This window comes from Schistocerca piceifrons, chromosome 9 (genome assembly GCF_021461385.2).
Source record: "Schistocerca piceifrons isolate TAMUIC-IGC-003096 chromosome 9, iqSchPice1.1, whole genome shotgun sequence".
Taxonomy (NCBI): Eukaryota; Metazoa; Arthropoda; class Insecta; order Orthoptera; family Acrididae; genus Schistocerca; species Schistocerca piceifrons.
This window is the reverse complement of record NC_060146.1, coordinates 169,568,535-169,640,623: the sequence shown is the minus strand read 5'-3', so window position 1 is coordinate 169,640,623 and position 72,089 is coordinate 169,568,535. Positions and strand designations below refer to the sequence as shown.

Below are 72,089 nucleotides of genomic sequence, written 5' to 3'. Positions count from 1 at the left end.
CTTTTTTTTTATTATAATTATTTATATCGGGGTACTCCCTTGATGCCATACACTGGCCTGCAATTCTGTAACGTCGAGTCAAAACTGCCCCTGCGTACAAACCACTTTAACAACATTAAACGTTAAATTTTACTGCAACATTTCGCCCCATAGCGTTGCCGTCAACATCAGTGCAATGTGGCTGCAATAGAAGGCAATTCTGCGGTGAAAATGAAATGATCGTATGGATTACCTGAACGTATGTATTACCTGAGCCCCCATCTTACTCTGTTACTCGCTCCTGTGAACGGGAACGCGTTATGCAGATCTTGGTGCCTCTCGCGTCCATCTAGAAAAGATCTTCTTACATTTACAACGTATCCCCTTACATTCCTTCCCTTACATTTGCTTCGAAGCTGTATTCGGTGAATTATGGAACTAATAAACTTCTAATTCAAATCACCTATATGGAACCAGGGCTTGGAGGGAAGGATTGGCTATACAGGGTGAGTCACTAACAATTGTCACCTAGAATAACTCCGAAAGTATGATAGGAGCTGAAAAATTTGTGGGACAAATGTTGCATGGGACAATGGGGCCATAATATGACGATGGTTTTTGGGTGCTAGGTGGGGTCGCATCAGATATATGAACGTCAACTTTGTTTTTTTTAAATGGGGTGCTATAGTTTGGTACTTATTTTCTGATAGCGGCTATCGAGACGAATCCAATGACGTGTCACAGTAAAGTCTTTGAAGGTCAACGAAGGTCAGAAAGGTGGCATGAACGTCCATTTACAGAAGGTGTTCGAAGTGATGACCATTGGTATCAATGCAGTGCTGCAATCTTCTTATCATGCATTGAGTGGTATTCCTCATCACTTCGGCACTTATCAAAGCACATGCTCTGACAAGTCTCTCTCGTATATCGTGCAAATAGTTATATTCGCCGAATACGGCGTATCCATCTAACGTGCCATTGACATGTAAACACCATTCGACGGTTTCGCAATACAACATTAACAGGAACGATAAGACTAGTATCATTGAATCAAGCGAATGTGAATGATGTAATCTTCGAAGAACAGGTCGATATGCTTCTCATTTACGGAGAATGCCAAGGAAATTCAGTGAGAGCTAGAGTCTTACACGCTGAAAGATATCCTCAACGTTCTCACCCTAAACGTCGTAAATGTAAATATGTGTATGATAAATTGAGAACAACTGGATCTTTAACGCAAATTGGTACTCTTGCCACTGTGGTTCGAGATCCTAGTGTTAGTTCTCGTCAAATCGCAAGGGAATCTGGCATGAGCCAGAATAGTGTTGTTCGTGTTCTCCAACGTCATAAATATCATCCTTACCACATCAGTTTCCACCAAGAATTAACTGGTACGGATGTGTATGCGTCGCAGTGAATTCTGCCGATGGGCTCGATTCAGAGGGATGACACATTTATTAATTTGATTTTATTTGCTGACGAGGCTACATTCACGAACCATAGAAATGTTAATCTGCAGAACATGCATTATTGGGCAACTGAAAATCCAAGTTGGGTGCGGCAAGTTACACACCAAATACCGTGGTCGGTGAATGTATGGTGTTGGATTCTGGAGGACAGAAATACAGGCCCCTATTTCATCGAAGGAAATCTTAACATTAGGAAGTACACCACATTCCCGCAAAAAACATTGGGTCTGTTATGGGAAGGAATACCTTTAGGAACAAGGAACAGAATGTGATATCAACACTATGGGTGTCCGGCACATACCTAAATCGTTGGATTGGACGTGGAGGAGATGTGTTGTGGCCGGCTCGTTCGCTAGACTTGACTACTCTGGATTTTTTGTTGTGGGGAATCGTAGAAGACGTTGTTTATAAAGACGTTCCAGCCACACCTGAAGATATGCGAGAGAGAATTGTCACAGCATGTGCTTCGATAAGTGCCGATGTGATAAGGAACACCACTCAATCCATGATAAGAAGATTGGAGCACTGCATTGATACCAATGGTCATCACTTCGAACGCCTTCTGTAAGTGGAAGTTCATGTCACCTCTGTGACCTTCGTTGACCTTCAAAGACCTTACTGTTACACCGAGCGAAGTGGCGCAGTGGTTAGCACACTGGACTCGCATTCGGGAGGACGACGGTTCAATCCCACGTCCGGCCATCCTGATTTAGGTTTTCCGTGATTTCCCTAGATCACTCCAGGCAAATGCCGGGATGGTTCCTTTGAAAGCGCACGGCCGACTTCCTTCCCTGTCCTTTCCTATTCCGATGAGACCGATGTCCTCGCTGTTTGGTCTCTTCCCCCAAACAATCCAAATCCTTACTGTTACACATCTTTCTTCTCGATAGCCGCTATCAGAAACTCTAGCATCCCATTTAATTAAAAAAAAAAGTTGACCTTCTTATCTCTGAAGCGACCTCCATCTAGCAACAACAGACCGACGTCATATTATGGTCTGCGGTGTCCCATGGAACTTTTGTCCCACAAACTTTTCAGCTCCTATTATACTTTCAGAACTATTCTTGGTGGTAATATTTAGTGACTCACCCTGTATTTCCCCATAATATTTCCCGTCACTGCATAGCGATGATTGATATTCGTCTTCCCGTTACCGCCTCGCTCTTGTGTATAGTGTAGTCTTCACGTCTGAAGGCGGTACTAGTGCTTCTGAAACAGCTGTGTAGTTTTGTGCTGCAATCTTGTCCAAGTTATCGCCTGTTTCCATTCACTTTCCTCCAGAGATTTCCGATTTCGTTGGTGGCTTACATAACATCCATTACTAGAGGATTAGTTTTCTTGAACAAGTTTCTACAAATCGTTGAAATCAAAATGATATTTGCAGTGATAGTGGGAATTAGTGAAGTTCGGTGGCAGGAGGAACAAGACTTCTGGTCAGGTGACTACAGGGTTATAAACACCAAATCAAACAGGGGTAATGCAGGAGTAGGTTTAATAATGAATAGGAAAATAGGAATGCGGGTAAGCTACTGCAAACAGCATGGTAAACGCATTATTGTGGCCAAGATAGATACGAAGCCCACACCTACTACAGTAGTACAAGTTTATATGCCAACTAGCTCTGCAGATGACGAAGAAATTGAAGAAATGTATGATGAAATAAAAGGAATTATTCAGATAGTGAAGGGGGAGACGAAAATTTAATAGTCATGGGTGACTGGAATTCGAGTGTAGGAAAAGGGAGAGAAGGAAACGTAGTAGGTGAATATGGATTGGGACTAAGAAATGAAAGAGGAAGCCGCCTGGTAGAATTTTGCACAGAGCACAACATAATCATAGCTAACACTTGGTTTAAGAATCATGAAAGAACGTTGTATACATGGAAGAACCCTGGAGATACTAAAAGGTATCAGATAGATTATATAATGGTAAGACAGAGATTTAGGAACCAGATTTTAAATTGTAAGACATTTCCAGGGGCAGATGTGGACTCTGACCACAATCTATTGGTTATGAACTGTAGATTAAAACTGAAGAAACTGCAAAAAGGTGGGAATTCAAGGAGATGGGACCTGGATAAACTGAAAGAACCAGAGGTTGTACAGAGTTTCAGGGAGAGCATAAGGGAACAATTGACAGGAATGGGGGAAAGAAATACAGTAGAAGAAGAATGGGTAGCTTTGAGGGATGAAGTAGTGAAGGCAGCAGAGGATCAAGTAGGTAAAAAGACGAGGGCTAGTAGAAATCCTTGGGTAACAGAAGAAATATTGAATTTAATTGATGAAAGGAGAAAATATAAAAATGTAGTAAATGAAGCAGACAAAAAGGAATACAAACGTCTCAAAAATGAGGTCGACAGGAAGTGCAAAATGGCTAAGCAGGGATGACTAGAGGACAAATGTAAGGATGTAGAGGCTTATCTCACTAGGGGTAAGATAGATACTGCCTACAGGAAAATTAAAGAGACCTTTGGAGAAAAGAGAGCCAATTGTATGAATATCAAGAGCTCAGATGGAAACCCAGTTCTAAGCAAAGAAGGGAAAGCAGAAAGGTGGAAGGAGTATATAGGGGGTCTATACAAGGGCGATGTACTTGAGGACAATATTATGGAAATGGAAGAGGATGTAGATGAAGATGAAATGGGAGATACGATACAGCGTGAAGAGTTTGACAGAGCACTGAAAGACCTGAGTCGAAACAAGGCCCCGGGAGTAGACAACATTCCATTGGAACTACTGACAGCCTTGGGAGAGCCAGTCCTGACAAAACTCTACCATCTGGTGAGCATGATGTATGAAACAGGCGAAATACCCTCAGACTTCAAGAAGAATATAATAATTCCAATCCCAAAGAAAGCAGGTGTTGACAGATGTGAAAATTAGCGAACAATCAGTTTAATAAGCCACAACTGCAAAATACTAACACGAATTCTTTACAGACGAATGGAAACACTAGTAGAAGCCAACCTCGGGGAAGATCAGTTTGGATTCCGTAGAAACACTGGAACGCGTGAGGCAATACTGACCTTACGACTTATCTTAGAAGAAAGATTAAGGAAAGGCAAACCTACGTTTCTAGCATTTGTAGACTTAGAGAAAGCTTTTGACAATGTTGACTGGAATACTCTCTTTCAAATTCTAAAGGTGGCAGGGGTAAAATACAGGGAGCGAAAGGCTATTTACAATTTGTACAGAAACCAGATGGCAGTTATAAGAGTCGAGGGACATGAAAGTGAAGCAGTTGTTGGGAAGGGAGTAAGACAGGTTTGTAGCCTCTCCCCGATGTTATTCAATCTGTATATTGAGCAAGCAGTAAAGGAAACAAAAGAAAAATTCGGAGTAGGTATTAAAATCCATGGAGAAGAAATAAAAACTTTGAGGTTCGCCGATGACATTGTAATTCTATCAGAGACAGCAAAGGACTTTGAAGAGCAGTTGAATGGAATGGACATTGCCTTGAAAGGAGGATATATGATGAACATCAACAAATGCAAAACGAGGATAATGCAATGTAGTCGAATTATGTTGGGTGATGCTGAAGGAATTAGATTAGGAAATGAGACACTTAAGGTAGTAAAGGAGTTTTGCTATTTGGGGAGCAAAATAACTGATGATGGTCGAAGTAGAGAGGATATAAAATGTAGACTGGCAATGGCAAGGAAAGCGTTTCTGAAGAAGAGAAATTTGTTAACATCAAGTATAGATTTAAGTGTCAGGAAGTCATTTCTGAAAGTATTTGTATGGAGTGTAGCCTTGTATGGAAGTGAAACATGGACTATAAATAGTTTGGAGAAGAAGAGAATAGAAGCTTTCGAAATGTGGTGCTACAGAAGAATGCTGAAGATTAGATGGGTAGATCACATAACTAATGAGGAAGTAGTGAATAGGATTGGAGAGAAGAGCACAACTTGACCAGAAGAAGGGATCGGTTGTTCTGAGGCATCAAGGGATCACCATTTTAGTATTGGAGGGCAGTGTGGAGGGTAAAAATCGTAGAGGGAGACCAAGAGATGAATACACTAAGCAGATTCAGAAGGATGTAGGTTGCAGTAGGTACTGGGAGATAAAGAAGCTTGCACAGGATAGAGTAGCATGGAGAGCTGCATCAAACCAGTCTCTGGACTGAAGGCCACAACAACATCAACAACAACATTTGCAGTGATGTTCTGCAAATAATGTAAAACTGCAAGATAGCTAAAGTTTGAATGGGAACCGATGGCAATTAACTGTGACCTGCGTTTGGACACAGGAAGGTATAACCAAATGGTTCAAATGGCTCTGAGCACTATGGGACTTAACATCTAAGATCATCAGTCCCCTAGAACTTAGACCTACTTAAATCTAACTAACCTAAGGACATCACACACATCCATGCCCGAGGCAGGATTCGAACCTGCGACCGTAACGGTCGCACGGTTCCAGACTGTAGCGCCTAGAACCGCTTGGCCACCCAGGCCGACAAGGTATAACCCACCGTGGTTCTGGAGCCGTCATTATATATCTCAAAATACTGAGGGGAAAATATCATCAAATCCGGCTTTTACTAATAATTATAAAATTACACGTGTTGCACCTAAATCTGGACTCGGCCATTGTGTTTGAAGAGAATGACACAGCGAAAAAACAAACAGCCGTTTTTAAAGAAACAGCAGTCCAAAACCAAAATATATTTCCAACGTAACCTGGTATGCAAAATTCTAAAAACCAGGGAAAATCTAGAGAGTACCTCAACTCAAATACTTATACGAAACGATAGAAGGAGGGAAATGGCCTGGAAAAGACTGGTTATGAAGTTCTTAGCCACCAAACGGAAACAGCTAAAAGGCTTAGAACAGACGTCTGTAACGAAATACATATCTTAAAATACACAAAACTGGAGAGACTACAACATAGTAAAGTGACTTTATGGGGCTAAGAAGTGCATTTTAAACAAAGAGACCGAAACGTAATGAGAGATAATTTACGTATAAATTATTCTGAAGGGTGATATACAGATTAAAATGAAATGAAGATACAGAAAAGTATGCCAAAATTTATTCTCTAACGAAAGAGCGTTTATAGCTTTTGGAGACTTAGGGAAAGCTTTTGACAATGTTGACTGGAATCTTTCTTTGAAATTCTGAAGGTAGTAGGGGTAAAATACAGGGAGCGAAAAGCTATTTGTGATTTGTACAGAAACGAGGCAGCAAGTAAGAATCGAGCGACATGTAAGTCAACCCGTGGTGGAAAAGGGAGCTAGATAGGGTCGTAGCCTACTCCCTATGTTATTCAATATGAACATTGAATAAGCAGTAAAGGAAACAAAAAAGTTTGGAGTAGGCATTAAAGTCAAGGGAGAGGATTTAAAACTTTGATTCTGCCGATGACATTATAATTCTGTCAAGACAGCTGAGGAATTGGAAGAGCATTTCAACGGAATGGAGGGAAGGAAAACTGGGTTTAATGTCCCTTCGACATTGGGATCATTGGGACTTATAACAGGCTTGGATAGTGTCAAGTACGGGGAAGAAAATCGGGCGTTGTCTTTCAACGTAACCATCCCGGAATTTGCCTGGAGTGTTTTAGGGACATTACGGAAAACCTGAATCTACATGACCGATCGCGGGTTTGAACCGTCGTCCAGTGTGCTAACACAGCTCCACGTCGCTCGGTTTGAATGGAATGGACAGTGTCTCGAAAGGAGCATTAAGATGAACATAAAAAAAGTAGAACGAGGAAAATGGAGCATAGTAGAATTAAATCAGGCGACGCTGAGGGAACTGGATTAGGAACTGAGACTTTTAAAGTAGCACATGAGTTTTTTTATTTGGGCTGCAAAATATCTGATTAAGGGCGAAGCAGAAAGGGTAAAAAAAGAAAAAGAAAGAAAAGAAAGTTTCTGAAGCAGTTAACATCGAGTGTAGCTATAAGTGTCAGGAAGTGTTTCCTGTAAGTATTTGTATGGAGTGTGGCCATGCATGGAAGTGAAACATAGACGATGAACAGTTTAGACGGAACAGAAGCTTTTGAAATGTGATGCTACATAAGAATGCTGAAGATTGGATTGGTAGATCACGTAACTAATGACGAGGTACCGGAATAGAGTTGCGGAGAAGATAAATTTGTGGCACAAACTGAATGGCAGAAGGGGTCGGTTGGTAGGACGCAATCCGAGACATCAAGGGATCACCAATTTAGTATTGGAGGGAAGTGTGGAGAGTAAATATCGTAGAGGAAGACCAAGAGACGAATACAGTAAGGAGATTCAGTAGCGTGTATGGTGGGTACGGACTCGGGGATAGAGCGGACTGAAGGCCACAACAACAACATGAAACAACGAAGGTACAATTCAGATTATTATTATATTATACATTAATATTAAAGGAATGGGACAAACCAGATTAAGTAGACAGGTTGTGAAAATTTTCAAAAGTAGGAGCAACAATACCATCGAAAACGTAAAGTACACGATTGGCCATTATAATTGCTACACCAAGAAGAAAGGCAGATGATAAACGGGTATTCATTGGACAAATGTATTATACTAGAACTGACATATGATTATATTTTCATGCAATTTGGGTGCATAGATACTGAGAAATCAGTACCCAGAACAACCACATCCGGCCGTAATAACGGCCTCCATACGCCTCGACATTGAGTCCAACAGAGCTTGGATGGCGTGTACAGGTACAGCTGCCCATGCAGCTTCAACACGATACCACAGTTCATCAAGAGTAGTGACTGGCGTATTGTGACGAGCCAGTTGCTCGGCCACCATTGACCAGACGTTTTCAATTGGTGAGAGATCTGGAGAATTTGCTGGCCAGGGCAGCAGTCGAACATTTTCCGTATCCAGAAAGGCCCGTAAAGGACCTGCAACATGCGGTCGTGCATTATCCTGATCAAATGTAAGGTTTCGCAGAGATCGAATTAAGGATAGAACCACGGGTCATAGCACATCTGAAATGTAACATCCACTGTTCAAAGCGCCGTTCAATGCGAACAACAGTGACCGAGACGTGTAACCAATGGCACCCCATACCATCACGCCGAGTGATATGTCAGTATGGCGATGACGAATACACGCTTCCAACGCTCGTTCACCGCGATGTCGCCAAACACGGATGCGACCATCATGATGCTGTAAACAGAACCTGGATTCATCCGAAAAATTGACGTTTTGCCATTCGTGCACCCAGGTTCGTCGTTGAGTACACCATCGCAGGCGCTCCTGTCTGTGATGCAGCGTCAAGGGTAACCGCCGCCGTGGTCTCCGAGCTGATGGTCCATGCTGCTGCAAACGTCGAACTGTTCGTGCAGATGGTTGTTGTCTTGCAAACGTCCCCATCTGTTGACTCAGGGATCGAGACGTGGCTGCACGATCCGTTACAGCCATGCGGATAAGATGCCTGTCATCTCGACTGCTAGTGATACGAGGCCGTTGGGATCCATCACGGCGTTCCGTATTATCCTCCTGAACCCACTGATTCCATATTCTGCTAACAGTCATTGGATCTCGACCAACGCGAGCAGCAATGTCGCGATACGATAAACCGCAATCGCGATAGGCTACAATCCGACCTTTATCAAGGTGGAAACGTATGGTACGCATTTCTCCTCCTTACACGAGGCATCACAACGTTTCACCAGGCAACGCCGGTCGACTGCTGTTTGTGTATGAGAAATGGTTGGAAACATTCCTTATGTGAGCACGTTGTAGGTGTCGCCACCGGCACCAATTTTGTGTGAACGCTCTGAAAAGCTAATCATTTGCACATCACAGCATCTTCTTCCTGTCGGTTAAATTTCGCGTCTGTAGCACGTGGTGTAGCAATTGTAATGGCCAGTAGTGTATATATGTGCAGTCCCACGCTACTTTCGTTGTCTCAGAAGGGGATGTTTAGCGGTAGTCGCACGGAGTTATTGCAGTACTCTCGGGTTTTTCAGCCAGGCAAACAGTCCTGTCGAGAATTCTTGTCCTGACAGAAAAATCCGAGAGAGCCGCGCGGGATTAGCCGAGCGGTGTAGGACGCTACAGTCATGGACTGTGCGGCTGGTCTCGTCGGAGGTTCGAGTCCTCCCTGGGGCATGAGTGTGTGTGTGTGTCCTTAGGATAATTTACGTTAAGTTGTGTGTAAGTTTAGGGACTGATGACCTTAGCAATTAAGTCTCATGAGATTTCACACACATTTGATCAAAAAGCCGAGAGAGGAAAAGACTCCCTTTCTGAGAGAATGGATACAGACACAAAGAACAGCTAAGACAAAACTCTTAATATGAACCTTGTTGTAGATCGCGTGATCCAGACACACACAAAAATGTGGCCTATGGCTGGATCAGAGGTGTGGAGTAAGACTGCAGGCTTCCTGTACGAGGAGGAGCAGCAGCGATTAGCAAAGCGATCGCTGCGAGGCTCCACTCGCTCGTGGGTCGTGTTCGTGGCGGCCTCAATGCTCCGGCGCGGAGGGTAGGTCGGGGTGAAAGGCGTCAGCGCCGCTAAGGGTAAACAGGAGGGGAGGCCTCGGGGAAGGAAAACAGAGGAGCAGCAGCTGGCCTGTACGTGTGCGTGTGTGTGTGGGGCCCGCTGCCGCGTGCGTCCGGCCTGCTACGTCATCACTGACGTCACGTCCTGTCCGGCACTGCGGCCCGCGGACGTTGCGACCTGTGGCGTCCGCTGAACGGATGGCAGGCTTCTGCAGTTCGGCAATTTCGACACGACTGAGTCGGTCCACTCGAGTGCTTCTTGTCACCCATGAATGAATTTTCACAGGACGCATACAAAATAATTGCCACAAAAGGTAGCGGTTCACTTACCTCTGTAGTCTGTAAGGAAGGAACGCGAAAATGAGCCGCATGGTTTACTGGAATCGCCACGAAGGAAAAGTAATAACTTTGGGAGAAAACCAATCGTTATACACAGTTTCAAAATCATGTAAAACCTTTGATGCTTATGGAACATCAAATCTCTATCTCGGTCACTATTCACCTGATTCTAAGGCAAATTGCTTAAAACATGTGCCCAATAGCTATTCCAAACGCTGAATAAATTTTCTTCGAAACATGTAGATTCTGGACTTCTAACCAAAAAGCTTGACCTACGAGGTGCGTTCACATATTAATTTTTATTTTTTGGTAAGAGCTTTGTTAATCTACAGCAATGTCATCCTCTTCAAAATATTCCTCCTTACATACTGTACAGGCCGGCCGTTGTGGCCGAGCTGTTCTAGGCGCTTCAGTCTGGAACCGCGCGACTGCTGCAGTCGCAGGTTCTAATCCTGCCTCGGGCATGGATGTGTGTGATGTGATTAGGTTAGTTAGGTTTAAGTAGTTCTAAGTTCTAGGAGACTGATGACCTCAGATGTTAAGTCCCAAAGTGCTCAGACCCACATACTGTACACTTATGCCAGTGCTTTTTCCAATTCCCGAAACACTTTACGAACTATGTCTTCGGGATAGTTTTTAGGTCTCTTAACTGTGCATTTTAATCTCATCCATGCTTGTAAAACCGTTGTCCTTTAAGGCCTGCTTTGAAATTTTTGTATCCCTTGTAAGCCCTTGGTTTACTCATAACAGGTTCACCAAAAGCAATATTTAACATTTCTAAAAATTTCATACAATTTATTCCATTCTTATAACAAAATTTAATGCACGTTCTCTAATCTATTTTTATACAAAACAAATATTCGTTGATGCTACCACAACACATGTAACCTTTTTGACAGCTGACAACAAAGTAAATACTCAATATGCATAACATTGTGAACATACTTTTGAGACAGGTTTACGAAGACAGTGATAAAAAAAGTAGTCCAGATCGGACTAATATAACACACAAAATTATAAATTTCTGCTTACTTTTTAAACACTCTTCGTGTTGCAAGAATTGTTAGGTTTGAATGTAGCTGGGTTGGGGTTGGGTTGTTTGGTGGAGGAGACCAGACAGAGAGGTCATCGGTCTCATGGGGTTAGGGAAGGACGAACCATCCCGGAATTTGCCTGGAGCGATTTAGGGAAATCACGGAAAACCTAAATCAGGACGATCACACGCGGGATTGAACCGTCGTCCTCCCGAATGCGAGTCCAGTGTGCTAGCCACTGCGCCACCTCGCTCCGTTTCAATGCCGTCCTTCAAAGAAAACTTCTACCTTTTAGTAGGAACACAAAGTAGGAACAAGCCTTAAGTTCTACATATTTATTGCATTATATGGGGTTCATTTTACGAATAGCAATAGAGGAATATACAGGGTTATTACAAATGACTGAAGCGATTTCACAGCTCTACAATAATTTTATTATTTGAGATATTTTCACAATGCTTTGCACACATATACAAAAACTCAAAAAGTTTTTTTAGGCATTCACAAATGTTCGATATGTGCCCCTTTAGTGATTCGGCAGACATCAAGCCGATAATCAAGTTCCTCCCACACTCGGCGCAGCATGTCCCCGTCAATGAGTTCGAAAGCATCGTTGATGCGAGCTCGCAGTTCTGGCACGTTTCTTGGTAGAGGAGGTTTAAACACTGATCTTTCACATAACCCCACAGAAAGAAATCGCATGGGGTTAAGTCGGGAGAGCGTGGAGGCCATGACATGAATTGCTGATCTCCACCACGACCGATCCATCAATTTTCCAATCTCCTGTTTAAGAAATGCCGAATATCATGATGGAAGTGCGGTGGAGTACCATCCTGTTGAAAGACGAAAATAGCTCCCTGCTTGCTTTATTCGTCGACTTCCGCGGGCTACGCGTGAAACTTGCCCGCACGCGTTCAACCGTTTCTTCGCTCACTGCAGGCCGACCCGTTGATTTCCCCTTACAGGGGCATCCAGAAGCTTTAAACTGCGCATACCATCGCCGAATGGAGTTAGCAGTTGGTGGATCTTTGTTGAACTTCGTCCTGAAGTGACGTTGCACTGTTATGACTGACTGATGTGAGTGCATTTCAAGCACGACAAACGGTTTCTCGGCTCCTGTCGCCATTTTGTCTCACTGCGCTCTCGAGCGCTCTGGCGGTAGAAACCTGAAGTGCGGCTTCAGCCGAACAAAACTTTATGAGTATTTCTACGTATCTGTAGTGTGTCGTGACCATATGTCAATGAATGGAGCTACAGTGAAATTATGAAATCGCTTCAATCATTTGTAATAGCCCTGTACATTCACATGAACAGCAATTCGGTCCTATGTTTGTAGTAGAATCCTGACTCCGTTCTTATGTTAATGTTATTTACTCTATAATGTTGTGTTTCGAAAGAAGCTATCGTTTTTTGTATTCCTTATGGTCTTAATGCATTTGTCTAAAAATATACGCAGCCGCGACGTATCTGTATGCGGCGTCGCCACAGATTTAAAGCGCGCGCCGCGGCAGGACCGGAACTACGTTGTGAAACAGCCTGTAGAAGGGCCCTGTGACGTAGCAGGGTAGGCAGAGTGGGGACTCGCTCGCTCTTCAGTTTACCGACAGACTATAGCTATAAGCGTAAGACGAAAGGTGAGCTTTGGAATTGTGTCTCGGTAGCGCCCAAACAGTGCAACCTTTGCACATCATTTAGCAGTCTTTTCCGAAATATCGTTACAGCGATTGGGGACATCAGCTAGTCGTAAGAGACGTCGGAGAGGGCTACATTAAATATTTCTTCCGAAAAGACAGAATTCGTAATTAACATTTAAAATGTTTCAAATACACAACAGGCTGAATACATTGAAGCGGTTTATAAAGGGGGAATCACGTAAAACCTGAACTCCAAATATTGCTGAAATGGGAAGTGTTATTCATGTACCGTTTTCACAGATTGGTAGTCAGGAGCTCATACTGTTAGCCAATAAACGGAATGTAATAATACTTAGAAAGAGTATTTTTTATGGTACCATATATTTTTTTAAATAGAACAACGACTATTGAAATTAGCAAACTAAACGTAGGGTAAATCACAATGGCAGTGGTGTTTGTTGCAAAATTCTAGTTCGAGTCGTTGACGGACCATCGTATTTGGAAATTTCTCACACTGACTTTTGTTAGTGCCATTGAACATGCATGGTTGCTACATACGATGTTGTTATATTTGCCTACAGTGTCCTCGTGTGTTCCTTTAGTGCACTGCAACTTGCTAGTCAGTTGATGTGTGACAGTCCAAGCAATAGGTCGTGATTTTCCAATGCAGAGAAAACCGACATGCTCATGACGTGTGGAGAGTGGAGGAAGAATGCGGCTAGATGTCCCAACATATAACTACCATCTCGACCGTTATACGTCAGCCTCCTCATTCAGTTACCTGAAAGTGGTATTGTAACACCTAGACATCGTAACGGAAAAAAATTAGTGGCGGGAGAAGAGGAGGAGATTAACGTTATTGCTGCTGTTTCAGGCGATCCTCACGTTAGCTTCCGTCTAATTGCACGACAAACTGGCATGAGCAAATGATAAACGGGAATTCATTGGACAAATATATTATACTAGAACTGACATGTGATTACATTTTCACGCAGTTTCGGTGCATAGATGCTGAGAAATCAGTACCCAGAACAACCTCCTCTGGCCGTAATAACGGCCTTGACACGCCTGGGCATTGAGTCAAACAGAGCTTGGATGGCGTGTACAGGTACAGCTGCCCATGCAGCTTCAACACGATACCACAGTTCATCAAGAGCAGTGACTGGCGTTTTGTGACGAGCCAGTTGCTCGGCCACCATTGACCAGACGTTTTCAGTTGGTGAGAGATCTGGAGAATGTGCTGACCAGGGCAGCAGTCGAACATTTTCCGTATCCAGAAAGTCCCGTACAGGATCTGCAACATGCGTCGTGCATTATCCGGCTGAAGTGTAGGATTTCGCAGGGATCGAGTGCAAGGTAGAGGCACAGGTCGTAACACATCTGAAATGTAACGTCCACTGTTCAAAGTGCCGTCAATGCGAACAACAGGTGACCGAGACGTGTAACCAGTGGCACCCCATACCATCACGGCGGGTGATACGCCAGTATGGCGATGACGAATACACGCTTCCAATGTGCGTTCACCGCGATGTCGCCAAACACGGATGCGGCCATCATGATGCAGTAAACAAAACCTGGATTTATCCGACAAAATGACGTTTTGCCATTCGTGCACCCAGGTTCGTCGTTGAGTACACCATCGCAGGCACTCCTGTCTGGGATGCAGCGTCAAGGATAACCGCAGCCATGGTCTCCGAGCTGATAGTCCTTGCTCCTGCAAACGTCGTCGAACTGTTCGTGCTGATGGTTGTTGTCTAGCAAACGTCCCCATCTGTTGACTCACGGATCGAGACGTGGCTGCACGATCCGTTACAGCCATGCGGATAAGATTCCTTTCATCTCGACTGCTAGTGATACGAGGCCATTCGGATCTAGCAGGGCGTTCCGTATTACCCTCCTAAACCCACCGAATCCATATTCTGGTAACAGTCATTGGATCTCGACCAACGCGAGCAGCAATGTCGCGATACCATAAACCGCAATCGTGATAGGCTACAATCCGATCTTTAGCAAACTCGGATGTTACGCATTTCTCCTCCTTACACGAGGCATCACAACAACGTTTCACCAGGCAACGCCGGTCAACTGCCGTTTGTGTATGAGAAATCGGTTGGAAACTTTCCTCATGTCAGCACGTTGTAGGTGTCGCCACCGGCGCCAGCCTTGTGTGAATGCTCTGAGAAGCTAATCATTTGCATATCACAGCATCTTCTTCCTGTCGGATAAATTTCCCGTCTGTAGCACGTCATCTTCGTGGTGTAGCAGTTTTAATGGCCAGTAGTGTAGGTTCCAGCTCTATCACATCTCTCTCCATCAAGAGCTGCCTGGAAACGAATACGAGAATCGTGTTAACTTCCGTAAATGGGCATTAAGACAGCCACAGATGTATCACGTATCTTCTGTACTGATGAAGCCACATTTACCAGTCATGGCCACGTAAACCGGCGACACATGCACCATTGGTCTGTTACCAGTCCCCGTACGCTGCGCCAGGTCGAACGGCGGTGTCCATGGAGTGTAAGTGTAAACGTGTAGTGTGGGATACTGAACCGTCAGCTCGTACGTCCGTTTTTCATAGTCAGTACACTGAATCCGCACAAGTATCGCAGCCTCCTAAAAAAAAAAAAAACCACTTCTACAGATGCCAGGAGAACTTCCTCTGCAGACTAGGAGGGACCTGTGGTACCAAAATGATGACTGTGCAGCCTGCAGTGCACGGAGTACTACAGCATGTCTTCACGGACTGTTCTCAAATCGTTGGGTCGGAGACACAGGACCTGTACCATGGCAGGCCTGTACAGAAACTCTCCTGTGAACCTTGCAGAACTAGCTCTCCTGAAAGAAAGGATATTGCGGAGACATGGCTTAGCCACAGCCTGGAGGATGTTTCCAGAAAGAGACTTTCTTCAGTAGGGAAAGCTGAAAGACGTTGTCTACAAGGTCATATGAACTACACCCGATAAAACTTCCTGGCAGATTGTGTGCCGGACCGAGGCTCGAACTCGGGACCGGCACACAGTTTTAATCTGCCTGGAAGTTTCGTATTAGCGCACACTCCGCTGCAGAGTTAAAATCTCATTCTGGAAACATCCTCCAGGCTGTGGCTAAGCCATGTCTCCGCAATATCCTTTCTTTCAGGAGAGCTAGTTCTGCAAGGTTCGCAGGAGAGTTTCTGTACTGTTTGGAAAGTAGGAGACGGGGTACTGGCAGAAGTAAAGCTGTGATTACGGGGCGTCAGTCGTGCTTGGATAGCTAAGTTGGTAGAGTACTTGCCCGCGAAAGGCAAAGGTCCCGAGTTCGAGTCTCGGTCCGCCAAACAGGTTTAATCTGCCAGGAAGTTTCATATCAGCGCTGCAGAGTGAAAATCTCATTCTGAACTACACCCGATGATATGCATGGAAGTACGAGGTGCATTCAAGTTCTAAGGCCGCCGATTTTTTTTTCTCCGGACTAGAAAGAAACATGCGGATTGTTTTAAAATGAGGCCTCGTTCATTGTCAATACGTCCCAGAGATGGCAGCACCGTGCGGCAGATGGAATTTTACCGCCAGCGGCGAGAATGAGGACTGTTTTAAATACTTAAAATGGCGACGTTTTCCTTACTTGAACAGCATGCAATCATTCGTTTTCTGAATTTGCGTGGTGTGAAACCAATTGAAATTCATCAACGGTTGAAGGAGACATGTGGTTATGGAGTTATGGATGTGTCGAAAGTGCGTTCGTGGGTGCGACAGTTCAATGAAGGCAGAACATCGTGTGACAACAAACCGAAACAACCTCGGGCTCGCACAAGCCGGTCTGACGACACGATCGAGAAAGTGGAGAGAATTGTTATGAAGGATCGCCGAATGACTGTTGAACAGATCGCCTCGAGAGTTGGCATTTCTGTGGGTTCTGTGCACACAATCCTGCATGACGACCTGAAAATGCGAAAAGTGTCATCCAGGTGGGTGCCACGAATGCTGACGGACGACCACACGGCTGCCCGTGTGACATGTTGCCAAGCAATGTTGACGCGCAACGACAGCATGAATGGGACTTTCTTTTCGTCGGTTGTGGCAATGGATGAGACGTGGATGCCATTTTTCAATCCAGAAACATACCGCCAGTCAGCTCAATGGAAGCACACAGATTCACCGCCACCAAAAAAATTTCGGGTAACCGCCAGTGCTGGAGAAATGATGGTGTCCATGTTCTGGGACAGCGAGGGCGTAATCCTTACCTATTGCGTTCCAAAGGGCACTACGGTAACAGGTGAATCCTACGAAAATGTTTTGAGGAACAAATTCCTTCCTGCACTGCAACAAAAACGTCCGGGAAGGGCTGCGCGTGTGCTGTTTCACCAAGGCAACGCACCCGCACATCGAGCTAACGTTACGCAAAAGTTTCTTCGTGATAACAACTTTGAAGTGATTCCTCATGTTCCCTACTCACCTGACCTGACTCATAGTGACTTTTGGCTTTTTCCAACAACGAAAGACACTCTCCGTGGCCGCTCATTCACCAGCCGTGCTGCTATTGCCTCAGCGATTTTCCAGTGGTCAAAACAGACTCCTAAAGAAGCCTTCGTCACTGCCATGGAATCATGGCGTCAGCGTTGTGAAAAATGTGTACGTCTGCAGGGTGATTACGTCGAGAAGTAACGCCAGTTTCATCGATTTCAGGTGAGTAGTTAATTAGAAAAAAATCGGAGGCCTTAGAACTTGAATGCACCGTGTATTAGTGCAGCCTGCTCGGACATCTTCACTAAAATGCTTTCACGTGTGCAGCAGTCGTTCCATACCAAACTGGAAGGATGTAATGCCGTTGTAAGTGGTCAGTTTGAGCACAACTTGCGATGTTCAATTGTCTCGTTAATGGGCAACATCCATGTAACTAGTGTATTCACTTACGTTGTTCTCTAGTGTGTGCCACCACAGGTTTGTACAAGCGTCGCCGTGGGAACTTTTTAAACTACGAAATCTCGTAAACGACTCGCAGTAGAAGCCTGCAGCAAATACCACTGACATTCTAGTTTACTCTACTTCAAACTTGTTAATGTAAACAGGAATTGTTCCATTTTAAAAGTGTATCTTTGCACAAAAATATATTTTGTAACTATTATTACAGTCTAAAACAAGGTCCGTATGCGCGGCTTAGTGTCACCGCCATAGAGTCAGTGGCAACGATACTTTTCATAATGGAAATGAGCGTATGGCATCGTCGGCCGGCAGGCCCCTATTCGGGGAAGTTCGGCTGCCAAGTGCAAGTCTTATTTCATTCGACACCACATTGGGCGACTTGCGTGCCAGTGGTGAGGATGAAATGATGAAGAGGACAACACAACACCCAGTCCCCGAGCGGAGAAAATCTTCAACCAGGCCAGGAATCGAACCCGGGCCCGCTTGCACAGAAGATGCGCACCTTACCGCCCAGCTAAGCAGGCCGACTACTTTTCATAATATTATTATTACAGTGTTTTTATCCGTTCATAATAGGAGCCGGTGACAATCAACCCACTCTATGAAAACCAGACATCAAAAGCACTTTCCATTTCCGCGATATTTGCGTTCCAAATTTTAGGTGATTACCTCGTACAAATAAGGAATAAAATGTAAACCGCTTATAAGTTATTATAAGTTAATGAACGACATTTACAATAAAAAATGACACCCAGTAAAAAGGAAAATGTAGCGCTGCATCACTGTCATATAGCCGGAATTTCTGTATCCGGCGGAGTGTTTACTCAAATTGAAGAGCTGGGGCCCGCCGCGGTGGTCTAGCGGTTCTAGGCGCTCACTCCGGAGCCGCGCGACTGCTACGGTCGCAGGTTCGAATCCTGCCTCGGGCATGGATGTGTGTGATGTCCTTAGGTTAGTTAGGTTTAAGTAGTTCTAAGTTCTAGGCGACTGATGACCATAGATGTTAAGTCCCATAGTGCTCAGAGCCATTTGAACCATTTTTGAAGATCTGGGGAAAAACTCAAAGGAAAGTACCATGGAAATAATCGGTCCGAGGAAAACTGGGAGTACCTGGATGAGACGTGATGAAGAAGTGTCCACCCGAAAAAATAAACTGTCTCGTGCTGTCAGGAAAACAAGAATTTCGTTTCATGGTCACTTAGTTCGAATAAACCTAGAAAGACGGACTAAAAAATGTTTGACGTTCTCGACAAGAATCTCAAAACGCAATCCACTTGGCTCAGGGAAGTGAAACAGGACGTAGCAGAAAATAACTTTTCGAAAGCGGAAATCCTAGACAAGAAACAAGATTAGAAAGCTCGTGACTTTCAGGAAATGGTCAGAAACCGCATCACTGTATTTACTCTTATATTTTTGCTACCTGATTAGATTAGGGCCATCATGCCCTCTCCTACATCGGACTAGTGTTTCTCTCTCTCTCTCTTTCTCTCTCTCTCTCTCTCTCTCTCTCACACACACACACACACACACACACACACACACACACACACACAAGCGTGCGCACGCATACACACAGTAATATTTTTACGTTACAGTTACCCAAGAAATAACAATTTCAATGTTCAAATGTTTGTGAAATCTTATGGGACTTAACTGCTAAGGTCATCAGTCCCTAAGCTTACACACTACTTAACCTAAATTATCCTAAGGACAAACACACACATTCATGCCCGAAGGAGGACTCGAACCTCTGCCGGGACCAGCCGCAAAGTCCATGACTCAGCGCCTGAGACCGCGCGGCTAACAATTTCAATATGAGAAATAGTATTAAAATGATTTGTGTGTCTACAGTGACAGTGTGAGTAAGTAATACTTACTACGGACTAAGAAAGTTTATAGTGACAGTACTTTTACTACTACTACTACCGCTGTTGCCACTAATAGTGATGATGATAATAACAATATCAGTAATGACAGTGGCAGATATTTAAAAAAGTTTTAGGTGTACAAAATAGATATTTCCTTATGTAGCGAGTTCTCGACGAAGGAAATTTAAGGAGACTGCTTGACCTAAGAATACAGGGAAATGAGGAAGATATGGTTGGAAAGAAGTGTGTGCGAGGGTAACGAGTGCGTACAGAGACATTGATAATCATTATTGTTCTTTAGTAGAGACGTTCAAATGGCTCTGAGCACGATGGGACTTAACATCTGAGGTCATCAGTCCCCTAGAACTTAGAACTACTTAAACCTAACCTAAGCACATCACACACATCCATGCCCGAGGCAGGATTCGAACCTGCGACCGTAGCGGTCGCGCGGTTCCAGACTGAAGCGCCTAGAATCGATCGGCCACACCGGCCGGCAGTAGAGATGTTATTAACCGTCACCTGAAGCTGGAGATGTTATTCGTTTCTCTCATATAATGCTTGAGGTAATTCCAGAGTCGGGTTCGTGCTACTGCGAAGGATTTCGAGATAGTGGCTGAATGATGGAGTGGGACAGAAAGGATTCTGCTCTGGTGGGAACGGGTGTTTCTGCCGTGTTGTTCAAATAAGAGCGTTAAGGTCGGGGACAGACATGGTGGACAGTGTACGTTGAGAAGACAGTGGGGAAAACAGAGGATTATGGCAATCTTTGCACTTGTCTGCACGCAGCCAGGATAGCCGTGAGTCTGATGATGCATTTTATTCAAAGAGTCGAACATCACAGATAAAACCAACACAGGCATTGATAACCAGTTCCAGACGCCGTATCTTTCCTGGGGTGACCTTGCAAGATAACGTCGCAGTAGTCAATAACTCTAAGTACTTGTAAAAGTTTCCTTTTCAGTCCAAGAAGGAAGACTTCTTTTTATATTTTTGTTGGGCATGGAAAGATGTTGATGGGATCTTGCACATTGCAGTTACGTACTCTGCAATTTAGATTTTCATCCATTATTACTTCTAGACTCTTTAATGAACGAGAGGAATTTGTATTTCTCCATTTAGTGTTAAAGGTAGTGGCAACGGCCTTGCCGCAGTGGATACACCGGTTCCCGTGAGATCACAGAAGTTAAGCGCTGTCGGGCGTGGTTGGCACTTGGATGGGTGACCATCCAGGCCGTCATGCGCTGTTGCCATTTTTCGGGGTGCACTCAGCCTCGTGATGCCAATTGAGGAGCTACTCGACCGAATAGTAGCGGCTCCGGTCAAAGAAAACCATCGTAACGACCGGGACAGCGGTGTGCTGACCACACTCCCCTCCTATCCGCATCCTCACTTGAGGATGACACGGCGGTCGGACGGTCCTGATGGGCCACTTGTGACCTTATGACGGAGTGCTTTGTTAAAGGTAGTAGGGATTCCCGATATTTCGGGCTAATGAGCCTAGAATGACCGACCTGTGCCACTTGAGTTTTGGGTGGGCTGACTTTTTAACTTTATATCCTGCGCCCCTTTTGATAGTGCACACAGGTCGGTATTGAGATTCTCGATAGATGTCTTCAGGTTTATTAGTCTTGCACTTAGATACAACGAGAGGTCATCAGCGTATATGTGGGATTTGCAGTACGACAAAACTGATGAGAACGTTGACGTACAGTCAGAAGAGAATAGGACTCAGTACCGAATCCTGGGGAACGCCTGTATGAGCAGATGAAAGAAAACAAGGACACAGTAAAAGAATTAAGAAATACTGGGAAGACCGGAAATCAGGGAAAAAAACAAAATCATGTGGAAGTTAGTTCACGTGGTCCGTAGATGATCGACATCGAAGGAAGAAGTAGTACCCAAAGATCTTCCGACTGTGCTCTCTTTCACAGTCTTGGATAAATGTGTCTAGCCTTTGTCGTCGTCTCACTTTTCGTTGTAAACTCAAGCTTTTGACGATTTGAGCACTCGTCATCATCACGAGTTAACTGTCGTGCTAATACACCATGTGGTACACTTGTATTTAGGTGGCTGAACTATATAATGGAGACATCACCAGGTGACGAAACTTGCGTGTGCTATCATGTATAGATGTCTGTGATGGAGGGACAAGTTAGATTCTGATTCCGGCAGACGGTGGACCACTTAACATGTCTAATTTCGCTGCAGCTTCTCTGTACCGAGCTCCTGTTTCCATACTCCACTAACAGTATCGTCGCTGTACTGGTAAAAGCTACCGCTAGACATTCTGTCCTCAACAGCTTCTTTCCTATAGAATTCCAGTAGCTAGAAGCATAGGGCAAGACGTTCGTTTCCTAAAACGTAGTCGTATGTTTGTTTGTGAGGCTTTGTTCCTCAACAGCAGATTTGTCGAAATTGCTGTCTAGACTGCTATAAAGAAAGACGGGTAGTATACAATACGTAAAAGAATCAAGGAGGAATAATAAGAATAGAGGAACGGAGTGCTCGAATTAAGGGATGACAGGGATGTAATCTTTCGCCCCCTGCTCTTCAATATGTGCATCGAAGAAGCAATGACGGAAATAAAATAAAGTTTCAAGAGTGAAATTACAATTCAAGATGAAAAGATACCAATAATAAGATTCGGTGATGACACTGATACCCTCAGGGAAAGTGAAAAAGAATTACAGGATTCGTTGAATGAAATGAAAAGTCTAATGGGTACAGAATATGGATCCAGAGTAAATCGAAGACAGAGGAAAGTAATGCGAAGTAGCAGAAATCAGAACATCGAGAAACGTAAAATCAGATTTGGTGATCACAAAGTAGAACTTAAGGAATTCTGCTACCGAGGCAGCAAAATAACCCATGACGGACGGAATAAGGAGGTCATCAAAAGCGGACTAGCAATGGCAAAAAGGGCGTTCCTGACCAAGAGAAGACCATTAGTATCAAACATAGGCCTTAATTTGAGGAGGAAATTTCTGAGAATATGTGTTTGAGCACAGTATTGTATGGCAGTGAAACATGGGCTGTGGGAAAACCGGAACAGAAAAGAATCGAAGCATTTGAGATGTGGGCTACAGAAAAATGTTTAAAATTAGATGTAAAAGGAATGTATTGAAAACACTGAAAAGAAGGAGGGATAGGATGTTAGGGCATCTGTTAGGACATCGGGGAATGACTTCTGTGGTAGAGGGAGCCGTAGAGGGTAAAAACTGTAGAGGAAGACAAAGACTGGAATATATCCAGCAAATAATTCAGAACTTAGGTTGCAAGTGCTTCTCTAAGATGAAGAGGTTGACACAGGAGAAGAATTCCTGGCGGGCCGCATTAAACCAGTCAGAAGACTGATGACACAAAAAACAAAAAACAAAAATTGACTGAAGTAATTGCTATGACCGAAGTAATTTCTATAGCATTCATAACGAATGTTATAAATTCCAGGAACACTGGGAACAGGGTTGACTTTCACTCCGATGGTCGGTAAATGGACTGAATACTTTGTCTAGGACCACGCCTACTCTCTTCGTTGTAAATCCGAATAAAGAAGGGGTGCTATGGACTGACGATCTTGAGATGACTGGGTATCTGTGTTTCTTATATGTGGCTGACTTAGCACTTCGTTCACTATGGTGCCACAGGCTATACTCATATGGCAAATCGTGAGGATGAGGAGAGAGCAACTGGTCAAAAGTTTGAATCTACGGACAACTCTGACGCGGTGAGGAATTCGAGAAACATTTATCCCAGAATGGTTCACCCTGTGTATACATTCATTTACAGCGTAGGCACCTACATTTTTTTTGACACTTTGTAGCGTCGCTGGATGACGTTTCCGGACAAGGGGTTCCTATGCAAAACCTGATCTACTACGTCTCCTCCACAACCTCTAGAAGTGTGTAACATGAATTGTGAAACACCCTGTATGTAGAAGTGGCCATTTTCAGGAGGACAATTTCAACGGCAGTTCTGAAGGGTAACAGTATTACCGTTTCGGGCCTCCAACTTGGCATGACGACACGCCATTTGCCACAGCTAAAAGGTTTTTCCATTGGACGCTATGACGGTCACGAAGCTGTCTCGTAAACCCGTTTCAGAAGAACCGTAATACGCGTAACAATTTGGTGTGGAAATTACATTTGCGATTTCTCATAGTTGTTACCTGTCTCACGGAACTTACTTCCCAGGCACCTTCAATAATACTTTAAGTAATTTAAAAAGATTAAAGTGAATCTAATTTCTTCTATCAAACGCTTTTTCATAGCCAAACATATTTGCAAATATTTTCTCTTTTTATACTACTTTCACTCCTGTTCCGCTTATGTGTTCAATACATTCATTTGCAGTTATATAGAATTTTCCATTTTATGTTTTCAGATTATTTTACTGAAGGAAACGACGTGTCTTGACACTTCTATCTGGATTACATCCTAACATTCCTCATCGTATTGCCACAATGCACTTCCGCTAAGAGAACTCTTATCACCTTTTCCGTTACCTGTCCACCGATAAATGATACGCTAGTGATTCGGTTTAGTGCACCAGGTTCACCCTCGTTCCAGTAACTGTGCAGTTGCTACCAGACGCCACGGCGTTCGAGGTTGCGCCGAAGTCCGTCAGGACAGAATCGGCTTTTCGCCTTCCGCTTATGTTAGCCGCAGATCAGTAGTGGTTTTGGTGTTGCAGACAACTCAGGCGGCGGCGGACGTGCGACATTCGGCAAGCGCAAGCAGGACGCCGATGTGAGTGGGTGGTCCGTCTTTGATGTCAGGTCAAAGTTGATCAGTTTTCGTCGAGACGGGCTCCTGAACGACGCTCGACACATAGGCTCCGTTCGAAAGTGTTCACGAACCTATTTATTCGTTATTTGCTGTTCCCGGCGGCGCAATACTGTGGCTCCGTCTAGTTAAATTGAAAAGCAAGGAAAGAGAAAGCAGACATTTTTAATATGAACGTGAACTGGATATACGTTCAATCTCCTTCTCTCTCCTGTCTCTGTCCTTCTCCTATTCCCCCTCTCTTTGTCCATCTTCTCCTCCTTCCCTCCTCTCTCTCCGTCACCTCCTCCCCCTCGCTATCTTCTTCTCCCCCCCTCCCTCCTGCCCTTTCTTTCTCCTCCCGTCTCTACTCTCTCTCTCTCTCTCTCTCTCTCTCTCTCTCTCTCTCTCTCTCTCCCTCCCTCCCTCCCTCCCTCCCTCCCTCCCTCCCTCCCTCCCTCCCTCCCTCGATCTCCTCCTGCTCCCTCTCTCTGTCCATCTCCTCTTTTCAGCTATCTATATCCATTTCCTCCAACCCCTCTGTCCATCTCCTCATCCTGATCTTCAACTTTGTTTATTATTATTGCAAAATCAAGTTGTGTAGTATTATTCAAATCATAAACTGGTAAGTCATAAATAGAACTTTCCTGCTTCCTAGTAACTTTTCATAGCCTATGTCGACCCGCGTGTTCGTCAGAGTGTTCTCTAAAAGTATGAAATAAATCGGTCAAGAACTTTAAGCGATATTTGTAATAACTTTTTCCCTTTATACAGGGTGTCCCAGCTACCTTGTCCACCCAAAATATCTCTGGAACAATAACAGCTATTGGAAAACGACTTTCACCGGTATCAATGTAGGGCTGGGGCCCATGAATGTACATATTTGGAAACATTCTAAAACGAAAGCATATGTTTTTTAACACAAAGCTATGTTTTTTTAAATGAACCTCCTATATTTTTTCTTCAGCAATCCATAGCATGACAAAGCACATACACAATGGCGTTGATTGCATCGCAATATTCCCATTACATCCCGAGATATTAAGACGCGAAGTTGACGCTTGAAACACCCGACATGCGCTGCTAGCGCACGTCCTGAGGCTCAGGCGTGAACCCCATGCTGCCCGTAATCGCAGCAGACCGTATTATTCGTTTCGGACCTCTTGATAAGTATAGAGGTGTGATTACACATGTCAATCACATCGCACACAGATTCACCGCCACCAAAAAAATTTCGGGTAACCGCCAGTGCTGAAAAAATGGTGTCCACGTTCTGGGACAGCTAGGGCGTAATCCTTACCCATTGCGTTCCAAAGGGCACTACGGTAACAGGTGCATCCTACGAAAATGTTTTGAAGAACAAATTCCTTCCTGCACTGCAACAAAAACGTCCGGGAAGGGCTGCGCACACCGTGTGCAGTTTCACCAAGACAACGCAAGCAACGAGCTAACGTTACGCAAAAGTTTCTTCGTGATAACAACTTTGAAGTGATTCCTCATGCTCCCTACTCACCTGACCTGGCTCCTAGTGACTTTTGGCTTTTTCCAACAGTGAAAGACACTCTCCGTGGCCGCAAATTCACCAGCAGTGCTGCTATTGCCTCAGCGATTTTCCAGTGGTCAAAACAGACTCCTGTAGAAGCCTTCGCCGCTGCCATGGAATCATGGCGTCAGCGTTGTGAAAAATGTGTACGTCTGCAGGGCGATTACGTTGAGAAGTAACGCCAGTTTCATCGATTTCGGGTGAGTAGTTAATTAGAAAAAAAAAATCAGAGGCCTTAGAACTTGAATGCACCTCGTAGTGATTCCAAGTCAGTTTGTAGGCCTTCTATATTTGCGCTCTTCTCTCTTCATTAGACACCTTCTATCTTCCTGTAATCTGTATTGTTCTCCTAAGTACTTTTTAAATTTTCTGTTCTGTGTAGTGATGGGCGTTTTTGGGTGCTCATGAACGGTGTTTTCTCGTATGATATCTGTAGTCCGGTCTTGGCTGTGATTTCGTGTAGTTCCTCTACGGATCTTATTGTTTTGTTTCTCGTACCATTACGATGACTAAATCGTCTGCGAACGCTAGGCACGTAACTCTTACTTTCCCTAACAGGGCTCCATTCTGTGTCCTTTTCCCATTCCTTCACTATTTTGTCCAGTACTGCGTTGAACAGCAGTGGTGAGAGGCCGCCGCGCTCCCTGACTGCCGTTCTGATTTCGAATTGTTCTGAGAGCTCTCCACAGAACTTCACTTTAGATGTCGTGTTTGTTGGTGTTTATGCGTAGTATCTTCCTATCTGCTCTGTATTCTTTCGGGATTTTAAAGAACGTTTCTCTGTGTATTGAGTTTTAAGCCTTATTGAAGTCGACGAAGGTGATGGTTATGTTCTGTTTGTGTTGCAGTAGCATCTTAAGGTTCCATATCTGTTCAGCGCACGACTTGTGTTTACGAAACCCAGCCTGATATTCGGCAGTCAGACGGTTTGTTTGCTTCTCTAATCCATTAAGCAGTGCTTTCGAAAGTATCTTATATGTGACAGGTAGCAGTGAGATGCCCCTGTAGTTGTTTGAGTCCGACTTATCCCCCTTCTCGTGTAGGAGGGTGTATCAGTGCTGTGCGCCATTCTTTCGGTATCTCTTCTGTTTTACATATCTGTTTCACGATGATTCTGCTTTGTGACATCCAGGTTTTGTAGCTGCAAAATTCCGCGGATGACTCCATCCTCCCTGGTGCTCTATTGTTCTTGAGGATCTTGATGATTTCTCTTACTTCTTCTATCAATGGCGGTTCCGGGTTCCTCTGTGTCCAGTTTGTCTGTTGGTAGTTCTACGTTAAGCAGTTTCTCGAAGTACTTCTCTAGGAGGTTACAGTTGTTCTTGGTATTGTTCTCTAGTGTACCGTCCGGTCTCCTAAAGTAGACGTTCGGTGCTTGGTGTTTCATCATGTTTTGTCTGAACGTCCTGTAGAAATTCCTCGTGTTGTTTCTCGTGAAGTCAAGTTTCTTTGTCGTGGTTTCGTTTTTCTTTACGGAGAATTTTAAGGTCTGTCTCTGTGTTTTCGGAAATTCTTGCCAGTTTTCTGGTATCTTGTTGCTATTGAACTTCTTCCATGTGTTGATTCGTCTTTCGATTCCTAGGTCACATGCGTGGTTCCAGCGGTGTTTCCTGGTTCTCGGTGCTACTGCTCATTTCATGGTTTCCTGAAACTTTCCTGATCGCTGTTCCCAGTTTTGCGTTGTTCTTATCTTACTTTTCTCCAGTATTTTCTCTTGGTTGAGTGTTAGATGGTCTGGGTCTGGTCTAATGATCTTAGTTTTCTGTTGTTTCCTCTTAGGGATTAGGCGTGTCTTTATGTGCAGTATGTGGTGATCGGAGTCAAAGAATCCCGTTCGTGTGTGGATTTCCCTTTGTGCCTCTCTTTGTATTACGGCGTGGTCGATCTGTCATTCTCTCTTGCCATGGATCTCGCAGAATTCTATCAGGTGTCTCCCGTTTAGCTTTATGTCACAGTGTGTGTGTGTATCTTCCTGTAATGTGTCTGTATTTTTGTGTGGTATCTACACCAGACATCACACTTCCTAGGTGGTAGCCTTTAAATCGGCCGTGGTCCTTTAGTATACGTCGGACCCGCGTGTCACCACTATCAGTGATTGCAGACCGAGCGCCGGCACACGGCAGGTCTAGAGAGACTTCCTAGCACTCGCCCCAGTTGTACAACCGACTTTGCTAGCGATGCTACACTGACAAATACGTTCTCATTTGCCGAGACGATAGTTAGCATAGCCTTCAGCTACGTCATTTGCTACGACCTAGCAAGGCGCCATTACCAGTTACTATTGATATTGTGAATCATGTACAGTCAAGAGCGACGCTCATCATTAACGGATTAAAGTTAAGTATTCCACCAGCTACGTCCGTTTTTCTAAAGTCTAATTTCCTTGTCCTGTTCCAGACCTCACGCCAGCCTGCGTGAGCTAAAACGCGTGCCTTTCGTCTTCCTCTCATACCCGGTGTTGGCTCTCCTTCCAACCCACAACATTTTTGTTCTTTTCCTAGTTTTGAGTTGAAGTCTCCTAAACAATTTTTGTTCGGGGTGTAGGTATTTTCTTGATTGCCTTCTCCATTACTGTCCAAAAATCCTCGATGGCGTCTGGATCCTTCTCGTTGTGGTCACTTGCTAGTGCGTGTGCGTTTATGATCGTGTAAGCCCTGTTTGGCGACTTTATTGTCAATGTGCTAATTCTTTCGTTAGGTGATGCGAAGTCCATCCTGCGTCTGTGATTGTCCTGTGTACTGCGAATTCTGTGCCATAGAGCCAGAGCCTCTTCCCGAGTATCGATGGTTTTCACTTGTATATTCTATAGTTTCCTGTGTTCAAATGGTCATCTGGGAATCTTGTTTCATGTACTGCGCAAATTTTGATCTTGAACCTGTCTGAAGTATCTGTGAGCTGTTTCATCTTGCCCGTCTTGAGTAGTGTGTTCACGCTGAGTGTTGCAATGTAGTGTTTTCTGTTTTGTCTTGAAGGAGTTTGAGAAGCTCCTATTCTTCTCATGATGTCCTTGAGCCTCCGAAACCCGATGCTGACCATCTTCTCGTGATGTACTTGAGCCCCCGGAATCACTGTTCCAATCTATTGAGAGTAGTGAGATTTTTCTCGTTGTTACATCATGACGTTTAGTGGTTGGATTTGTGGCGTGTTTTCCGGATTAGGAGGTTGGTCGAGGCCGCAGCTAACATGTGATACAGACTTCTTTTGTAGCCGCCCATTGTGGTACCGACGCTACTGATAGTTTTGGTCCACCCCGAGTATTTCATTTACTCGGTACCACCTGTATCTAGGAGGCATCCCCCCGCCACCTCGGGAGGCGCCCGGTTGCGGGTCTATCAACCGTCCCTGGAGCGCCATATGATATATATACACTACTGGCAGTTAAAATTGCTACACCAACAAGAAACACAGATGATAGACGGGTATTCATTGGACAAATATATTATACTAGAACTGACATGTGATTACATTTTCACGCAATTTAGGTGCATAGATCCTGAGAAATCAGTATCCAGAACAACTCTTCTGGCCGCAATAACGGCCTTGATACGTCAGGGAATTGAGTCAAACAGAGCTTGGATAGCGTGTACAGGTACAGCTGCCCATGCAGCTTCAACATGATACCACAGTTCATCAAGAGTAGTGACTGGCGTATTGTGACGAGCCAGTTGCTCAGACACCATTGACCAGACCTTTTCAGTTGGGGACATATCTGGAGAATGTGCTGGCCAGGGCAGCAGTCGAACATTTTCTGTAATCAGAAGGGCCCGTACAGGACCTGCAACATGCGATCCTGCATTATCCTGCTGAAATGTAGGGTTTCGTAGGGATCGAACGAAGGGTAGATCGACGGGTCGTAACACATCTGAAATGTAACGTCCACTGTTCAAAGTGCCGTCATGTGAACAAGAGGTGACCGAGACGTGTAACCAATGGCAACCCATACCATAACGCCGGGTGAAACGCCAGTATGGCAATGACGAATACACGCTTCCAATGTGCTTTCACCGCGATGTCGACAAACACGGATGCGACCATCATGATGCTGTAAACAGAACCTGGATTCATGTGAAAAAATGACGTTTTGCCATTCAGGTTCGTCGTTGAGTACAACATCGCAGGCGCTCCTGTCTGTGATCAAGCATCAAGGGTAACCGCAGCCACTGTCTCCGAGCTGATAGTCCATGCTGCTGCAAATGCCGTCGAACTGTTCGTGCAGATGGTTGTTGTCTTGCAAACGTCCCCATCTGTTGACTCTGGGTTCCAGACGTGGCTGCATGATCCGTTACAGCCATGCGGATAAGATGCCTGTCATCTCTACTGCCGTTAGGATCCAGCACGGCGTTCCGTATTACCCTTCTGAACCCACCGATTCCATATTCTGCTACCAGTCATTGGGTCTCGACCAACGTGAGCAGCAATGTCACGATACGATAAACCGCAATCGCGATAGCCTACAATCCGACCTTTATCAATGTCGTAAACGCGATGGTACGCATTTCTCCTCCTTAAACGAGGCATCACAACAACGTTTCACCAGGCAACGCCGGTCAACTGCTGTTTGTGTATTAGAAATCAGTTGCAAACTTTCCTCATGTGAGCACGTTGTAGGTGTCGCCACCGGCTCCAACCTTGTGTGAATGCTCTGAAAAGCTAATGATTTGCATATCACAGCATCTTGTTCCTGTCGGTTAAATTTGGCGTCTGTAACATGTCATCTTCATGGTGTAGCAATTTTAATGGCCACCAGTGTCTATATAGCTGCATGTATTCAAGCGCTACGTTGTGTCACATTTTCGAAAAAATCGGCGAAGAACCTTCGCAGATTTACAGTTTTGTACAAACCAACATTTACATTTTTATTTATATAGATTGTATTCACTCCACTAACAAAATAATCAATGCATTTATACAAAAGACTGTGTCATTAAATTAATCTTAGTCTTATTATTTTGTCTGACTGGTAATTTCTTTTTTAAATCTTCTTTCATTAACTTCTCATATGAAGCTGCTGCTTCAAATCCAAAGTCGTGTCTTGATGAGAATTGATTTATTGAATGTCGAAGTAAACATGTTGTTAACAAGAGTTTCCCAATAATTACATGAAGTAATTGATTTTTTATGTATCTGTTTTTACATCTACATACAAAATCAAACAGAACTCTGTCAGAACAGGCCTGAGAAGGCCCAAAGGCACCGACCGGCCGCCGTGTCATCCACAGCCCACAGGCGTCACTGGATGCGGATATGGAGGGGCACGTGGTCAGCGCACCGTTCTCGCCACCGTATGTCAGTTTCCGAGACCGGAGCCGCTATTTCCAAAAATCAAGTAGCTCTTCAGTTTGCGCCACAAGAGCTGAGTGTACCCCACTTGCCAACAGCGCTCGGCAGACCGGATGGTCACCCTTCCAATTGCTAGCCCAGCCCGACAGCACTTAACTTCGGTGATCTGACGGGAACCGGTGTTACCACTGCGGCAAGGCAGCTGGCTGTGAGCTATTGCGCTACTTAAGATTTAAAAATTTCTTAAAACACTGCACGAACTCCTAGCGTGTTTGAACAAATGTCAATAAGAGTTTTCGTAGAGTGCTGTTATGTATGGATATACAATAGTTTATGTTTTTTTCCAATAAAGGTAACGAAGACGAAAATGTTGTCCTCCAAAAACTCGTAATTGACTGAACCCGGTATTACATTCCATTTGCGTATGGGAGACGGTAATGATTTACCAAGTAAGTTGCAAATGAGCAGTTCTATCCCTGTTCATATATTATAATAACAGATAAAAACATTACCAGAAATTTTGGAAATTTGTGGTAGGTTCCTATGGGACCAAACTGCTGAGGTCATCGGTCCCTAGGCTTACACACTACTTAATCTAACTTAAACTAGCTTACGCTAAGGACAACACACACACACACACACACACACACACACACACACACACACGTATGCCCAAGGGAGGACTCGAACCTCCGACGGGGGAAGCCGCGCGAACCATGGCAAGGCGCCCAGAACCGTGCGGCTACCCCAAGCGGTACATTACCAGATTTTAATCAGTTTGAAAACAAGACGGAGACATTCATATGAAACAATCGAGGCAGTTAATCAAAAATTAAAAGCCGAAAAATGAAAATATATCAAAATAAAGTGATAGTAATTTTTATCACGAGAATTAATGTACTATGTCTTGGACATAGTACTAGAACGAGGGACGAGGCAAAGCTCGAGAATTGGAGAGAATCTGGATTTCAGTATTTTATTTATTTATTAGTTGCGCCTAGAGGATGTTTCCGACTGTATTTAGCAGCTATTTTTATTATTAAAATCCACGACGCTTTAAAAACGATAGGATAGGTCGTTGTGATACTACCAGGAAAAGTCACTAGATCGCAGACCCATCGGAAGATCGAACAGAACCAGAGATTCCCCGAACTGTGACATAAAATGCCGAACACTTCTATTCCTGTTCAAACACCGCCCTAGCTAGTTCTCTGAATCGCGTAAAGCATTCTATACAGTCCCGAACTGCCGTCGAGTGAACATATTACAACCTTACGGAGCATCGGACCAAATATGTGAATGGATTCAGGACTTCCTAAGAGATAGAAATCAACACGCTATTCCTAACAGGGTCAAATCCACAGATATGGAGGTAGTTTGTGGAGTATGGGGGTGTGCTGTAGAGCCACGATTTTTTTAGTGTATACAGGGTGATTTTTTCCACCATGTACAATCTCTAGGGATTGCTAGATGAGCGGATACAGAACAAAAAAAAGGTTGAATGAACTTAAGTTAGGAAATTGATTGTTTTCATGGTAGAGACCTTTTATTCAGTCATACTGCGTTACAGAGACTGCGGTATAATAACCGCCATACCATGCAACCACAATTACAGTACACAAAGTTTCATCCCCAAGAGGGTGATGATATTCCTCATATGCCATGCCCTAGCCGGCCGCTGTGGCCGAGCGGTTCTAGGCGCTGCAGTCCTGAACCACGCGGCTGCTACGGTCGCAGATTCGAATCCTGCCTCGGGCGTGGATGTGTGTGATGTCCTTAGGTTAGTTAGGTTTAAGTAGTTCTAAGTCTAGGGGACTGATGACCTCAGATGTTAAGTCCCATAGTGCTTAGAGCCATTTGATTTTTGTCATGCCCTAGAACCATCACCTGCAATAGTAACTGGTAATGTTGTGTCAGATTCACTTCTCTTGCTGGATCACCTTGTGGTGGATGTGATCCAGCGTTGTACACAATGGCTCCGTATTCGAATCGAGAGCTTGCTGACATGGTGTTTACTTACGGAAAGGCAAATGGCAACGGGAGAGGGGTACAAGTTTGTATGAGCAGACCTATCCCCGCCGACAACATCCACACCATTCGATGTTTGCCACAGTGTTTCGACGTTTGTGTTGATAGCGTCATTTCAGGAAGCAGGAAATTATGAAGGACCTACTCGAAATGTTCGGAGGCCAGACTTGGAGGAAAATGTGATTAACGTTGTGGAAGGCGACCGCCGTGTCAGTACTGGGCAGCTGGTTCGCTAGGGCAGGGTAAGCCAGACACCAGTGTGGGGCATTCTGCATGGCAATTTTTATTGTCCTTTTCATCTACAGCGAGTGAAGGGCTTACTAGCAACAGACGTTCCACATCGAGATGAGTTTTATCACTGGTTTCTTCACCAGGCAACCACGATTCCATGATTTGTGTGATCTATCCTATTCACAAATGAGGCCATCCTTACGCAGAGTGCTATCGTCAACTCTCGTAAAGTCATCTGTGGGATAGTATGCAGAACCCTCATAATACGGTTACAGCGAATCATCATCGGTGCAGCCGGAATGTGTTGACCTAGATAATTGGCGACCGTATTTTGGGTCCAGTCTCCCTTCCACGTCGCCTAATAGGCCGGAATTATCGACGCTTCCTGGGGTGACTTTGCCTCCCCTGCTGGAAGAAGTGCCATTGATGATTCGAAGGGTTACGTGGCTGCTACATAGTGGTGCTCCAGCCCACTTCGTCGTTAACGTCCGGACGTATCTCTATCGTATCTTCCATGGTCGATGAAGCGGACGAAGGGGTTCCAGTTGCATGGCCTGCTCGTTCACCAGATCTCATCCCATGCGATTTCTGATTATGGGACCATTTTGTGGAAATTGCACATCAATAGACCTTTCCATTTCCGCAATTCTTGCGGTGGAAGTTTTAGGTGATCCACTTTCTGTACGCTATTTCTTTTTGGGATCAAGAAGTTATTTGTGAGGAGTCTCTTTTGTAGACTGACTGTACTTTCCCGGTGTACTGCCAAGGATACAAAAAGTTCCACATCACCTCCCTTACAAATGAAACTGTGTGATAATTCCGTATCATATCCCGACGAACTGTCACACCCAGGTATTTGTTCGAGATGACGGATCAGACCCACTGATGTTGTAGCCATAGGATAGCATAATTTTACTTGTCCGTACTTTTAATTCAGCGACGCACAGACAGCGACTTCTCGCTCACAGTTGGTTCTTGTAAATCTTGAAAACTGGCAAAAATGGAGGCAAACGTCTGGCCTACCTCTCATGGTGGATGACGGCTCTGGTACCGCCAACTATAAAATCTTCTAAAGCCTCAACAACCAATATTAATTGAAGAATTATTGCTGGTTTGGAGACCGTGAAGACCGTACCAGACTAATTAGGGCGAGCACAGAGGAATCAATGAGATTTAGTAATGTTAAGTACCCTCTGCCAAGTACTTGACAGCGGTTAGCAGACTCCGTGCGTAAAAGTTGCCCGAGTTGTCTGCAACACGAACGGCGCGACTGCTAAGTTGGTAACATAAGTAGAAGGGGCAACGCCGATTTCGCCCCGACGGATTGGAGAGTAATGAGGTAAGCCGCAGAGTTTGGTAGCCACTGGACTGTAACCATGAATGTGACCATGAAGCACTATACCATATGTACGACGATCTTACCATTAGCCTATAGTTATACCACAGAACAGGCAATAATAGTCCTCCTAACAGAACTGGATTGTGACAATAAGATCTAGAACGGTGGTTGTCAAACTTTTTTGCTCAGGAGTCAATACTGCCATTGTGGGGTAGGATCTCGGGCCGCATATGTATCGCTCTTATTATTAATTGGTTACGTAACCTAAGTACATTAGTGTGTTATGCGCTTCCAGTAGATTAGCTATAGTAAGACGCACATGTACGAGTTGTTGTTGTTGTTGTTGTTGTTGTGGTCTTCAGTCCTGAGACTGATTTGATGCAGCTCTCCATGCTACTCTATCATGTGCAAGCTTCTTCATCTCCCAGTAGCTGCTGCAACCTACATCCTTCTGAATCTGCTTAGTGTATTCATCTCTTGGTCTCCCTCTACGATTTTTACCCTCCACACTGCCCTCCAATACTAAAATGGTGATCCCTTGATGCCTCAGAACATGTCCTACCAACCGATCCCTTCTTCTGGTCAAGTTGTGCTCTTCTCTCCAATCCTATTCAATACCTCCTCATTAGTTACGTGATCTACCCATCTAATCTTCAGCATTCTTCTTCAACACCACATTTCTATTCTCTTCTTCTCTAAACTATTTATCGACCATGTTTCACTTCCATACATGGCTACACTCCATACAAATGCTTTCAGAAACGACTTCCCGACTCTTAAATCTATACTCGATGTTAACAAATTTCTCTTCTTCAGAAACGCTTTCCTTGCCATTGCCAGTCTACATTTTATATCCCCAGTCTACATTTTGTATCCTCTGTACTTCGACCATCATCAGTTATTTTGCTCCCCAAATAACCAAACTCCTTTAACACTTTAAGTGTCTCATTTCCTATTCTAATTCCCTCAGCATCACCCGACTTAATTCGACTACATTCCATTATCCTCGTTTTGCTTTTGTTGATGTTCAAGACACTATCAATTCGTTCAACTGCTCTTCCAAGTATTGGTCGTTAAAATTCGGTACTATTCGGAACACTTGAGTTGGCTGTTCTCGCTTTCAGGCTGCTGCCATCCTCAGCGGCCCAAAGATGTGACACTTTAAGTGTAAGTGGCAGACGAATTTTTGTTTGCGTAGGCGGATTATTAATTGGTTTATAACAGTAATTGTACTTATACTCGAATGTATTATGCATATGAGGCTAATCACAAATGTTTACTAAGTATTCTAAATGTCTTTTTTTTCAACTCATTGTGTTGAATTACAGCAGCCTCAATTTGTAAACATGTTCCCAAGTAGAAGTACGAGGCCTTTTCAAACAATTCCAGAACCTCGACCACAAAATGTTTCGACACACAGCTCTTACTAATTGTGCATCGTCTCCTTCGAAATACTCTCCTCTACACCCTTGACACACCACTCCCAACGCCGTCTCCACTTCCAGAAGTATTCTTTGTACACATCTTGCTGGATCGCGAGAAGCGCCGTCTGCAAATTTTCTTTTATCTCGTCTATCGTTGCAAAATTTCGTCCTTTCGACGGGGTTTTCAACTTTGGAAATAAAAAAAAGGTCCGCAGGAGGCAGTTCTGGAGAATGCGGAGGATGAGGCAGCACAGCGATTTCGTTTTTTGTGCAATGGTCAGCCACCCGCAGGGATGAATGTGCGGGCGCGTCATCGTAAAGCACGAGCCATGAATTGTTTCGCCACATTTCAAGTCGTTTCCTTCTCACGTTTTCTGGCAGGCGTCACAACACGTCCGGATAGTACCATCGATTAAAAGGGTTGTCCCTGTCGCACGGCTTCATGGTGAACTAATCCTTCAAAAGCAAAGAAAAATATCAGCATGGCTTTGACATTTGATCTGACCTGACGAACTTTTTTTTGGTCTTGGAGAATCTTTCCCGACCCGTTGTGAACATTGAACCTTGGTCTCAACATCATAACTGTAGACCCACGTCTCATCACCGGTTATGATTCTCTTAAGGAACATCTCGTTCTCATTTCCGTAATCCAAAAGCTCTTCACAGATTTCGAGGCGAAGGTCTTTCTTTTTAATTTTATCCATATTTTTGCAGCTTCACACGTGACTGTACTCAATACACTCGAAGTATGAATTAAAAAACGCCTTCAGTCACAATGTTTCGTGTTTTATTCAGTACACGATGCTTTTCGGATCGTGTGGGTTCATGTTCAGGTGTAATTCGCTTTAATACATGACTTATTTGTTCTCTTGAAGGAGATTTAATGCGTATTCCTGTCACGAAAAGGTTTGATTTAAGGTTACGAACATCGTGTCAGACGGGGAAAATATGTGTGAAATAGTGGAAAAGATGAATAGTGTAAACTTACCACATAATCCAAGAAAAGCGTTTTTAACGTTTTAGTAACAGCATAAATTTTTTCCTGCATCGTTTTCAAGCATATCATTTCATTTAAAAAAATCGAATGTGCGTGAAATCTTATGGGACTTAACTGTTAAGGTCATCAGTCCCTAAGCTTATACACTACTTAACCTAAATTATGCTAAGAACAAACACACACAATCATGCCCGAGGGAGGACTCGAACCTCCACCGGGACCAGCCGCACAGTCCATGACGGCAGCGATTTAAACCGTTCGGCTAATCCCGCGCGGCTCAGTTCATTCAAGAGGCACATTCGCAAGAACATGTTTGTAAACACTTGACAGATGTTTTTGTACACTGTGTGGTCAAAGATGAATTTTTCATAGTGCTAAAGATATAATTATTAAACAATTGATAAATGCAGGAAACAACTGACATATGCAGGAAATAACTTAAGACCAGAACAGAAAATTACTGAAATAGCTATGGCTTGCGAAATCTGTTTGTTCATTTAACATCGATTCTGGTTTTTTGATTTTGTGGAGGTATATCTCCAGTTGTTCTAACAGATTTAGGGTCTTACCATTGGCTTCATTATATGATACTACAAAATTGTTTTCTGGATCGTTGATGACATGTTTCGTTTCCAACATACACTCCTGGAAATGGAAAAAAGAACACATTGACACCGGTGTGTCAGACCCACCATACTTGCTCCGGACACTGCGGACACACCAGGAACCGCGGTGTTGGCCGTCGAATGGCGCTAGCTGTGCAGCATTTGTGCACCGCCGCCGTCAGTGTCAGCCAGTTTGCCGTGGCATACGGAGCTCCATCGCAGTCTTTAACACTGGTAGCATGCTGCGACAGCGTGGACGTGAACCGTATGTGCAGTTGACGGACTTTGAGCGAGGGTGTATAGTGGGCATGCGGGAGGCCGGGTGGACGTACCGCCGAATTGCTCAACACGTGGGGCGTGAGGTCTCCACAGTACATCGATGTTGTCGCCAGTGGTCGGCGGAAGGTGCACGTGCCCGTCGACCTGGGACCGGACCGCAGCGACGCACGAATGCACGCCAAGACCGTAGGATCCTACGCAGTGCCGTAGGGGACCGCACCGCCACTTCCCAGCAAATTAGGGACACTGTTGCTCCTGGGGTATCGGCGAGGACCATTCGCAACTGTCTCCATGAAGCTGGGCTACGGTCCCGCACACCGTTAGGCCGTCTTCCGCTCACGCCCCAACATCGTGCAGCCCGCCTCCAGTGGTGTCGCGACAGGCGTGAATGGAGGGACGAATGGAGACGTGTCGTCTTCAGCGATGAGAGTCGCTTCTGCCTTGGTGCCAATGATGGTCGTATGCGTGTTTGGCGCCGTGCAGGTGAGCGCCACAATCAGGACTGCATACGACCGAGGCACACAGGGCCAACACCCGGCATCATGGTGTGGGGAGCGATCTCCTACACTGGCCGTACACCACTGGTGATCGTCGAGGGGACACTGAATAGTGCACGGTACATCCAAACCGTCATCGAACCCATCGTTCTACCATTCCTAGACCGGCAAGGGAACTTGCTGTTCCAACAGGACAATGCACGTCCGCATGTATCCCGTGCCACCCAACGTGCTCTAGAAGGTGTAAGTCAACTACCCTGGCCAGCAAGATCTCCGGATCTGTCCCCCATTGAGCATGTTTGGGAGTGGATGAAGCGTCGTCTCACGCGGTCTGCACATCCAGCACGAACGATGGTCCAACTGAGGCGCCAGGTGGAAATGGCATGGCAAGCCGTTCCACAGGACTACATCCAGCATCTCTACGATCGTCTCCATGGGAGAATAGCAGCCTGCATTGCTGCGAAAGGTGGATATACACTGTACTAGTGCCGACATTGTGCATGCTCTGTTGCCTGTGTCTATGTGCCTGTGGTTCTGTCAGTGTGATCATGTGATGTATCTGACCCCAGGAATGTGTCAATAAAGTTTCCCCTTCCTGGGACAATGAATTCACGGTGTTCTTATTTCAATTTCCAGGAGTGTATGTTGTGCAATGACTGATTTTTCAGAGTGATTGACCCTGAAAGCATTTGTATGTTCTTGAAAACGGGTTTTGAAGTTTCTGCCTGTTTTCCCTACATAGTAGGCAGGACAACTGGGGCATGATACGTTGTACACTGTTGTTGTATGTTTACGTATTTAATTTTATGTTGTGGATGAGTAAGTTTTATAATTTATTTTTAGTTGAGAATGAAACTGTTAGATTTTTTTTTGTTTTTTGTTTTGTTTTTGAAAGGTTAGCTATATTTTGTGATATGGTATCCAGGTGTGGGATACTGGCGAATATTTTCTCTTCTTTCATATGTTGTCATTCTTTGTCTTGCCTTTGTGTGTTTTTCTGTCTAAATTTTCAATTGTTTAGGCTGTGTAGCCATTTCTTATGGCAATGCTCTTTATTGTATCGATCTCATTCTTGAGGGTGCTTCCTTCTAGATCAAGAGAGTCTATTCTTTGTAGCATGGACCTAAATGCAGCATGTTTCTGTGTGGTGGGATGACATGATGAGTTGTCCAGTGTTATGTCTGTGTATGTGTGTTTTCTTTGTATGCTGAACTTATGTTTTTGTTAATGGTTTGTGATTTTATGGTCCAGGAAATTTATGCTTTTGTTGTCCTCATGTTCTATTTTGAATTTCATGTTTATTGTAAGGTCTTTCTAGTCTTGACTCGTGAGTCGTGGGACGAACTTGGTGGCAACACGATGCAATCCAAGACGTTGCGTCAGGATTTTATGACATGATCCAACTGAAATGTTTTATTCTTCTGAAATCTATCGGACTGTCAATCTTCGACTGGCACGCACAGTTTCCTTGAAGTTCCTGACAAAAGCGTCGTCGCCAGACGTCAAAGGGCGTAGTGACAGAGGGCCATTTTTAAGCCGTCTGAAAAATTCTTAACACAGAGGACCATTTAAGCACTTATCACCATAGGCTTCCTGCATCATTTGGTGTCTCTCTGTAAAGGTTTTCTTGAGTTTGAAGCAAAATGTAATGCTGAAGCGTTGCTCCGCTATCTCTGCCATCTCGAAAGTCGCAAACTGTGCGGCACAACAGTCTACTCCGTACAGCACTGAACAATAACAGACATACAGTTATGAAATTCAGGCAGTTATTCATTAAACCCAATCGGTTGCAGGGATACCAACCGCATTTATCTCCAACACACCAATGGCTCGAAATTATGAATGTTTCGGAATTTTATAAACAGACCTCCTATGTATTGCATTTGAACACGACCGTCTCTATAATGCGGATTCAAGAATCCGTATTATTTCCGTATCGAAATTTAAACCATAACATCTTATTGATAAGACTCGCACACGTTCCTGAGTTGTCAGTACTAAAAGACAAGCAATAAAACATCCCACCTCTCACATCCTCTAACCCCGCAGTAGCTGCACTACTTAATCCAACGGCCAACATTTCTTAGCACACGACCGGAATTCCCAACGTCAATTAAAATTAAGTACATGCTAAAATTTATGGATATCCATCTTACTGCGTAGACTAGGGACTTTAATTGATAATGTATATGAGAAAAATTACCACCACAGCTGTATGTTGAGAACTTCTTTATTCTACCAGACGACTAGTTTCGGCGGCACATTACCGCCATCCTGAGGCCCCGCCACTGCCAAAACAGTAACACATTTACTGTGGGATCCTTGTTACTAGCACACGTGGGCTGGGTTTCATCAGGAATCTATGCTCGACACCGTGGTGTCTCCAGCGCCCAGACAAGACTCCTGCAGTAAGTCAAATACTATCTTGGCAGTGGTGGGGTCTGAGGATGGGGGTAACATGCCGTGGAAACTAGTCGTCTAATAGAATAAAGATGCTATTTTGTCAAAAACTGACATTTTGAGCCCGTGGCTGTGCACAAACATAGGTTGACTCTTACATAAAAGATTACAGCAACCAGCCACTTTCTACAATGCTATTCATTTATTTAAACAGCGCCGTTACCGGTTTAGAACCAGCAGGTTCATCTTCAGACGACTATTTCATGTTTTACATTACCTTTCGCCTTTTGTTTCCCCAACTGACGAAATTTCCTTGGGGTTGTGGTGTCCCATAACCAAAACGTGAGACAATGTCTTTTTAACTGTAATTGTGCCTCACAACGATTTTGAGTGCTGTAAATAAATTATTAAAGGTATGACGTTTCGGTTACTTACGATGAAGAATCCACGCCATAGTGTTCCTGTGCAGACTGCTTATGATCTTGCAGCAGCGAAAACTGCATAATGCACTTCTTTACGTATATGTATGCACATAATGTAAAGCAGCACTCGCACATTAAGAAGTTTCATCACATAGAGGTATGTATACAAAGATGGCGACATTACAACCATAACAATGCCAAAAACTTCCACTCTCAGAGATGTTTCGTTATGTACATGTGCGTGCCAGTAGAAATTTACAAATTGCTAATGTTACATTACTGACTATGTACATTGAAAGAGAAATGATTAAAATTAAGATAAACAAATACTGCAGTTATAACGTGTTGCTGCAGTGTTATTATGTAAATATTATGGTATACATTGGAACCAAAATAAATGATAAGGACCAGATGTGCATAAATAAATACTAAAACTATGGACATATTATGACATACATTGAAAGCACAGTAAATGGTTTGGGATGGATGTGTATATATAAATATTACAACAGTGGACATTTCATTGTTTTTTCTTTTACTTTAAATTGGAAAGCAGGTGAATGAAATTTTGAAAAAAGGCTGCGTTGGCTACGTTAGTGCAGTCTTTCTCGGGCTCGATTACGGTCTGTGCCTACTGTGATGCCCAAATTCTTTCACTGTGGCGGTTTAATTTTCCATTCTCATGCAACGTAGACACTGAAAATTCTTATCTTCCGCCTCCACACCCAAAATCTATTTACAGAACTCACCATACTGTTACCACCGTCATGAAGGCTTTCTAACAACAGCGTAATGAGCGAGCGAGCTATCTGCGCCAGGGGACCCCTGTCTACTATCACACGGACCGCCAACTTAACGACGGACGCCGAGGTAAACCCTTAGTTGCAATTTGTAAGGTAAATTACACCCCACGTTTCTGTCTTCATTCATGTATAAGGCATGCTTTTGTCGTCCTGTATGAACCTTTCAGAAACGCTCCGTATAAACCAGAAATTAGTGTGCTTGTAGACCCAGAGCAAACTGGTTTTATTCAGAGGGTTACGAGAGACAGTTGCCGAGACTCGAAAAGGAGACGGAAAAACGTCAGAGACACACCGAGTGTCGTTGCGACGTACCAATGTTTAGTTCTTGGCATAAAATTCGAATCCCCATTCAATAGTTTTTCAAGTCCCAAACCACTGTCGACATGCTTACTTTGTTGTTGCCCCTTTCATGGCTTCATATGATCATATGATGTCTGAGGAGATTCGAAATGGTTGAAGTAACGAACAAAATCTTTACATTATGCTTGTTCTTGTTCTTATTCAGTACAAAAAAAAAAAAAAACATGTTGCCCCGCTTCAATATGACAACTACCACTGTTGCCGCCGTGGCACTATTCAGAAACGAAAACACAGTGTCGCCTGAAGCTGTCAAACCAAACCGGAATACACAGTGTCTTCTGCCTAAAAGTATAACTTGTAGATTTTCAACTAAGACCAACTTTAAGTGTTGTAAGTAGGCTGTTTAGGTTTTCTTATTGGTAACGCCACGTAGTGCTCTGTATGAAAATCACTGGCTGTGCTGTGTGCAGTCTGTAGCTAGTTTGCATTGTTGTCTGCCATTGTAGTGTTGGGCAGCTAGATGTTAACAGCGCGTAGCGTTGGGCAGTTGGAGATGAGCCGCCAGCAGTGGTGGATGTGGGGAAGTGAGATGGCGGATTTTTGAGAGCGGACGATCTGGACGTGTGTCCATCAGAAACAGTACATTTGTAAGAATGGATGTCATGAACTGCTATATATGTTATGACTTTTAACACTATTAAGGTAGATACATTGTTTGTTCTCTATCAAAATCTTTCATTTGCTAACTATGCCTATCAGTAGTTAGTGCCTTCAGTAGTTTGAATCTTTTATTTGGGTGGCAGTAGTGGCGCTCGCTGTATTGCAGTAGTTCGAGTAACGAAGATTTTTGTGAGGTAAGTGATCTGTGAAAGTGTTAGTCAGGGCCATTCTTTTGTAGGGATTATTGAAAGTCAGATTCCGTTGCGCTAAAAATATTGTGTGTCAGTTTAAATACAGTCATGTATAATTTTTTCTAAGGGGACGTTTCAGTGTATTAATACTGTATTACGTCACGATCGCTTATACAAGGTGCGACAATAAAGTAATGAGACTGATTTTCTTTGCAAGATGTGGTAACCCTGCAGGCTTGCGTAGGCACAATATCTTTGACTTTAGTCTATAAACTGCTTCTATTCCAAGTCGTGAGTTGTGCTGTAAGAGGTTAACACGTGTTAGTGACTCTTGTCACGGAAATGGAACCACATAACATTGCGCAACGGTATGCCATTTGTTTTTGTGGTAAATTGGGTGAAAACTTACGGTAACCTTCAGAAGGCTTTTGGAGAGGAGGTTATGACGAGAGCTCAAGTTTTCTGTTGACATAAAATGTTTAGTGAAGGCAGAACGAATGTTCAAGTCAAAAGTGAAATGCATGCTTGTGTGCTTCTTTGATTCCAAGGGAATTGTTCATAAAGAGTGGGTGCCTCCTGGACAAACAGTTAACTAATATTACCACAAAGAAATTTTACAAAGACTTCGTAGAAGAGTTCTTAGTTTCTGTGCCAACATTGCTGATAATTAGATTCTGCATCACGATAATGCGCCATCCCATACTGCTCTGTCAGTACAGCAATTTTTAACCTCAAAACAAGTTTCAGTACTACCACAGCCACCTTATTCACCGCATATCGCTCCGTGCGACTTTCTTCTGTTTCCAAGAGTCAAAATGACGGTCAAGGGACACCATTTTCAAACAACACAATATATCCAAAAAGCTATGACGAGGGTGTTGGAGGATATTACAGAAGATGAGTTCCAGAAATGTTACCATCGATGGCAGAAGCGCTGGAAAAAGTGTGTGCAGCCAAAAGGGAACTACTTTAAAGAAGGCAACACTAGACTTGACTAAAACGGTAAGCAACATATTTTTTCACATCAGTCTCATTCCTGCTGCCAAAGTCGACACCAAACTGAAATCTTCAGATGCGATTTATCTAGTAAATTGCATTTACACGCCATCGTAAGTAATAAAATGTCAATTAAAGTTCGTGAAAGTCGGCTACGACCATTTGCGAATACGTCAGTTTTAGAAACCTAAATTTAAGCAATCAGTGCATCAAAACAGAATTCTAGGACCCTGTCAGACTTCCGTTTCCGTTCGCATAACACTCGTTTTTACAGTTACTGATCAGGTGAAAAACCGTCTGAACAGCGTCCCGGTCAACCTTCGGAGAGGAATATAGCCGCGATTTAGTACGGCATAGATTCTACAAGTGCTTGGCGGATTTCCGGAGATATTTGACGCCAGATCTCTGCGCACAGATCACGAAATCCCTCTTGTTTTCTGCGTGGAGCTCACGGGCGATAGTGTATACGGAACGACCGAGTTTGATACGGGATGGAACGGCTAAAACAACGCACAAACGAGAGGTTCTGTGAAATTTGAAAAAAAAAGAAGTTAACCCAGTGTGACTGGTATGAATATCAAATGATTGCTTTTGATCGGCAGCATGCAATTCTGCAATCGGATTATGCCAAAAGCTATTTCGAAAGTTATCGATACATTTTTATACACTCATGTTCATAAATTAAGGATAATTGCAGAATGTGGTGCCACACAACGTGGCACTACACAAAACTGGCGCTAATAGCATAGGCACATAGGGAACACACACGACACAGATCTGTAAGTCCACGGTATTGGTGATAAGTTCAGAAAACCGTCCCGAAACACATGTGCTACAAAACGCGACTGTTTCCTGCGCATGTACCCCGACATCAGTATGGGATATGATCACCATGCACACGTACACAGGCCGCACAATTGGTTGGTATACTGTGGATCAGGTGGTCGAGCAGCTGCTGGGGTATAGCCTCCCATTCTTGCACGAGTGCCTGTCTGAGTTCCTGCAGTGTCGTAGGGGTTTGAAGACGTGCAGCGATACGTCGACCGAGAGCATCCCAGACGTGCTCGATGGCGTTTAGGTCTGGAGAAGAGGCAGGCCACTCCATTCGCTTGATATCTTCTGTTTCTAGATACTCTTCCACTATGGCAGCTCGGTAGGGCCGTGCGTTATCATCCATCTGGAGCAAGGTGGGACCCACTGCACCCCTGAGAAGGCGTGCAAAATGACGTCCCGATACACCTGACCACTTACAGTTCCCCTGTCAAAGACATGCAGGCGTGTACGTGCACCAATCATAATCCCACCCCACACCATCAAACCACGACCTCCATACAGGTCCCTTTCAAGGACATTAGGGGTTGGTATCTGGTACCTGGTTCATGCCAGATGTAGACCCGGCAAGAAGCACTGTGCAGACTATACCTGGACTCGCCCGTGAACATAACCTGAGACTACTGTTCCAATGACCATGTTCTGTGTACTTGACACCAGGCTTTACGGGCTCTCCTGTGACCAGGGGTCAGTCGAATGCACATTGTATGTCTCGGGCGAATAAACCAAGTCTGTTCAGTCGTCTGTGGCTGCGGTAAGGTCCCGAGCAAGGCTACCTGCAGTACTCTGTGGCCGTCTGCGGGCACTAATGTTGAGATATCGGTCTTCTTGTGGTATTGTACACCGTGGACGTCCCGTACTGTAGCTCCTGGACACGTTTGCTGTCTGCTGGAATCGTTGCCATAATCTTGAGATCACACTTTGTGGCACACGGAGGGCCCGTGCTACGACCTGCTGTGTTTGAGCAGCCTCCAGTCGCCCTAGTATTCTACCCCTCATAACGTCGTCAATATGTGTTCTTTGAGCCATTTTCTACATACAGTCACCATTAGCACCTCTGAAAACGTCTGCACACTTACTCGCTGCACCGTACTCTGACATACACCAACACACCTCTGTGTATGTGGACTGCTGCCAGCGCCACCGTGCGACGACCGCGGGCCGAATGCACAGCATGGTCATACCCAGAAGTGATTTAAACCCGCAAACCGCCAACCAGAGCGTTGTTTCACCATGTATCAGCATTATCCTTAATTTATGAGCATGAGTGTAGGTTTAAATTAAATGTCTTCTTTCATGTGAAGATAGTTATCAGATTCGGGGTACTTTGACCTAAAGTCGACTCTAATACCTGAAGTGACGTACTGATGTTGTGGCGGATAGGGAGCATCGAGCACTGTGGAGGGTGGCTGTACAAAACAGCATAAAAGTCAGCAGAAGGAATCACTCGTGAGTGCCAGAGTGCTACCAGCAGTCCACTCAGTTGTGCGTAGCGAGTTAAAAAGAGACGGTTCATTGGTCGAGCAGTCCGTCACAAGCCACAGTTTTCTGCAGGCAGTGCTGGGCGACGTTTGAGGTATGTAGAGAGCGATGCCACTGGGCAGTGGATGACTGTAAAGAGCGATTTGGAGTGATGAATCATTCTGTACCTTGTGGCATCCAGATGCAAGTGGCCAATGCCTGGAAAATGCCAATCGCCGTCATGTGTACTGCAAATAAGGATGCACACAGGTGGTGCTGATCCAGGAGTTAGGGTGTGGTGTTCTTACTATGCTAAATGGGACACTGTGACCTGCTTACAGAAGAGGAAAAGTCTGGAGACGGGAACTGTTTGTATCAGCTTGATAATTCACCCTGTCGTAAAGTAGCATCTGTGTTACAGTGACCTGTGGACAACAAAATACATGAAATGGACAGGCCTCCCCGCAGTGCTTACCTGAACTGTATGGAGCACCTGTCGATAATTTATATGAAATAGGGATTGGGAAAGAAAGGAAAAGGAAGGCTGGGAATTCGTGAGCAGAATAGGGCACTGTGGTAATGCAGTGGCGGAAGTTGAAAATCCTTGTCTGAGCGGGACTCGAACCCCGATTTACCACTTTCATGAGCGGTTTCCTTAACCGCTTCGGCCATCCTATCACGGACCCTGACCGATTGAAACTTCTAACTTACCGCAAGCTGCAATACATCGTTCCTCGTCCATTAACGTCTTTCTCGCAACTTATTGAATCCCCTAGGATGGTTCAAATAGCTCTAAGTACTATGGAACTTAACGTCTGAGGTCATCAGTCCCCTTTGACTTAGAACTACTTAAACCTAACTAACCTAAGGACATCACACACATCCATGCCCAAGGCAGGATTCGAACCTGCGACAGTAGCAGCAGCGCGGTTCTGGACTTAAGCGCCTAGAACCGCTCGGCCACAGCGGCCGGCTGAATCTCCTAGGAGTTAGGACGATGTCAGTGCATCGACACTGAAACAGATGTCAAGGGTCGTCGCGAATTTACAGAAATGAATACCTTTGACTGGTGTCTGTTCTGTCCTACACACTCAGAGATATACACCTATGGATGAGTTAGAACATCGACTTCGCTTCAGACCCCCAACCTCCAACATAGCTATGTTCTCTGGTTTCGGCTCTTGAGGAAGAATGGGACGCCATTCGTGCTTACTGTAAGTGTCTCCAGTAGAGACCAAGCCGCCATAGAGGCGAAACCGTATTAATGTCCACTGATAGGTGTCGGGATGCTTTTGATGAGATAGTGTAGTTCGGGCTTAACTAGACCCCATTAAATACGCTTACAGTTTACATTACTGTGTTTGTTAGTGAAATTACCCCTAGTATATGTCTTGGTTACATTCATAGTAATCCTAAGTATAGTGCACATCGAATACGGGGTGTTTCCGTAAGGGCGTGCCAAAATGTAACAGGACACAGAGAATGGTCCACTCAACAATTTTAGACAGTGAACCTGGGATCGGAGAAGGTAGTTTAAGGAGATATTGAAGTAAAACTGTCTACCGCTTTGTCTAGCATTGCTGTTTCCCTGGGTATTTACAATTAACATGCGTACAAGTTTACACGTACTGTGCTGTTTATTTACATGTACATTCTCTGTTTCCTGCGTGGGAATAAGCAAGTCACGATGCAGGTTTTATTTACTTTAATTGTCCATAAGGTGGCTCTGTTGTATCTTATTTAAATTGTCCCCTGGCAGAACGCGCTATGAATCAACAACATGACGGCGCATCGCCTCACTTCAGTGTGGATGTTTCCAACATTATCAGTGCGGTATTTCCTGGTCGCTGGATTTGGAGGGGGAATCCTATTCCATGGCCTGCGAGGTCACCTCAATCCCCTTGATTCTATCCTGTGGGGATATTTGAAGTCACTTGTGTATGAGACCTCAGAGAATACGGAGACGAAATTAGTTGCCAGAATTGTAGCTACCTTTGATGTGATTCGAACACAACAGGGATACTTGTCAGGCTACGTCAGAATCTGGTTCGCCGATATCATGCTTGCATTGAGGTTGATGGACGTCAGTTTCAGCACATATTGCAAGATAAAGTGGAAATGGTACGTTCATAGTGTCAACGATCGTATTTGCAGTTGACTAATGTAAATAAAAAAGTACACAGTAATGTGATTTTAATCCTATTATCTCCGTAAGCTGGCTTCTCAGACGCCAGGTTCCATGCCTCAAATTATTCAGTGCAGCATCCTCTATGTCCTGCTTAATTTTAGCACGCTCTTGAGGAAAAACCCTGTATGTATTCAGTACATGTACAAATACACTATGTGATCAAAAGTATCCGGACACCTGGCAATTAGTAGCGCCCTCCAGCGGTAATGCTGGAATTCAATATGGTGTTGGCCCACCCTTAGCCTTCACGGCAGCTTCCGGTCTCGTAGGCATACGTTCAGTCAGGCGCTGGAAGGTTTCTTGGGGAATGGCAGCCCATTTTTCACGGAGTGCTGCACTGGGGAGAAGTATCGATGTCGGTCGGTGAGGCCTGGCACGAAGTCGGCGTTCCAAAACATCCCAAAGGTGTTGTATAGGATTCAGGTCAGGACTCTGTGCAGGTAAGTCCATTACAGGAATGTTATTGTCGCGCAACCACTCCGCCACAGGCCGTGCATTATGAACAGGTGCTCGATCTTGTTGGTAGATCCATTCACCATCCCCGAATTGCTCTTCAATTGTGAGAAGCAAGAAGGTGCTTAAAACATCAATGTAGGCCTGTGCTGTGATAGTGCCACGCAAAACAACAAGAGGTACGAGCTCCCTCCACGAAAAACACGACCACACCGCAACACCACTGCCTCCGAATTTTACTGCTGGCACTACATTCACGCTGGCAGATGACGTTCAGCGGGGATTTGACATATCCACATCCTGCCATCGGATCGCCACGTTGTGTATCGTGATTCGTCACTCCACATAACGTTTTCCCACCGGACAATCTCCCAATGTTTACGCTCCTTACACCCAGCGAGGCGTCGTTTGGCATTCACCGGCGTGATGTGTGGCTTATGAGCAGCCACTCGAGCATGAAATCCAAGTTTTCTTACCTCCCGCCTAACTGTCACAGTACTTGCAGTGGATCCTGATGCAGTTTGGAATTCCTGTGTGATGGTCTGGATAGATGTCTGCCTAGTACACATTACGACCCTCTTCAACTGTCGGCTGTCTCTCTCAGTCAACAGACGAGGTCGGCCTGTACGCTTTTGCGCTGCACGTATCCCTTCACGTTTCCACTTCACTATCACATCGGAAACAGTGGACCTAGGGATGCTTAGGAGTCTGGAAATCTCGCGTACAGATTTATGACACAAGTGACACCCAGTCCACGTTCGAAGACAATGAGTTCCGGGCAGCGCCCCATTCTGTTCTCTCACGATGTCTAATGACTACTGAGAACGCTGATATGGATTACCTGGGAGTAGGTGACAGCACAACGCAGCTAATATGAAAACCGTATGTTTTTGGGGGTGTCCGCATACTTTTGATCACATAGCGTATCAAACTAAAGTTTTTCAATCCAAACCCTTTAACAAATGAAATTTCATTTTTCATGATCTAATCAAACGTATGTACCGTGGTTGCCACGGCTTATTTACCTCGGGGGAACACGATCTCTCCTTGAATCACCTTGCGATTACGTTGGACTGCCGCGAATCGCAAAAGGGACTAGTACATCGAAGGCCACGTTTCGGCGTTGTTGCTGTCATTTCTGATGACCCAGACAACAAGTTGTTCACATTTTGCCACTGCTCAGTCAAACCTCAGTGAGTCTACGTCGTTGTAGCCGAATGAATCTGTTACGTTGCGCGAGAGAAACATTTTGATATGCTTTGTGTCTCAAGTAATCCACCTTGTATTGATGGAAAGTGGTGAAAATTCACTGTAATTATAACACAGAGCAAATTGCCTTGGGTACGTAGGAGTAGAAAAGAGAAGGTACAAGAAGAGGTAGCGGAGGAGACGAACGGAAAGCGGCCCTCCACCGCAACGCCTGGTGTGACCCCGTGACCTTTGAGAGAAATCCTGGCACTGCCCGATAGGCGGTGCTGCGCGCGGCTGCTGATATTGGATGCTGTTTGCTCTGCTCAGAAAACTCCGCCTTATACGAGACACCCCGCCCCTCGCCCCCGGGCGCTGCCGGCAAAATGCAGAAAGTCCTCAAGTTTTAATATCCGCGTCGCGCTTCTTTACGTCCCTTCGGAGGCGAAAGGAAATTCCGTGTATGTGGACGTATTACTCTGCGGAGATGGAGGCGCGTTCCAATTTGTTTCCGCTCCCGTCGCAGTAATGGATTTCTCTGGCGAGTCATGAACGACGAGAGCGGCAGACGAGAGTAATCACGTCTCGATTAAAGGCGGCATAAGGGGCGCGGATCAGACGTGCAGCCCTGGAGCTCCTGACGAATTCAGAGGGCAAAGCAAATAAAGGTCGAAGCAGTTGGTGATTACAAACCACCTACAGTCGGTACAGGTTTAGTTCCTCTTTCCATTTCCCCATATCCTTTGACTTCAGGTTTTCAATTGCACAGGTTGTTTCACAATTCGTATTACACACTTCTACAGGTTGTAGGGGGGACTTACAAGGGGAGCCTCCATACTTCAAATCACGGATTTTGATGCACTTCAAATATGTCGTAGAGGCATTCACCCTGGGTACCTGGCTATCAGTTTTCTTTTTAGCGATGGGCCTTGGTTGTTGAGAAAATCGATTTTGAAGTTCATTAGGTGCTTTGTATACCTGTAACATTATATATACTCCGAGCAAGTCAGCGTAGCGCAGCGATAAGAGTTCACGGATATCGCGCTGGAGGTACCGTTTTCGAATCCTGTTCGTCTGCTTTTGTTTGTCTTTCCAAAATCGATCGAATTTTTCAAGTTTATTTCAAAGAATATCAACAAACAGTGTAAAGTCTGCGAAATTATAAAGATATATCCAGTTATTAATTTTTCTGTCGTGCAATATTACAAAATCTTATTTTTCGCCGTCCACATTGTTTGATGCGCCAGAACAATATTGTGGGTGATACTTATCATAGAAACAACCGAAGCACAAATTTTAGCACCACCACGCGCATTTTACGAAAGCAACCGTCTTGCAAAAATGGTTCCAATGACTCTGAGCATTATGGGACTTAACTGCTGAGGTCATCAGTTCCCTAGAACTTAGAACTACTTAAAACTAACTAACCTAAGGACATCACACACATCCATGCCCGAGGCAGGATTCGAACCTGCGACCGTAGCGTACACGTTCCAGACTGAAGCGCCCAGAACCGCACGGCCACACCGGCCGGCCCGCACAGTATAGCAAATTTGGAGTGTTGTCTCCGGAAAAGCTGAATTCAGAGTTTGAAGAACCGAAACTGTGTATTTACCGCCACCTTTGAACACTTGTTCGACTAAAAACACACGTTCTTCAATGGTTAGCATTTTAACAGTGACAAAAACGAAACAAACGAACAAAGGAACTAAACTTAAACGTTCATGTCAACACGTAACGAATACGTACAAACGATATTACTGACGCTGGCTGAGATAAACGAAACAGAGGAATGTTGGGAGAGTCCACTTGAAGGGAAGCAAACCAGGCAGGCGAACGGTGGCACGTGCGGTTAACAATCACACGGCACTGCGCAGAGACTTTTTGAACACCCCGTATTATAGGAAAGTTTTGTTTTGATGATTAAAATGCGTGAACTTATCTTTAGATGTGCAATATAGAAATGTAAGTATAAAATTAAGTAAGGCCGAAATTTATACGGAATTGAACATTTCAGATGAAATAGGAAAGTTCTGAGGACATACGATTCATTACACCAATCACTCAGCCAACGAATGTCGTACATTATCCTAAGTTTTCGTTTGGAATTAAAAGTTTGGGGAAGGGGGAGGAGGAAGGATTTACACTACTGGCCATTAAAATTGCTACACCAAGAAGAAACGCAGATGATAAACGGGTATTCATTGGACAAATATATTATACTAGAACTGACATGTGATTACATTTTCACGCAATTTGGGTCCATAGATCCTGAGAAATCAGTACCCAGAACAACGACCTCCGGCCGTAATAACGGACTTGATAGGCCTGGGAATTGAGTCAAACAGAGCTTGGATGGCGTGTACAGGTACAGCTGCCCATGCAGCTTCAACACGATACATCAAGAGTGGTGACTGGCGTATTTTGACGAGCCTGTTACTCGGCCACCATTGACCAGACGTTTTCAGTTGGTGAGAGATCTGGAGAATGTGTTGGCCAGGGCAGCAGTCGATCATTTTCTGTACCCTGAAAGGCCCGTACAGGACCTGCAACATGCGGTCGTGCATTATCCTGCTGAAATGTGGGGGTTGCGCAGGGATCGAATGAACGGTAGACCCACGGGTCGTAACACATCTGAAATGTAACGTCCACTGTTCAAAGTGCCGTCAATGCGAACAAGAGGTGACAGAGACGTGTAACCAATGGCACCCCATACCATCACGCCGTGTGATACGCCAGTATGGCGATGACGAATACACGCTTCCAGTGCGCGTTCACCGCGATGTCGGCCGGCCGGAGTGGCCGAGCGGTTAAAGGCGCTACAGTCTGGAAACGCACGACCGCTACGGTCGTAGGTTCGAATCCTGCCTCGGGCATGGATGTGTGTGATGTCCTTAGGTTAGTTAGGTTTAAGTAATTCTAAGTTCTAGGGGACTTATGACCACAGCAGTTGAGTTCCATAGTGCTCAGAGCCATTTGAACCATTTTCACCGCGATGTCGCCAATCACGGATGCGACCATCATGATGCTGTAAACAGAACCTGAATTCATCGGAAAAAATTACGTTTTGCCATTCGTGCACCCAGGTTGGTCGTCGAGTACACTATCGCAGGCGCTCCTGTCTGTGATGCAGCGTCAAGGGTAACCGCAGCCACGGTCTCCGAGCTGATAGTCCACGCTGCTGCAAACGTCGTGGAACGGTTCGTGCAGATGGTTGTTGTCTTGCAAACGTCCCCATCTGTTAACTCAGGGATCGAGACGTGGCTGCACGATGCGTTACAGCCATGCGGATAAGATGGCTGTCATCTCGACTGCTAGTGATACGAGGCCGTTGGGATCCAGCACGGCGCTCCGTATTACCGTCCTGAACCCACCGATTCCATATTTTGCTAACAGTCATTGGATCTCGACCAACGCGAGCAGCAGTGTCGCGATACGATAAACCGCAATCGCGATAGCCTACAATCCGACCTTTATCAAAGTCGGAAACGTGATGGTACGCATTTCTTCCCCTTACACGAGGCATCACCACAACGTTTCACCAGGCAACGCCGGTCAACTGCCGTTTGTGTATTGAGAAATCGGTTGGAAACTTTCCTCATGTCAGCACGTTGTAGGTGTCGCCACCGGCGCCAACCTTGTGTGAATGCTCTGAAAAGCTAATCAGTTGCATATCACAGCATCTTCTTCCTGTCGGTTAAATTTCGCGTCTGTAGCACGTCATCTTCGTGGTGTAGCAATTTTAGTGGCCAGTAGTGCAATAGTTTGGGGAAGGGGAAGGACGGCGGATGTGCTGAACTGTTGCATGGGGGTGGAAAAAGATTGGTAGAGATTACTGCACGTACACAGTATGAAAGCACATATTTCTCTCTGTCAGTGGTGACCGAGACGTGTAACCAATGGCACCCCATACCATCACGCCGGGTAGTACGCCAGTATGGCGATGACGAATACACGCTTCGAATGTGCGTTCACCGCGATGTCGCCAAACACGGATGCGACCATCATGTGGAATACTACTTCGCGCTGCTCTGTACATTGGCCCGAGGAGTATCCCCTGCTACCACAGCGCCTCCAGCATGAGGTGAGTGAGACCTCAGGGTGCAGCTGTGTGCTGACTGCCCCCGCTAGAGCTGCAGCTGAGGCTGGGTTCCGTTTGCGCCGACCTGCCCGCGGATATTGCGCGACCAGTCGCCATGTTCGCTCGGGACTCCAGTTTCGAGAGCGGGACGGGGCGGGATGGCGTCATCCGCTAGTGGCGCAGGTAGCCGCCAGTTGGCTACACTCCCATCTGTACGCCGCTTGCCTACACAGCTCTATAAGGCAAGGCCACTTCGGCCGCTATTACGCTATCATATTTCTTTGACAAAGAAATATGATCAAATATGCGTCAGATTTCCTTTACAAAAGTCTTTGACGTGGCGCTTAAAATGCACGTGCAGAAGACAGGAAATGTGACACTACGATTTCTTCATACAGGAGAGAACTACTCCAGCAGACCTCGAAAACCACAATGAACATCAACCAAAAATAGTTATAGAAACATGCGAATCGGTTTATGAAGCATTGAATGTGTAATATCTAAAAAATAGTTCAAATGCCTCTGAGCACTATGAGACTTAATATCTGAGTTCATCAGTCCCCTAGAACTTAACACTACTTAAACCTAACCAACCTAAGGACATCACACACATCCATGCCCGAGGCACGATTCGAACCTGCGACCGTAGCGCCTAGAACTGCTCGGCCACAACGGCCGGCGGTACTTGATATTCCTGGCCGAGCGGTACTTGCTGAAGCAAGAGCTGGTGGAGTTCGGAAGATATGCCACTGGACGTTAGCCACGAATTGTGGTTCCATCATGATGGTGCGGCAGTACATTCTGCAATTCGCGTCCGAAACCATCTGGACCTAATCTACGAGGACAAGTGGATCGGTCGAGGTGGACCACCTGCTTGGCCACGAAGATCCCTAGATTTAACTCCTTTGGACTTCTCCTTGTGGGACCACATGAAGAGCGTTGTTTACGAGACTCGTCTCCAGGCGGTGGAGAGATCTCCTTTACGGATACTGGATGTGGCAGAAGCGATTAACCATACATCACGCAAAATGGATGGAGTTTATACGAAATTACTGCGTAGATACGATGTATTCACCGAACTTGGTGGTTGTTGTGGATTGGCAGGAGCCAACCCACGGAGTTAGGAGGAAGCCGAAAGGCACGCGTTTAAGCTCACGCAGGCTGGCGTGAGGTCTGGAACAGGACAAGGAATTCAGACTTCAGAAAAAAGGTGGTACTTGGTGGAGTACTTAACTTTAATCCATCATTGGATAACATCGCTCTTGACGGTACATGTTTTACAGCATCAATAGTAACTGGTAATGGCGCCTTGCTAGGTCGTAGCAAATGACGTAGCTGAAGGCTATGCTAACTATCGTCTCGGCAAATGAGAGCGTATTTTGTCAGTGAACCATCGCTAGCAAAGTCGGCTGTACAACTGGGGCGAGTGCTAGGAAGTCTCTCTAGACCTGCCGTGTGGCGGCGCTGGGTCTGCAATCACTGATAGTGGCGACACGCGGGTCCGACGTATACTAACGGACCGCAGCCGTATCCCAAGAGGTATTGTCAGTACTCAGGGGGTATGACACAAACGATCATTCGAAGAAAAACGTTCTAGAAAACACCAGCTCTGAAATGCACATCTTAAGAGCTAAGAGCGTCTATTCATATTCGATACTGTGAAACACTGCAAGCTCCTTGCTTTCCAGATTTTCAGATGTGATAGTATGGATCAAACCGAGAAGAAATTTTCTACTAAACTTGGCCTCTAACACGCATACCTTAACAGTTACAGGCACTTGTTCAGAAGAAGAGATGTTTCACAGTACCGAAGATCAACAAATGCTGTTAGCTCTGAGGGTATGGATTTCAAAAGTAGAACTTAGAACAACTTAAACCTAACTAACCTAAGGATGTAACACACATCCGTGCCCGAGGCAGGATCCGAACCTGTGACCGTTGCGGTCGCGCTGTTCCAGACTGAAGCGCCTAGAACCGCTCACTCACTGCGGCCGGCAGGTATAGATTTCAGATATCACTTTTACTACACCTTTTTACTTCGAATGATCGTTCCAGTCATATTGACTATTAGTCATTAGGCACCCCATATACACCATTTTCAGTACTTGAACTATTACTGGCGCAAGGAAGAGCACTCGATACATATTAAAAGAAGAAGTCGTACACAGGAGACTGCGTTGTGATGTCTTCAACATATTATTTGTCACGAAGTGTCCTTAGCGTCTTAACGCATCTTAAGGTGGCTACGGAATATAACACCCACAGATTGGGCCATTGCTGGTGCTGACTAAGGGTTTAGGGAGAATGAGGATCTGATATCATCATTCCTCACAGGACAGAACCACTGTAACCCACCTGTCTACATGTAAAATCCATGTGCACATGCGAGAAAATTTTCTAAACATTTGTGTAATGTGTATCTAAGGTGGCGGGTGAGTTCCACCCTATTCACCTAGTCGTATGTGGGATACCATCTGAAAACAACATCCAGGCTGGACATCACACCTACCCTCGTCGTTTATCAGCTGGGCGAATCCTAACAGGAGCCGGTGCACTTCCCCCTCCCAGAAGCGGGCGCAGGTCCCAGATAGAATGACATGCTACTACACTACTGGCCATTAAAATTGCTACACCACGAAGATGACGTGCTACAGACGCGAAATTTAACCGACAGAAAGAAGATGCTGTGATATGCAAATTATTAGCTTTTCAGAGCATTCACACAAGGTTGGCGCCGGGGGCGACACCTACAACGTGCTGACATGAGGAAAGTTTCCAACCGATTTCTCATACAAAAAACAGCAGTTCACCGCCGTTGCCTGGTGAAACGTTGTTGTGATGCCTCGTGTAAGGAGGAGAAATGCGTACCATCACGTTTCCGACTTTGATAAAGGTCGGACTGTAGCCTATCGAGATTGCGGTTTATCGTATCGCGACATTGCCGCTCTCGTTGGTCGAGATCCAATGACTGTCAGCAGAATATGGAATCGGTAGGTTCAGGAGGGTAATACGGAACGCCGTGCTGGATCCCAACGGCCTCGTATCACTAGCAGTCGAGATGACAGGAATCTTATCCGCATGGCTGTAACGGATCGTGCAGCCACGTCTCGATCCCTGAGTCAACAGATGGGGACAATTGCAAGACAACAACCATCTGCACGAACAGTTCGACGACGTTTGCAGCAGCATGGACTATCAGCTCGGAGACCATGGCTGCGGTTAGCCTCGACGCTGCATCACAGACAGGAGCGCCTGCGATGGTGTACTCGACGACGAACCTCGGTGCACGAATGGCAAAACGTCACAGGAGCGCCTGCGATGGTGTACTCGACGACGAACCTCGGTGCACGAATGGCAAAACGTCATTTTTTCGGATGAATCCAGGTTCTGTTTACAGCGTCATGATGGTCGCATCCGTGTTTGGCGACTTCGCGGTGAACGCACATTGGAAGCGTGTATTCGTCATCGCCATGCTGGCGCATCACCCGGCGTGATGGTATGGGGTGCCATTGGTTACACGTCTCGGTCACCTCTTGTTCGCACTGACGGCACTTTGAACAGTGGACGTTACATTTCAGATGTGTTACGACCCGTGGCTCTACCCTTCACTCGATCCCTGCGAAACCCTACATTTCGGCAGGATAATGCACGACTGCATGTTGCACGTCCTGTACGGACCTCTCTGGATACAGAAAATGTTCTACTGCTGCCCTGGCCAGCACATTCTCCAGGTCTCTCACCAATTGAACACGTCTGGTCAATGGTGGCCGAGCAACTCGCTCGTCCCAATACACCAGTTACTACTGTTGGTGAACTGTGGTATCGTGTTGAAGCTGCATTAGCATCTGTACCTGTACACGCCATCCAAGCTCTGTTGTTACGGCCAGGGGTGGTTGTTCTGGGTTGTTCTCAGGATCTATGCACCCAATTTGAGTGAAAATTTAATCACATGTCAGTTCTAGTATCACATGTTTGTCCAATGAATACCCGTTTATCATCTGCATCACTTTTTGTTGTAGCAATTTTAATGGCCAGTAGTTAAGTCGCCTAAACTGCGACACTAGCTGGTGGATTCCATCCTTAAAGCTAGTAGGCTGCTGTCGGATCCAGGCCTGGACCGAGTCATATACTGCGTCGTCTGTTGCGAATCGATATCCGAGAATAGCTTGTTTTAGAGGTCCAAACACATGAAAGTCACACGCGGGACTGTACGGTGGATGTTCCCACCGACACTGCTGCAATGTCGTCTTCACCGCATTGGCAGTGTGTGGGCGGCCACTATCATACAGGAGGATAACGCCATTGGATAACATGCAACGGCGTTTAGACTTGATGGCTTATCCAAGGTTCTGTAAAGCGGATTTATAACGCTGGGCATTGATGGTGATTCACCGTTCCACGAACTCGACAATCAGTGGGCCCTTGTGGTCATAAAAGGACATCATGACCTTACCAAAAATGGTGTGTAAGGCCTTTTATTTCTTCGGAGGTGGTGAAGCCGCACGTTTCCACTGATTGCTCTCACGCTTGCTGTCCGGTTCGAAATGGTGACACCATGTTTCGTCACGTGTAACAATACGCGACAGAAAGCCGTCTTCCTCCTCATGATAACGTTGCAGATGACCCAAAGAGAGCGGCATTCGAGTATTGCGCTATTCGGTGGTCAGTTGGTGGGGAACCCACTGCGCATAAATTTTTCGAAAGTTCAAGTGCTGATACATTATGGTGTGGTCGGTGCCCACGCTGATACCCAGTAACCGATGGATCTCGCCCACGGTGATTATGTGGTTGTCCAAGACTAAAGCATTCACTTCCATAACCATTTCCAGCGTGATGACAAGATGAGCCTGTCCAGTACGAGCATCGTATTCCAGTGACTCGCACCCCTCCAGGAATCGTTTGCGCCTTCCACAACACTTGAACGACTGAGACTGTAGTGACCGTTCACAGCCTTCACCCTGTCGATACATTTCACGGCCTCCAACTCTCTCCGCCGCCAAAAATCGAATCACTCCGCGTTGTTCCTGCTTACCGCCTGCATGTTCGGTAGTGGACGATAACTTGTGCGGTTACCTTCTCTTCTGTTACCAGACTAGTGCTGTGCAACATCAAACGGTGCGCACGCGATAGTCTCTCTACCAATAGATGGCGCCACCAACCCGCAGTTAATTGGTGCCACCTTACGTGTAAGGCAAAGGTAGATGCACTGACCGGGATTCATTTGAATGAACCTCATACTTGTCACCGGTTCTATTTCTTTATAAACTGTCTCATTTGAAGTTTTTCTCCAAACTCTGTGTTTTTTGAATTTTTTATTTATACATTTGAGCAAGCAGTGAAGGAAACAAAAGAAAAATTCGGAGTAGGTATTAAAATCCACGGAGAAGAAATAAAAACTTTGAGGTTTGCCGATGACATCGTAATTCTGTCAGAGACAGCAAAGGACTTGGAAGAACAGTTGAACTGAATGGATAGTGTCCTGAAAGGAGTATATAAGATGAACATCAACAAAAGCAAAACGAGGATAATGGAATGTAGTCAAATTAAATCAGGTGATGCTGAGGGAATTAGATTAGGAAATGAGACACTTGAAGTAGCAATGGAGTTTTGCTATTTTGGGGAGCAAAATAACTGATGATGGTCAAAGTAGAATGGATGTAAAATGTAGATTGGCAATGGCAAGGAATGCGTTTCTGAAGAAGAGAAATTTGTTAACATCGAGTATAGATTTAAGTGTCAGGAAGTCGTTTCTGAAAATATTTGTAGGGAGTGTAGCCATGTATGGAAGTGAAACATGGACGATAACTAGTTTGGACAAGAATAGAAGCTTTCGAAATGTGGTGCTACAGAAGAATGCTGAAGATTATATGGGTAGATCACATATCTAATAAGGAGGTATTGAATAGGATTGGGGAGAAGAGAAATTTGTGGCACAACTTGACTAGAAGAAGAGATCGGTTGGTAGGACATGTTCTGAGGCATCAGGGGGTCACAAATTTAGCATTGGAGGTCAGCGTGGAGGGTAATAATCGTAAAGGGAGACCAAGAGATGAATACACTAAGCAGATTCAGAAGGATGTAGGTTGCAGTAGTTACTGGGAGATGAAGAAGCTTGCACAGGATAGAGTAGCATGGAGAGCTGCATCAAACCAGTCTCAGGACTGAAGACCACAACAACATTTTCTAAGTGTCCTTCTTTCTGAGTAATCTGCCTATTGATACATTTTTGGTTGTTTTAAATATAATTTCGCTAGCATACGTTATTTGCGGCTGTGTGACTGTTTTGTAGTGTTTCAGTTTTGCAGCTGTTAATTGGCATTTTTTGTGTTACTGGTAACATGATGTTTTCAATCCATTTGTTTATTCTGTAAGTGCATGTGTAAAACACACCTGTCTTAAAATCTTGGACGCAGATATCTGAAAATAGCAGATAATAAAATAAAATAGAATAAAAGTTCCTTCATAACCATGCACTGTTTTTTATCCTTTATTGATTTTCGATTCCCCCTCCTGGAGAGGGGCGCGCTCACAGCAGCATAATACGCTGCTCTACAGCCAACAGAGAACGTAAACAAACAATGGAGAGAAAAAAACAATATCTAAAAAGGCGATAAAACGGTGATTTCGTTGTTGTTGTTGTTGTGGCCTTCAGTCTTGAGACTGGTTTGATGCAGCTCTCCATGCTACTCTATCCTGTGCAAGCTTCTTCATCTCCCCGTACCTACTGCAACCTACATCCTTTTGAATCTGCTTAGTGTATTCATCTATTGGTCTCCCTCTATGATTTTTACTCTCCACGCTGCCCTTCAATGCTAAATGTCCTACCAACCGATCCCTTCTTCTAGTCAAGTTGTGCCACAAACTCCTCTTCTCCCCAATCCTAGTCAATACCTTCTCATTAGTTATGTGATCAACCCATCTAATCTTCAGCATTCTTCTGTATCACCACATTTCGAAAGCTTCTATTCTCTTTTTGTCTAAGCTATTTATCGTCCACGTTTCACTTCCTTACATTGCTATACTCCATACAAACACTTTCAGAAATGACTTCCTGGCATTTAAATCTATACTCCATGTTAACAAATTTCTCTTCTTCAGAAACGCTTTCCTTGCCATTGCCCGTCTACATTTTATATCCTCTCTACTTCGACCATCATCAGTTATTTTGATCCCCAAATAGCAAAACTCCTTTACTACTTTAAGTGTCTCATTTCCTAATCTAATTCTCTCAGCATCATCCGATTTAATTCGACTACATTCCATTATCCTCGTTTTGCTTTTGTTGATGTTCATCTTATACCCTCCTTTCAAGACACTGTCCATTCCGTTCAACTGCTCTGCCAAGTCCTTTGCTGTCTCTGATAGAATTACAATGTCATCGGCGTACCTCAAAGTTTTTATTTCTTCTCCATGGATTTGAATACCTACTCCGAACTTTTCTTTTGTTTCCTTCACTGGTTGCTCAATATACAGATTGAATAACGTCGGGGATAGGCTACAACCCTGTCTCACTCCTTCCCAACCACTGCTTCCCTTTCATAACCCACTACTCTTAATAACTGCCATCTGGTTTCTGTACAAATTGTAAATAGCCTTTCGCTCTCTGTATTTTACTCCTGCCACCTTTAGAATTTGAAGGAGAGTATTCCAATCAACATTGTCAAAAGCCTTCTCTAAGTCTACAAATGCTAGAAACATAGGTTTGCCTTTTTCTTAATCTTTCTTGTAAGATAAGTCGTAGGGTCAGTATTGCCTCAATCCAACATTTCTGCGGAATCCAAACTGATCTTCCCCGAGGTCGGCATCTATCAGTTTTTCCATTCGTCTGTAAAGAATTCGCGTTAGTATTTTGCAGCTGTGGCTAATTAAACTGATTGTTCGGTAATTTTCACATCTGTCAACATCTGCTTTCTTTGGGATTGGAATTATTATATTCTTCTTGAAGTCTGAGGGTATTTCGCCTGTCTCATACATCGTGCTCACCAGATAGTAGAGTTTTGTCATGACTGGCTCTCCGAAGGCCGTCAGTAGTTCCAATGGAATGTTGTCTATTCCCGGGGCCTTGTTTCGACTCAGGTCTTTCAGTGCTCTGTCAAACTCTTCACGCAGTATTGCATCTCCCATTTCATCTTCATCTACATTCTCTTCCATTTCCATAATATTGTCCTCAAGTACATCGCCCTTGTATAAACCCTCTATATACTCCTTCCACCTTTCTGCCTTCTCTTCTTTGCTTAGAACCGGGTTTCCGTCAAAGCTATTGATATTCATGCAAGTGGTTCTCTTTTCTCCAAAGGTCTCTTTAATTTTCCTGTAGGCAGTATCTATCTTACACCTAGTGAGGTAAGCCCCTACATCCTTACATTTGTCCTCTAGCCATCCCTGCTTAGCCATTCTGCACTTCCTGTCGATATCACTTTTGAGACGTTTGTATTCCTTTTTGCCTGCTTCATTTACTGCATTCTTATACTTTGTCTTTTCATCAGTTAAATTCTATATTTCTTCTGTTACCCAAGGGTTTCTACTAGCCCTCCTCTTTTTACCTATTTGATCCTCTGCTGCCTTCACTATTTCATCCCTCATACCCATTCTTTTTCTACTGTATTTCTTTCCCCCATTCCTGTCAATTGTTCCCTTATGCTCTCCCTGAAACTCTGTACAATCGTTGGTTCTTTCAGTTTATCCCGGTCCCATCTCCTTAAATTCCCACCTTTTTGCAGTTTCTTCAGTTTTAATCTACAGTTCATAGCCAATAGATTGTGGTCAGAGTCCACATCTGCCCCTGGAAATGTCTTACAATTTAAAACCTGGTTCCTAAATCTCTGTCATACAATTATATAATATATCTGATACCTTCGTTAAGAACAGTAAAACGGCGGAAAGTGGCGGAACGTAAAATACAAAAACACGGCGTCGACGATGCGGATGAATACACACAGGAAGTGGACATGCACTATTAAAAAACATGGCGACAGTCTGGTTTCTGTTCGCATGAGATAAAAACACAGCTAGCGACAGTATGGTGGCTGTTCGCAACGCTGAAACACTGACAGGGTAAGCACAGCACTGGACACTCACTTATAAAAGCACTGTAGAGGCGACACGGCGGCTGATGGGGAGGGGGGGGGGGGGGTTGGGAATGCACTGGCGTGAGGCAGAAAGACACATCCTTCCCCGGCCGTTGTAGTTGCAGGAGCGCGCCCCGGACTACTTTACGTGCTGAATAAAACTGTTGCAGAGAAGTATGGGCACTCAGAGAGTCGGAACAGAGGTTTAATACTGCAAAGTGGACAACGAGACGTGTATCTGAAAATACGCGCAGCACATTTACAATCGTTTTAAGCCTGAACCGCCGCGACGCATTTGTGGCGTTGTGACCCGTTCACAGCGAGGTACAAAGGCTCGTATCGACTCCATTTAGCTCGCTAATGCGATTACCGCCGGGAGTGGCGATCTATCGAATCAGCTGGCAGTGGATCGACCCTGCTGCTGTAAAGCTATTCGCCGACGAGCGCTGTTTTATCGCTTCTCTGTTCGAGAAACGCGTCATCGTTTTCCGTGTTAGTGAATCGGTAACGTTCGTGTCGTCCGCTCCAATATTTCAGAGCAATAACCGGAAAGTATTGAGCTCTGTCGATATTTTTTGTTACAAGACGTATTCATTGGTCTCGTGTCAAACGCGAGGTCCCGCTGAAAAGTAAAAAGTAATGCTTCCTAAATTTTTATGTGAAAACTCTTCAGGCTTGTAAGTAAAACAGACTGGGTAAACATTCTGCATCTTTATTCTTTACTTTGTTGGAGAGAGGGGGATTATAAAAAGGGGAAGAGATACACACATCAAAAACAGTTTTGCATCACCACGGTACCCAGAACTCCTGAAGAGAAACGATGACTGTGGATATTGTATCACAGACTGTTCAGAGATGTCACTAAACCCGCTCAAAGATGTAAACAAAAATGGCTCTGAGCACTATGGGACTTAACATCTTAGGTCATCAGTCCCCTAGAACTACTTAAACCTAACTAACCTAAGGACATCACACACATCCATGCCCGAGGCAGGATTCGAACCTGCAACCGTAGCAGTCCCGCGGTTCCGGACTGCAGCGCCTAGAACCGCACGGCCACCGCGGCCGGCACAGATGTAAACAACCATGCATGATCAGAGCCTATTAGACGGAGGGGGTCCTACAGCCGATCTCTTACAGTCAATCCACCAGGAAGGCGGTACACGGTTGGTGTTGTACGTAGTTCAACCACGCCTAAACGGTCAATACCGTGGTTCGATCGCGTCCGCGCTTTGTGCCAGGAAGGACTCTCAACAAGGGAAGTGTCCAGGCGTCTCGGAGTGAACTAAAACAATGTTGTTCGGACATGTAGGGGATACAGAGAGACAGGAACTGTCAATGACATGCCTCGCTCAGGCCGCCCAAGACTACTGCAGTGGATGACCGCTACCTACGGATTATGACTCGGGGAAACCCTGACAGCAACGCCACCATATTGAATGATGCTTTTCGTGCAGCCACAGGACGCCGTGTTACGACTCAAACTGTGCGCAGTAGGCTGCGAGACGCGCAACTTCACTCCCGACGTCCATGGCGAGGTCCACCTTTGCACCCACGACGACACCATGCAGCACGGTACATATAGGCCCAACAACATGCCGAATCGTCCGGTCGGGATTGGCATCACGTTCCCTTCACCGATGAGTGTCGCATATGCCTTCAACCAGACAATCGTCGGAGACGTGTTTAGACGCAACCCGGTCAGGCTGCACGCCTTAGACACACTGTCCAGCGAGTGCAGCAAGGTGGAGGTTCCCTGATCTTTCGGGATGGTATTGCGTGGCGCCGATGTATGCCGCTGGTGGTCATGGAAGGCGCCGTAAGGGCTGTATGATACGTGAATGCTATCCTCCGACCGTTAGCGTAACCATATCGGCAGCATATTGGCGACGCATTCGTCTTCATGGAAACAATTCGCGCCCCCATCGCGCACGTCTTGTGAATTACTTCCTTCGCCATAACGACATAGCTCGACTAGAGTGGCCAGCATGTTCTCCAGACATGAATCCCCTCGAACATGGCTGGGATAGATTGAAAAGGGGATGTTTATGGACGACGTGACCCGCCAACCACTCTGAGGGATCTACGCCGAATCTCCGTTGAGGAGTGGGACAATTTGGACCAATAGTGCCTTGATGAACTTGTGGGTAGTATGCCACGACGAATACAGGCATGCATCAATGCAAGAGGACGTGCTACTGGGTATTAGAGGTACCGGAGTGTACAGCAATGTGGAGCAGCACGTCTGAAGCTCTCGCAGTACGGTGGTACAACATGCAATGTGTGGTTTTCATGAGCAATATGCAAAACGACAGTGAAAGCGACTGCAGCTGACTGTCTGATTGCGACTGCCGCACCGTAGCTAGACGCTCGCTTCAGCTCTGATACCTGCCTACTCAGTAATACTCCTCTGTGTGATCTGCTCTGGTACAGTACCGTGTCCGAGTGAGATTGGCTGCTTGCGCACTGGCCAGATTGAGAGAGAGCACGAGAATAAAGGGGACTTCTACTGTACAACTGCTGTTAAGACTTCATAATTTCATTCTGTTTAGAGAGCCGTTTTCTGACTTCCAGTCATCCCTTGAGCACGCAATACCGGCGATTAGTAACGTCATCCTGATTGCCCAGAGATGTCCGTGTTCAAAATAACTTGATCTCTTACCGCAATTAAAATACAAGCGCTGTTCTAATTACTTCATATTAGAAGTTCATAAAATCCGACACCTTACAATGTCTACATATTTATTCCTCAAGACAGTCACCCTGGCGGCGAACACATTTCTCCCAATAAAAGATCTGTTTTTTGTAATCGTCACTCTAAAACAGTGGTTTCTTAACATTTTTGTAAGGCGACCCACTATGTTTCTGGAAACATTTTCGCGACCCAGTATATACATAAGTATACTCCACCACTACAGTTAATACGCAGTAGTTAATAGTAATATAAATATTATACATGAGACTGAACTTAGAATTGTATGAAAAAATGATTTGCTGAGGGATAATTTTGAAAATGGCAAAGGAAACATGGATAAAGAAAAGAAACAATATTTTGTCCGATAACAATTTTATTTCATGCAAATTAAATGGCGAACTTAATGAGATTTGTGGTATTGTTTAGTCTTGGTGTTAATGACACTTTCTATATCTGGACTGAAGCTTGTTAGTTATAGTTGTAAGTCGTTTTGCAAGCAAAGTTTGTTTCTATATTTTTTTTTTGAAAAAAACCAAGGTAGAAAAAGCACGTTCACATAAGTAAGTAGGTGTGAATCCCATTAGTTGCTTAAAAGCTATGTTTGCAAGCACTCGATACTCTCCCCTTAATTTGATCCAAAATGGGATCAGGCTTAATTCTTGAAACAAAGGTTTCTAAGAAGAATCACATGATAGTCCTATCAGGGAGTCTCCCTTAGATGCCGACAGTTTTAACTTTTTACGATTGTTCTCTTCAAAAGGATTACTTATCCAAAGCAGTTCATCAGGAATTCTTGGAAAGTAATACCTACAACAAAAAATCTATATTAAGTGACACTCTTGGATAAGCAAACAATTGTCAGTAGGATTAACGTGATGCTATCAGATTCTTTTCAGTTCGCTATGTAGAGGCGGCCTATCATTTTGAAAATGGAGGTGGTTGAACTTAATTGTTACTTTTCTGTATTCGGTGAAAAACAATAACATCAAAACTATAAACATGTTTAATAAGGAATACTTCAAATCTAAGTGATTACTAGTAAAATTATTTCAAAATAAGTACCTGAAACTAGAAGCCAGTGCTTCAAGATGTTCCTTCATGGCAGCTGCTGTTTCCTCGTTAACTTTGATTCCGTATGTTTCTAAGAAGTGCATCAAAACAGCTATCTTTCACTTTACTGGACCACCTTTCAAGTTTTTTAATAGTTGTTGTATTTTATCTTGTACGTAGGACTCATGGACATCCTTCGTTCGCAGCGATAAATTGAGGCTATTACGAGCACTGAATATGTCACCCAAATATGAAAGGTGTATTAGCCAGTTTCGTCATTTAACATGTCCAAGAAATTGCTCACAGATTTCGCATCACTTTTGCCCTCCAACAGAAAGATTCTTAGCTCATCTCGAAGCTCAAATAAACTTGACAGCACTTTCCCTCTTGACAACCAGTGTACTTGACTGGGCAGGAGAAGTGTTTTGTTCAAAATGGTTCAAATGGCTCTGAGCACTATGCGACTTAACTTCTGAGGTCATCAGTCGCTGGAACCGCGCTACCGCTACGGTCGCAGGTTCGAATCCTGCCTCGGGCATGGATGTGTGTGATGTCCTTAGGTTAGTTAGGTTTAAGTAGTTCTACGTTCTAGGGGACTGATGACCTGAGATGTTAAGTCCCATAGTGCTCAGAGCCACTTCATCAGTCGCCTAGAACAACTAATTAAACCTAACTAACCTAAGGACATCACACACATCTATGCCCGAGGCAGGATTCGAACCTGCTACCGTATCGGTCGCCCGGTTCCAGACTGTAGCACCTAGAACCGCACGGCCACTCCGGCCGGCAAGTGCTTTGTGCTCACTGCCCATTTCATCACAAAGTATGGCAAACAGTCTTGAATTTTTTGGTCTAAATTTAATGAAATTTACAATTTTCATTGCGTCTTTAATGATTTACTTTAGGCTTACAGACAGACCTTTACATACAAGGGACCCTCGGTGCAGGCTACAGCGACTCCACTGAACAGAAGGGCCAACAGCGGTCACTTTGGCAATCAGAGCTGAGTAAAAGCCAGACATAGCACGGGCAGCAACAGTCGTTAGTGCAATACATTTTGTCTACTCTATTTCATTCTCTACCATAAAGCCATCAAGACACTAAAAATTTCTTCCCTGTTGTTGTCATTGGGAAACATTTACGAATGCTTTTTTCCTTCTTCTCTACTCCCATCAAATTCAAATCTAAGAAAAGGTAAAAGAATGGCCTTGCCGGCTATATCTGTGCTTTTATCAAGATGAAGTGAAAAGTAGTCACATTGTTTGAAAACTGAGATCATGGACTGTTTTAAAAAACTCTGAGAATTCATCGATCCTTCTTTTTACCGTTCTGTTTGATAGGGGTATTTCGTCAATTAGTCTTGTGTGCTTTTCGCTAAATAAAGCATCAGGTATTATTTTGGCCGATTGTAAAATAATATTCTCTCCTACGGTTGGAGCTGCCCGCTTTTTGGCTATCAATAATGAGAGTCGATATGAAGCTATTGTAGCTTGCTTATTTTGTTCCGCAGAAGTCGATTTTGTCGTCACTGATTTTTACTTTAAAAATTCTAGTATTCTGGATGTTTCTTTGATAATTGTCTTTTCAATTTTGAAGGTTTCATACTCCCGTTAGCAAGTACTTCAAAGCACAAAACACACTGGAAACGGCTCTTAATCTGTGCCAGAAAACACAAACCCATATATCCAATAATCATCACTGCATTTACAAAGGAAAATGTTGCCTTCTTCTGGAAGGAGTTCAGTTCCCTAACTTCACTGTCACCTTCGGGTGTAATATATGGTACACTGGTACCGGATGCGGAAGGTTCGTCGTAATTATATGAAGTCTGTCTTCAGCGGCACGATCCTGCTTTAATTCACGCGTCCATAGTGATATAAAATGTAACAAGCCGTCACAATAAACACGCATGCACACACTATACTAACAAATAAACAAACGAAGGACGCTCTCACAGTTAAATGGTTCAAATGGCTCTGAGCACTATGGGACTAAACTACTGAGGTCATCAGTCCCCTAGAACTTAGAACTACTTAAACCTAGCTAACTTAAGGACATCACACACATCCATGCTCGAGGCAGGATTCGAACCTGCGACCGTAGCGGTCACGCGTTTCCAAACTGAAGCGCTTACAACCGCTCGGCCACAGCGGCCGGCGCTCTCACAGTCATGAGTCACATTGCCGGAAGTGGAAGGGAAAGCGGTGCTGCATTATCGCACCGGAACCGCACTGCTGCAACAGTCGCAGGTTCGAATCCTGCCTCGGGCATGGACGTGTGCGATGACCTTATGTTAGTTAGGTTTAAGTAGTTCTAAATCTAGGGTACTGATGACCTCAGATGTTAAGTCCAGTAGTTGTTGGGGCCATTTGATTGAAACTTTTTTTTTTTTTTGCAATACCGAAGAGTCTTGTCTGCGCGACCCACAGTTCGGCAAGCACTGCTGTAGAATGTTTGCCTTTGTCCCGGCCTCACCTCTGCTTGCACCGCTTAGATCATGGAGGCAAAAGAAAGGAGAGAGATGGCGGTATAGACTTACGCTGTACGTCGTTTTGAAGCCAGAGTGGGCGCGGCCTCCTGCCATCTTAAATAGCCTGAACATCAGCAGACTACTGTATAGCCGGCCGAAGTGGCCGTGCGGTTCTAGGCGCTGCAGTCTGGAACCGCGAGACCGCTACGGTCGCAGGTTCGAATCCTGCCTCGGGCATGGATGTGTGTGATGTCCTTAGGTTAGTTAGGTTTACCTAGTTCTAAGTTCTAGGGGACTAATGACCTGAGAAGTTGAGTCCCATAGTGCTCAGAGCCATTTGTACCATTTTGAACTACTGTATATGATTGCTTGTTGTTCGTTATTTATGTCGTGTCCATGTAACAGCTCTCTTAAAGACTAAAAATTACAATGCGTATGTGAATAACATAGTGTCAGGAAGGTAATTTCGAACGTTTTTCTGTTTTTGAATGCGTACTTGCTCTAGTAATACGACATGTTTGGCCTCGTTAATGTAACTTGTTTTTCTTGATATACGAGTATTTCCAATAACCAAGAAGACAGGGTTGTGATGTGAAAAAGAGGTTTTTTTGCAAGCCACGTAATTCCAGTTTTGTGACGATAGCAAATGAAGCTGGAACTCCGAAACCAGTGCTTGTTTGCTTACTGGTGTCGCTTCTTGTCCGTTACATTTTCAGCTTTCAGCTCGTACGCACAACATTTTTAATGTTCACGTTCGCAAAAAAACTTGCCTAGATCTTCTTCGTTAGCCCACGAACGTGTGGAATGAGGCATGGACCAAGGGATGCTACCACATCTTGTGCATGTCAGGAAAGTGAACGAGTACTGAAATGTTAAAGAAACAGAACTGCATGCTGAGTAGAGATATTTATAAAACAATTACGTCTGCACACAACCAAAGCACTAGATGTTATTTGGTATGGGTGCGAGCACGAAAGTCGATAGTTATTCCCAACGGTCGAAACTGGGCATGGGCACATCAATGAAATCAAGGGGAAGTATCACCGCGGTAAACCATGAGGATATACAGGGTGTTCATAAATGAATATCGGGGTTTTAACGCTTTATAATATGGTTCAAATGGCTCTGGGCACTATGTGACTTAACTGCTGTGGTCATCAGTGAGCTAGAACTTAGAGCTACTTAAACCTAACTAACCTAAGGACATCACACACATCCATGCCCGAGGCAGGGTTCGAACCTGCGATCGTAGTGGTCGCGCGGTTTCAGATTGTAGCGCCTAGAACCGCTCGGCCACTCCGGCCGGCGCTTTATAATATTTATTATAGTAATCTTACAGTTATAAATGATATGTCAAATGAAAGAGCAACTCAAACCGTTGTACCAAGAACTTTATAAATGTTCAATGTGAGCACCATTTTTCACACGACACACATCAAGTCTATAGCCGAGTTCTTCCCAAACGTTGATAAGTGTGTCTTCAGTGATTGTAGCAACAGCTGCTTCAGTCCGGTTTCTTAATTCAGGGAGGTCTGCTGGTAGCGGAGCGAGGTACACACGATCCTTGATGAAGCTCCAAAGGAAAAAAATCTCATGGCGTTAGGTTGGGTGAACGTGGAGGCAATGCAAAGCAAGCCCTGTCATTGGGCCCCTTGCGGCCTATCCAACGTTTGGGAAGAACTGAATAGACGGCTGTTTTTATTGGGCCTTTCGATTCTTTTTATTTGTGAAGGATCTTTAGTGGCGATTTGTGGTCTTATTAATCATTACGTGCCGTTTTGGACTTAGGTGGTTTGCGTATCCAGGATGTCAGATTTTCGGTGTTTTACGAAAGTATTTCGACTTAACATCTGACTTCCACCGATCACTGTGTTCTCTTGTGCATTCAAGCAGCTAGTTGAGAGCCGGAAGCGTTAAGTCGCTGGGTCACAAATCGCAGTGGAGCAACTTCCCTGAATTAATCGTTCAAGACATCCTCTAGAGTATTTTGAAGAAGACGAAAGCGTCTGCAATACACCTTATCGGCCGAACGAAAACTACGACACGTGGAAGGCTGCAGCGGCCTGTCTAAAGTGATAAACGTGGACAGCTCTGTTCTGCCAAAATCATCACGGCTGTCGGAGCGCTACGAACATACGACAAAGTGCAGAATTCATT

General features: G+C 44.7%; 2 pseudogenes; one reads left to right on the top strand and one right to left on the bottom strand.

Annotated features, from left to right (window-relative positions):
* Positions 1-20,824: 20,824 nt before the first annotated feature.
* Positions 20,825-20,942, top strand: LOC124717454 (annotated as a pseudogene).
* A 10,422-nt stretch (positions 20,943-31,364) lies between these two features.
* On the bottom strand, positions 31,365-31,482 carry LOC124717410 (annotated as a pseudogene).
* Between the last annotated feature and the right edge of the window lie 40,607 nt (positions 31,483-72,089).